The sequence below is a fragment of the Danio aesculapii genome, chromosome 1 (assembly GCF_903798145.1).
Source record: "Danio aesculapii chromosome 1, fDanAes4.1, whole genome shotgun sequence".
NCBI lineage: Eukaryota > Metazoa > Chordata > Actinopteri > Cypriniformes > Danionidae > Danio > Danio aesculapii.
This window is the reverse complement of record NC_079435.1, coordinates 15,841,605-15,913,693: the sequence shown is the minus strand read 5'-3', so window position 1 is coordinate 15,913,693 and position 72,089 is coordinate 15,841,605. Positions and strand designations below refer to the sequence as shown.

The window sequence follows — 72,089 nt, the reverse complement described above, 5'->3', positions numbered from 1 at the left end:
CACGGCAAGAAGGTTGCTGGTGTGAGTCTTGGCTGGGTCAGTTGGCGTTTCTGTGTGGAGTCCCTGTGCTGGCGTGGGTTTCCTCCGGGTGCTTCGGTTTGCCCCACAGTCCAAAGACATGTGGTATAAGTGAATTGAATAAACCAAATTGCTTATAGTGTATGAGTACATGTTAGCATGTGAGAGTGTATGGGTGTTTCCCAGTACTGGGTTGCAGCTGAAAGGGGAACTGCTGTGTAAAATGTGTGCCAAAATAGTTGGTGGTTCATTCCGGTGTGGTGACCCCTGTTTAATAAGCGACAAAGCTGAAGGAAAATGAATTCATGAATAAAAGTCCAGATAATAAAATTGTTAACGTAAGTCAATTTGTCAACTGTGAAAAAGGTTTTATCTTGAATCAATGTGCCATTTTAACAGAAGCAAATTATTGTTATCGTCTTAAGAAAAAACAAAACAAAAACAATTTAACAAGCAATTTGCTGTCAACACAAACTGAGAAGTGAAAAAAGCAAAACACATTCATATTTAAAAACATACATGACTTTTATATACACAAAGTGCTGTATACATTAGATGACCTTGGCAAGGGCTAAGAATGGATTACATTTGGTCCCATCAATGTTAGGCTAATAAATGTAACTGTTCGCAGAAGCCTGCATATTCAAATCTAAACCCAAAACCCAATTCTTGACTGCAAACTAAATGTATCCATTCTTTATCTTTATCATTTCATAATTAACTGGTATTTGTATGCAATTTGATCCTAATATTATCAGACAGAAGTTCAAGAATCTGGCCTATCATTCAGTCAGTCAGGTTTGCTCTATGCGCACTGGCACGGACCTTAATCCATCCATGCATTGCTTCTCCTGTCAACACATTCGGTGTGTAGCCTATATAATGAGGGAGAGGGAGAAAGAAAGAGAGATGGACGTTAAGTAACCAACAGTAACCAATGACTGCAGCTTGTTTCTTGTGACCGCGCGCGGCGTCAGACCTGCTGCGCTCGCGACCGAGAACTGAACGCTTCAGGCGACGCCACAGACCCGCTCCCTCGTGCACTACACCCAACATAGGTAAGTTTGATTTCCAGTGCATTTCAGTTTAATGATATTTCGATACTCACACCTGAATTAGGCTAATATAATCAGTGCGTGCAAGCAACTCTCGTTGCATTGCAATGTGTATTTTTTATTTATGCATTTATTATTTATTTAAAAGCGTGAACTATTAATAGAAGCATCACAATTCCACCCTTAACTCGAGTTCTGCATTAACCGCATCACAAGATAACATTCCTTCCAGGTGTATTCTGTCTATGCCAAATCTAACACAAGGAGTAGCCTGTAGTTATGATAGAAATGTACATTTTGTGCAAATCACTTATCTTTTGATATCGCATTGTGTTTTTACCTGACAGCTGTGCCGTACGGGACACTGGCACGCGATGCTTAGTGATGCCCCATTTTTACAGGGAGCATAAAGCGCTGTACTTTAATAAATGATGAAGGAGAGATGCCTTGTCGTGAGGCAGTGGCTTCGAAGGGTTTGTTTATCCGGCGAAAGGCAGGTTTCTCGAGGACGCCCTATTTTATCGACAGCTCTGGTAACTTCAGAGTGATTATGGCTGCTTAAGCCGCTTTTTCTTATCGTCATATTTGACGTGATTTCGGAAGAATAGCTGGGAACAAGTCAGTCAGGATGAGAGAGCGAGCGGCATCATAAGCCTCTTAGTTTGAATGTGAGTGTCATTCTCTGAAATAACCTTGACTGGACTGGCGTAATGACCTCGATTAAGCCAAAGATTTTCATGTGAAATCGCTTGTTTTGGTCATTATTAATCAGGAGGGCTCTGAAATCCCATCTGCGTTAATCTACAGGGGGAACAATCAGGGGCAGGTGTACCTCTGCAGGTTGGTACACGGAGTTCTACAGTCAGCCAACATAATTTATGGCGGCAAAACAAAGATCACAGTGTACAAAAATGGGATTATTTGATCAAATTGGCAGTTAATACTGAATATATGCATGCCAAGACATTTTTGTTCACTGATTTATGAATTAGTTATGTTTAAATGTTTAAAGGAATGAATAATTGTGATTCATTCATTAATTTTCCTTCGGCTTAGTCCCTTTATTTACCGCCAACTTATCCAGCATTTGTTTTACACAGCGGATGCTCTTCCAGCTGCAATCCAGTACTGGGAAACACCCATACATACTCATTTACACACATACACTATGGCCAATTTAGTTTGTTCAATTCACCTGCATGTTTTTGACTGTGGGGGAAACCGGAGCACCTGAGGAAACCCGCGCCAACATTGGGGAGAACATGCAAACTCCACAGAAATGCCAACTGACCCCAGTCGGGACTCGAACCAGTGACCCTCTTGCTGTAAGGCGACAGTGCTAACCACTGAGCCACTGTGTCACCAACTATTGTGACGTCTTATTTAAATGATCTAGGTTTTTAAAAATGTTTGTCATTTATTTTATTTAAAAATATATAGATTTTTTTCCGTGAAATGGATTGACTACATTTTAGTCAGGTAAAGTAGTTATTTAATATTTCATAGTTTTTATGGAATTTTATGATGCATAATTAGACACTACCTGACAAAAGTCTTGTCGTCGATCCCAGTTGTAAGAGCAATAAATAATAACTTGACTTAGTTGGAAAAGTGGGAGAAGTGAATCATCTGTTGAACTGCATCCCAATCTTCACAAATACTGCAGAAGACCTATTGGAACCCGCATGGACCCAAGATTCTCAGAGATATCAGTCAAGTTTGGTGAAGGAAAAATCATGGTTTGGGGTCACGTTCAGAATGGAGGTGTGCGAGAGATCTGCAGAGTGGATGATGGCAACATCAACAACCTGAGGTATCAAGACACTTGTGCTGCCCATTACATTACAAGCCACAGGAAAGAGCAAATTCTTCAGCAGGATAGCGCTTCTTCTCATACTTCAGCCTTTAAATCAAAGTTCCTGAAAGCAAAGAAGGTCAAGGTGCTTCAGGATTGGCCAGCCCAGTCACCAGAGATGAACATCATCGAGCATGTCTGGGGTAAGATGAAAGAGGAGGCATTGAAGATAAATTCAAAGAATCCTGATGAACTCTAGAAGTCCTGCAAGAACGCTTTCTTTGCCATTCCAGATGACTTTATTAATCAGTTATTTGAGTCATTGCAGAGATGTATGGATGCAGTCCACCAAGCTCATGGGAGTCATACACAATATTAATTCTTTTTCCAATGCACCATGACTTTATATTCTATACTGTACATTATTTCTGTTAAGTGACAAGACTTTTGTCTAAGTAAAGTCAGACCTTACTGTCCTATTTAGACAATTAAAAATCAAGGCATGATGGTATTTTATGTTGGTAAAGTAAGCGTAATCTAGAGGCCTTTGCCTTTTATATAAGCCACTTCTGATACCAAATGATCAACTAGAAGTCAAGGTATTATTTGTTGTTCCTAAAACTTGGATAAACGACAGGACTTTTGTCAGGTTGTGTAGTTATGCAGTGGCAGTCACAAGATTTCGAGAATAAAACAGAAAGTAAAGTTTCCAACATACACCTATTTTTTTTTAAATCTTGAATGCTTTAAGCTCTTTTTCCAAAATATGTTTTTGAAAAACTGCCAAAAAACAACGACAACAACTGTGGTTGAAACATTAATATGATACACAAAAATAATATAGGGCGTCATGGTGGCACAGAGGGTAGAACGATTGCTTCACAGCAAAAACAAGAGCTGGGTCAGTTGGTATTTCTGTGTGGGGTTTGCATGTTCTCCCCGTGTTGGCGTGGGTTTTCTCCGAGCGCTCCGGTTTCCCCCACAGTCCAAAGACATGTGTAGGTGAATAGGGTAAGCTAAATTGTCAGTAGTGTATGTGTGTGAATGCAAGAGTGTATGGGTGTTTCCCAGTGTTATGTTGCGGCTGGAAGGGTATCCGCTGCACAAAACATATGTTGGATAATATAGTATGTACTATAGCAATAGCTTCAGTAGTACATATACCTTGTATATATACATTTTAAGGTATAAAAATAACTATGCCTGATCATTGGCAAAAGAGATTTAAGTAGTATGAAGTATACAGTAAACCAGCAATTAACATAATGTATTCTTGTGATTGGTATATATAAAAATAAGAAATTGAGAACTGATCTTAAACTCTAGTTCAATTTTCTGTGTAGGATTTTGGAGCATAATAATTGGCAGGACAAATAACAAGCATCATGAATGATTACTCTGGGGATTTGCCATATTAACTCCAGTTACTACTGAGAATTAATGATGGTGATAAAGCGTTACAGTTGTGTCTCCGTCCTGTGGCGTTTAACCCAGCAGGATTATACTGCAAAGTCAATGAAATGCAAATCAGCCGTGCTTATGGGCTGCGCAATTAATAATTTAGATCTTAGGGAAATAACCTGCATGCATTTTTAAATGCAATAATAATAGTGTTGCACCTGATTGAAAGGGAATGTTAAAACGAGCTACAAAATGAACCCGAAAACATGTTAAAGTAGGCATTTGCAGCATTTCATTGGGTTTTTATTAATAACTTAATGAAACATACAGAATATTTTACATATATCTTTACATCCTTTGAAGAATTGTTGTCAAAATTAAGCCAAACACTTAATAGTTTATATTCGTCTTCATTTTCATATCTAAAACATCACGATTAAATAAACAGGAGCGTTATATTTCACAGGCATCTTCTCTTTCTCTGCAGGGCTCTGTGACTCGGTGTCTGTTCTTTAGAGATGAAAACACTCTGGTGCCAATAATCATCCCTGGATTTCCCTGGCCTTATGTCGACATGGCAACAGGAAGGAAAAGTCAGTGTGTTTTCTGTTCATATATTAGTGTGTGAATATATCAGTACATGCAAGTCAAAATTATTAGCCCTCCTGTAAAATTTCAATTCCTAGACAAATTTTTGACACATTTTTAAACATAATAGCTTTAATAACTAATTTCTAATAACTAATTTATTTTAATCTTATGATGAGAGTTAATAATATTTTACAAGATATTTTGCAAGATACTATTGAGCTTAAAGTGCAATTTAAAGGCTTAACTGGGTTTAATATGGTTTGTTCTCGAGCCTATTGAATAAAATAATGTCTAATAATATAATATAAAAAAAATATATAAAAATATATAATATAATATAATATAATATAATATAATATAATATAATATAATATAATATAATATAATATAATGACTTTCTCCAGAAGAAAAAACCTAATAGGAAATACAATGAAAATTTCTTTTCCTTTCCATTAAACACCACTTGGGAAAAATGTAAAAGAATAAAAATTTCACAAGAGGGATATTAATTTTGCCTGCAAATCTACATAATAAAGAAAGCTTGTGCATTATGATTGTATTTAAATGTGCCGTGTTATATATACTGCGGTAAACACATCCAGAGTGTGTTTGTTCTGACAGCTCTCCCACACTTTATTAATCATCTCAGCACAAGTCGTCTGGTCCAGTTTCCATCTCTGTGCTGATCTCAGCTCCTGTTTCTCCAGGCTCCACTTCAAAAGGTGGAGTACGTTTCCCTGATGATGAAGAAGATGCTCCTGTTAACAACAGCTGCGATGAGAATCTCCAGGATCAAGTCATCGCTGCTCTTCCAGAGTCTGATGGCGCATATCTTGTGAAGGTGAAAGAAAAAAGCCCTGTTTTCTTTATTTGTAACTTCTCAAACCTTAAAGGTGCCATGGAGTGTATTGACTCAATATGTTACAGTGTTCTCTGATATCTATTGTAGCTGGCACACTAGCCCAATTGATGATGAGTGCTATAAACTAAAAAATAAATAGTAACATTTCACAATAAATCACAATACTTTTCTAAAATCAGTACAAACATTTACCAGTGAACTGTATGTGTGAGTGTGTAGCAGTTATTGACCACCAGAGTGCGTTTATCACTGTAAACGGAAAAATATTTAGCAAGTCTGCTTCAAAGAATGTTTCTTGTGTTTTTATTTTAATTATATACATTATATAGATACTGTATGTTGCTTAGGTAAGTTATAACATTTTACAGAAATGCTTTATGCTCATTTATAACCACAGGAATTACCCCTAGAATGAAAAGTTGGGTGTTGACCATATTTGAAACAGTTGTGAATAATGCGGTCTGCTCTGATGCTCCACAGCTCAAGTCCAGTGCCTGACTGTTTCACTGAAGTCTGTTTCAGTAAAGTGGTAGAGTGATTTATTTTAGCTAGAAGGAGTAAGTGAATTAAAAATGAAATAAACGTTTGTCTCTTAATTGTTTTGTGGATGAAATATATACTAAATTACTACTGGCTCAAAAAATGGGATAGACAGAGATGTATTCAGTGTTGTAGTTTGTGGTTTTAATGCATATCAAAAACAGTGGTAGGAATTAATATCAGCCTCCACATAAACTACATTTATTTTACTGCTGTAACACGGGGACTGACAGAGACAACTGAGGTGAGGATCCACATGCAGGTTTTATTCGGTAGTCAGGCAAGCAATGGTCAACACTGGTGCAAACAGATATATGAAGGCAGTCCAAAATCGTAGTTAAAGGTTCAGGCGAGAGGTTGAAAGGCAGGCGGCAGACAGGGATAACTAAATAAACAAGGCGAGGTAAATATACGGGAAAACAAGACAAGGAAACCGCATTGTAGTGTCACACACAGATAACAAGACTCTGCAATAGGAATGAGTGAGTGTGCTGTTTAAATAGTGTGTATAATCAGTCTTTTACAATCCTCAGGTGGTGCGAGTGTAATCAGTCAGAATGAGGAAGCAGGTGTGTGTGTGTGTGTGTGTGTGTGTGTGAGTGAAGTGCATGTATGAAAATGTAGTCCAGAGATGGCGGATTTGTAGTCCATAAGTTATTGTGAGTGAGATCGAGACAACTGCTTGAATTTTTATGATGTGCTTGCGATATGCTGTAAGGTGTCATTGAGTGCTTTGAAAGGCGCCTATAATTAAAAGGTATTATTATTATTATTACACACGGGGGGGGTTATGTTGAAGTTTATTGGCATTCTTTCACTGCAGAAAAATGACAGTCATAGTTGAGTGATATGACGCGATGCATAAACATGATTTTAACACTTAAACTCAGCAGTTTACATGTGTTTGGAGCCTCAAAACAAACAGATGGGGCATATTTCACAATATACACATTAAACTAACAAAAGACAGAGTTAAACAGAATTACAGAAATGCTAAATACATTAAAAATCTTGATTAATGATCCTGTGTTGATCGTCAGTCTTTGTTCTAATTGTCTGCTTTTCCACCATGATTTTACACTCATAGGATTTACATGAGAACATTAAATGAGTGTTTGAGGCTCACGGTATGCCACTTCCATGCACTGAACGCTTATTATTGAGCTGTTTCTAGGTATATCCATAACTTCATTCTATGGCAGCTTTAAATAAGCAGTAAAAATAATGAATTTCCTTTAAATAATGTATTTTAATTTGACAAAAATTGCATTGCCAGCGCAAGATGTGTCGTAAGCTGAAATCACTGACTGCTGCATTCTCTATTTAGGCTGGATTTTTAAGGAGTCATCACAAATATGAAATCGTCTTCTCTTTGCCGCAAGTTCCAACGCTGGGCAAAGATGTCACCCTTTCTCCTGCACTCCGTGCCACGGCAAAACCACGGCTACGTGCAACGCGCATCACACCACGGGCTGAGGGTACGTGTTTTTATGGTGGACACATCAAAATTACTCCAGAAAGATTGAATTTACAAAATTGGTCCTGAGGTTTTGAGTTGAAAACCAATAACATTTTAGGCTACATCTACACTAATCCAGATACATTTCAAAATGATGTATTTATTTTTAATTTATGTAAAAGTGTCTTCTGTTCACAATATCAATTTCAAGCATTATGAAAAAGTTCTCATCCACACTGAAACGTTGGTAAACACTTGACAGCCCATGGCTGCGTACAAGTAAATCTGTCCTTGCATGGCACAGCCAAACGACCACTGCAAGAAAGCATTTTAAAGTATTCAAGTATATTCAAATGCCCTTGAAAAAGGGAAGCTGAAGTATGTACAAACTGATATTAGCAACTCTATCCAACTGGTGGGCAGCCAACATAAGGACTGTGCAATGTCATCCAACATCTTGCTTTTAACTGAATAGGTCACAAGACTCCATTTGAAATAACGAACTTGAGCTTGCAAAAGACGCAATATGTAAACGGACCCTTTATTATATTTGACGTAGCCAAAAACAAGTTATTTCGAGTAATTTAACCTGTTACTCAGCATTAACTTTTGAAGTCTTGAGTCATGAAAACAATGTCCCACTAAGGCAAGTCATTTCACTCAGCTGCCATCTTTGAAATGCCTCTCGAAGTATGCTCTGGCATTCTGTTTGAATGGGGAACCCTCAAATTCACTATAATTGCTTACCAAGCTTACGAATAAATTTCATATTAGCAATAAGAAAACAAAATTAAACAGCGACCATCTTTTTAGCTTTATTTCTAAACGTTAGAATCACACAACATCTGCAGAAACTCACATCTAGTCCAAACCCCTTCCAGTGTTGCCAACTATTTTCAATGAAAAGGCACTAAGCTCTGCCTGAAAAGTCGCTAAATTACACCATACGTCAATTTACATATTACTGACATCATCATGTCCAACCGTTTCTGTTTGTTTAATAGAATATGCTAAATAACTGGTTATTTATATTTGCACTACACTTTATGTATGCATGTCAATTTAAGTACATTTATTGCTGTTTGAGTACCGTTTATTAGTACAGATGTGTAGTAAATTTGAAGTAATCGTAACGTAATAAACTCAGACAAGTTCCGAAAGGGGGTCTGAAAAGTCGCTAAGTTGGCAACACTGACCCCTCAGTGCTCAGTCTATAGCGATCGCTGATTGGCTCCTATACTAAAAGGCGGGGCTTCAATTCAATTCTATTCAGTTCACCTTTATGTAGTGCATTAACAATGTAAACTGTGTCAAAGCAGCTTCACATAGAAGATCATAGTAAATTGAAACAGTGTCAGTTCAGTTTTCAGTGTTTAAGTTCAGTTTAGCTTCATTTGCCATATTGACCATTACACTTTTCCCCTATTCAAAACTATTTGAGTGACACATCTTGTGTATTCTACAGTCTTTGATAGTAATCAAGTTCAAGTCAAGTTATGAATATTTGTCAAGCAAGTCAAAATTATGCAACTTAAAGGGGTGGTCCACTACGATATCATATTTTAAACTTTGGTTAATGTGTAATGTAGCTGTGTAAACCTTAACAACATCTCTGAATGCAATACGCTCAAAGTTCAATGCAAAGGGAGACGTTGGCTTTTACAGTAAGCTTAGCAAAGCCTACAGCGAACAAAGTTTCGGGAATACAAAAAAATACATCCAGGCTAGTGAGATCACAAACGCTTCAGGTTACGCGCATTCACCACACGCATACAGCCCTGCGCAGCAAAGGGGCGTGGCCAGAGGCGCTGTAATGTTATAGCAGAGAAAGCTAAAATGCCATCAAAACGCTGCTTTTCCACAGAGCTTCTTCTGTTTCTGTATTTGGGCTCGTTTTCATGTTAGCTAATATATAAGGTAAGAAGATATATGAAAAAATAACGTGATTTTGTACAAATGAAGCATGAACATTGCTTTGCATCTTATAAACACAACCAAGCCTTAAAAATACACTCTGGAGCACCCCTTTAAGTCTGACTTGTGTCAAGTCATGTGACTCGAGTCCTCTACCTCTGCCAGCAACATTTATCAAACTTGAGACCATTTTCAAAAAGCCATTTTCAAAAATCTCATCACAGTTTGGATTGAAGGTCAAAACTTAGGAAATAAAAATGCTTTTTCATGCATAAAATGTATTAGTATGGACAAAACCTCAAATGCAAAAGATACGGCATCTGTATTAATGGTAAATATCTTCAAATTAATGATTTTCTTATCATTCACAGTTAGTTTTATCTACAAAATGCCACATTATTGTAAAATTGTGAGAATGTATAATTATTTCAATTACAGCATCATAATAAATTGAATTTGTTTGTAATACATCATATATAAGAAACGGAATTTTATGCAAAAAATGTACATTGCCATCCAGTTTTACGATTACTTTACAATCCGTATCTAAGAATACTTTTTGAATGCATCTTACATAAAAATAATGTTTTTTCAGCTTATGAATGCAAATTTCCCACGAGCACTTGCACCATTAGACCAGCTCTTACCATTACAGATTATACAGTATGTGTCATTCATCCTCCCATGTGTGTTCATATATTCACACGACCCCTATTAAGAGGTGTTCAGCAGTTAATGAGACATTTTACACCTGAAGTTATTTACAGCAGTCAGACTAGAGCAGCTTTTGTTAAGTGCCCATCTCAAGGGTACAATGCTTAAGAGATACTTTAGCCAAAATGAAAAACCTTTATGAGGTTGCTTTTCCTCTTGAACATAAATTTTCCTTCGGCATAGTCCTTTATTTATCAGGGGTCACCACAGCGGAATGAACCATCAACTATTCTGGCATACGTTTCAGGCAGCGGATGCCCTTCCAGCCGCAACCCAGTACTAGGAAACACCCATACACTCTCTTATTCACACACGCACTCATACACTAAGGCCAATTTAATTTAGCTAATTTATTTATGTCACATTTTGCTGAGGAGTAAACCGGCGCACTCGGAGGAAACCCACACCAACACGGGTAGAACATGCAAGCTCTACACAGAAACACCATCTGGCCCAGCCAGGACTCAAATCAGTGACCTTTTTGCTGTGAGGCCACAGTGCTAACCACTGAGCCACCATGGCGCCCTCTGTTGAACATGAAAGTAGAAAAATATAAGAAACCTGTAACCATTGTCATCCATTGTAGGACAAAGAAATACGGTATCTAACCGTATTTTGAAAAAAGAAAAGGAAACTCAAGCAGGTTGTGACAATTATTATTAGATGAGGAATGAACTATTCCTTTAATAAATAAGCAACCTTTTCAAAATTTACAGAAGATATCCTGTCTTGACTTGTCATTTATTACATTTCGCTAAAACGAAGCAGTAACATACCGTATAAATAATATGAAAAGGTATTTTTTAACCTGCTGCCAGAGCAGTCAGTGCAGATATAAGACTATTTGTAGCCCTAACTGGTAATACATCAAGCCAAATGTGAGACGTCATGTCACGATCAATAATCTCACTCCTATTTCAAGCCATCATCGATCTCTCCATTAGCTCAAACTCACTTGGCGCATTTATAGTAGTGTCACTTTTCCCGCAATTGAATCTCCAGGGAAATCTTCGTAGGTTTGCCGTATCAATGCATACAATTTGTACTCTAGAAGAAGATGCACTCTGCACATTTAGGTGATTGTTTGTTTCTTTATGATGGTTTCAGTCTTACAGTGTTATTCTGGTGTGTTTTCTGTTAGGCAAGTTATTTTGTGTTGTCTTTGGATGCATCCTGAATGTGTGTGTTTAGGTGGCGTGAGAGTGGTTTGTGAGTACATTGCCCAGCAGGAGGGAGTGGTGCAGGAGGAGCTCACCCTGGTCAACAGAAGCAGACGCGACAGCAGCGTCCGGGTCAGACTACAGGCCAGAGTCATGGGTGAGATACACACATTTATATAAGCGGAATTTGAACAAACCAGTTAACTTGAACATTACTACATTTAATTTGACTGTTTAAATTCAGCCCATATTGTGTACAACACTTACCTTTAAAAATTTTGTAAATCCAATAAATCATTTTATTCAATGTACACACACGACCAAAATCTGTCGATTCAGAAAATGTAGATGGAAGCACTATATGATGTGAAGTGCCACAGAAACTAGCATGTTATGTTTGGTTTAATTTGAAGGAATATGGGTATTTTACCATGAAACGTACACTCACCGGCCACTTTATTAGGTACACCTGTCCAACTGCTCATTAGTGCAAATTTCTAATTAGCCAATCACATGGCAGCAACTCATTGCATTTAGGCATGTAAACATGGTCAAGAGGATCTGCTGCAGTTCAAACCGAGCATCAGAATGGGGATTTAAGTAACTTTGAACGTGTCATGGTTGTTTGTGCCAGACGGGCTGGTCTGAGTATTTCAGAAACTGCTGATCTACTGGGATTTTCATGCACAACCATCTCTAGGGTTTACAGAGAATGGTCTGATAAAGAGAAAATATCCAGTGAGCAGCAGTTCTGTGGGCGCAAATGCCTTGTTGATGCCAGAGGAGAATGGCCAGACTGGTTCTAGCTGATAGAAACACAACAGTAACTCAAATAACCACTTGTTACAACCGAGGTATGAAGAAGAGCATCTCTGAATGCACAACATGTTGAACCTTGAGGCAGATGGGCTACAGCAGCAGAAGACCACATCAGGTGCCACTCCTGTCAGCCAAGAACAGGAAACCGTGGCTACAATTTGCACAGGCTCACCAAAATTTGACAATAAAAGATTGGAAATACGTTGCCTGGTCTGATGAGTCTCGATTTCTGCTATGACATTCAGACAGTAGGGGCAGAATTTGGCATCAACAACATGAAAGCATGATCCATCCTGCCTTGTATCAAAAGTTCAGGCTGCTGGTGGTGGTGTAATGATGTGGAGGATATTTTCTTGGCACACTTTAGGCTTATTCGTACCAATTGACCATCGTGTCAACGCCACAGCCTACCTGAGTATTGTTGCTGACCATGTCCATCCCTTTAAGATCACAGTGTACTCATCTTCTGACGGCTACTTCCAGCGGGGTAAAGCGTCGTCATAAAGCGCGAATCATCTCAAACTGAACATGACAGTGAGTTCACTGTACTCAAATGGCCTCCACAGTCACCAGAGCTCAATCCAATGGAGCACCTTTGGGATGTGGTGGAACGGGAGATTCACATCATAGATGTGCAGCCGACAAATCTGCAGCAACTGCGTGATGCTATCACGTCAATATAGAGCAAAATCTCTGAGGAATATTTCCAGTATCTTGTTGAATCTATGCCATGAAGGATTACGGCAGTTCTGAAGGCAAAAGGGGGCCCAACCCGGTACTAGTAAGGTGTACCTAATAAAGTGAGTGTATGTTAAAAAGTTAAATAATTAGTATTTGCCCCAACCTAGTTTTATTTCACAAGACATTGAATTGTAAGAATGACTGTGTTTCCTAAGATTAACTAAACTCTGGGTTAAACTGGGTTAAAGAATGTAATTTATCTATAAGAGCTGGCATGAAGGTGAAAAAATGAGGGGAGAATTGAATTCTGTGTAGAGTATCTCTATGAATCTAATATTATACACCACCTTTTAGTGTGTTCTGATAACCTTTGTACAAAATCCTGTAAAATACTCAGGAATAAGAGTATCTAATCATTGATTCAGTACTTAAACTCCTCTCATAAATGAATAAAATATTGAATTGGATTACAAACATCAAAAAAACAAAGGCAGTATGTGCTCAATTAATACATGTCTATTGAAAACTGATCACTAAAATAATAAAAAACGTCCTACTGTGTTCCACAGAGCGCCACCACGGGACGCCGATGTTACTCGATGGAGTGCGATGTGTCGGTGAAGAAAAACACACAAAATAATATGACAAAGAAGATGTATAGGTATAAATGATTAGAATAATGAATGCACGTGTGAATGTACCTCAGACTGTGAACACTCTGGACAATCACAGTTTCAACACTGATCACCAGTAATATCACTTACTCAGCTTTAGTTTTGAACAGATTATACAGATGATGGTATTTTACTATAGTAGAATTATATTGAAAAGCAAAGTAAAGAGAATGCAATATACCAATGGAAAAAGGGATATGTCACATGTTAGTTCAGCTGGGTGATGTTTGTTAGCCTGAGTGTGATTAATAACTAATTGACTAACATTCCTTGTTAGAGTTAATTATAGACGAATGAAAACAAATGAAGAGTTCAGATGCAAAAACCTCTAAAGCCCGTCTGAAATTTCCCTTCAAAACGAACATTTATATCAGCCTCCTTTGTTTATGTTAAGATATTTCACTTTAAAAACCAAGTAAAGGACTTACTCTTTGCCAAAAAAGTGATATTACTGAACATACACACAAGAGCCTGATAAAAATGCTCATTTTAGAGGAAAAATTCAGAGGTTTTTGCATCTAAACTCTTGCATCTAAAAATAGCTTAGATGGTTACTGTGTTGAACTGAGATGCATTTCAAGAACACCCGGCTTGCTTTATTTATGAACTGCATCTCATTATATTAATGCCTGTGGAATGTATAATCGTGTGCATAATATACACTGTATACTATGCATGATTATATCTAGTCATATGTCATCCTATAGCCAACATACTATGCTGCCATCAACATCAATCAATTCAAGAGATTTGTTAATAAAATAAAATACTGCACTAAATACAGTATTTGTTGACTGGTGTTGTATTTTAATGCAAACATGACTTGACACATAAGATTAACCTATAAGGAAAAGTTCACCTACAATTTATTTATATTTACTGTTGGCCATCCAAGATGTAGATGGCTTTTTTCTTCACCAGAACATTAAAGATGATTTTCAGCTGAAACTGTGGTCCTTCTGATTAATTATTCATTAATTTATTATCTGGTTAATGAAACTGTGGTGCTTTTGAAGTAATAATTTAGTGTTGACATTATATATATATAACATCTTTATAGTCATTGATTTTCATCAAATCCTTATGGAAAATGAAGACTCTCAAGATTTTTTTTCTTGAGGTAACATTAGATGAGAGCCTATGGTTTAGTACATTAATAGTACCTTTGTTGTTTAATTAACTATATTATTTGTTTAATTATTTGGTATCTATTATTTGCACCTTTAAATTCCATGTAAAATCATTACAATGTTTATTTTGCTAGTGCACATTGTTATTTTTAGGCGAACAATTAATCTGTGCAAGTTAATTCACTGGATTTTTTAATTAAAGCTTGAACAATATTAGAAAGGCATTAATACTTTTTAAAATTACACCGATGCTCAGGAGATAACAATCAATTTACATTCACAATCTTTCCATGCCCATTATTAATAGAAAAAACATATATAAATAAATAAAATAACAAAAATTAACAAACAAAATAAATGATAAAGAAAAATGTGTAGCAGGGGAGTTGGAGTTCTCAAAATATGAAACCAAAATCCTCTAATGGTAAATATAAATATCTTGCTTTTTGGCTTTTCACCTCTTAATGTCTTCATATATATCACAAATTCTTCATTAAACACCACTAGTCTTGGGAAAATTTGGAAAAATTGACATATTTATGAATATAACATTTTTATAATATCAACAAATCATTCATTATATATATATTGTATCCTTAAGTGATTAGCCAAACTTAATAACTTCCCATGAGAAGTCTTATAGATATTTTCTGTTGTTTCTAAACTAATATGTCCCAAAATGTTTGTAGCAAATTACATTGGAAAAACAAGTGTGCAGTTGTTTCAGTATCTAAATTACAAAACTGGCATACATTTGAGCGACCCATATTGAATTTTAATGTTAGAAATTCTTTTCCTTCTTGACGTCAGTTTGACGCACAATAGCCACAATATTTTAACAACGCCCCTGCGTATTTAAGAATAGAAAGCCCCGCCCGTACTCAGTATTCCATTTCAGTTGGAAGCACATCAACATACTGAAATAAAAGTCTCAGGTACTTCAATTTCACACTGACTTTAAATATTGTGATTCATAAAATAAAGTCAGAAGCACAGATAATAATTTTGTTGTGGATGTTTTTTTTTTTTTTGTCAAAGTAGCCTACTTGTAACTTACTCATACTTCATCTCATGAATCACTGTAGAAATTAAGTATAATAGTAATTTTCTCTAAGTATTGGATGGCCTATGGTTCAGTAATTATTACATTAATAGTATTTAATTAATAATTTAATAAGTAATTAATTTTAGTTAAACAATTTTATTTTAATTATTGGATAAACTTAACCTTTAATAAGATATTTTCAGAAAGTGCCACCAAAAATATTTTGTAAATCCTGGTATTTTTCTTGAGAAATGTCTGATCTTCAGCACATTTTCTGAAGTAAAGCTGTAAATTTAACTAAGATGTAATTAAAATATAGCTCTCATTCATCTCAGATTTGACTATATATTTCCAGAGGTTTTCCATGGTTTATGGCGTATATATAGTATCACACATAATGTTTTGATACAAGGCAAATTTTGCCTCAAAAAAGAAAGAAAAAGCAGGAAATGGACTAGCATCTTAGCTACACTAGAGGGCGCTGCTGGCTGCGTTGTTCCAAACAAACAAACAAACAAACATACAAACAGACAATTGCAAATCTAACAGAGAGTGTTTGTATAATGCTTTTAATTCTGTATATACTAATGTGAAATGCACTTACAATAATTTTAACAGACCAAAAAGGATATTGAAAACCAATCTGTCACTCTTGTCCAATAAAAAAATCCTAAACATTATATTTTAACACTGACATTGGCTCTGCGGTTCTGATTGAGGCATTCAGAATGTTTTGACAAGATAAGGAAGTGCATACTTGAATAAAATAAAACAAACAACAAAAAAAAAAAGGATCAGAAAGGTAGCTGAATCATTTCAGTACAGTTTTTTCCCACAGTTGTTTTTCAAAACAGCTTTTATCATCTTTATTTACAATCCTCCGAGGCGCAGTAACACCGTGGCACAAAATTACAGCACTGCAATTTTACAAAAATAAATAAATTAATTATAAACGATTTAAACTCTGTGACATATGACACTATACCCTTTTTTCCAAGAATAATCAGTGTAAAATTTCCCGACCACAAATTGTCTTCAATTTGAAAAAGCAGTTGTTTTTATCATTTTTTTCATGTTACTAATAACATTCATATCTTTTTAAGACAAAACACTAAAAAACCTAATTTCACCATACTTCTACAGTTTACTGTAGATAACATTAAGAGTTATAAAAATATTTTTGTATGACTACTCTCTTCAAAAAAGGCATTATTTAATGAAATGCATACATATGTCTAGCACAAAAATTAAAATAAGATTACATTTTTTATTGTTTAACCTTCCTGTCGTGTTCGGGTAAAATCTGACCGATTTACAACTTAAAACACTCATTACAACTTAAAACAATATTGTGTTTTCCATCTGCCTCAAGGTCTTATGATATCCTCCACACTATGCACTTAAACATAAAGTGATGATCATCTCTTTCGTTGAATTCTGAGGGTTTTAATCAACCGTGCTACACCTGTGGTGTTCCCGGTCAAAAGTGACAGCCATAGAAAATGAATGGTTATCCAGACTCTATTCAACCATCAAACAGCATCCCCATACAAACCACCCCAACTCACTCACTCACTCTGAACATCTTTTGTGGGTAAACATCTCTTTCTCGTGCTTATGTGCTGATCTCCTGTAATTACCTCCATGACATTACGTGAGGTTTGTTTATAAACTAATTTCGGAAGGATCACGTGCTTATGATTGCTTGCAGCCGGTCCCGCATTAGTCATTTTATGATTCACCAATCAGACAATTCCTAAGCCACTACACACCCCAAGTTCCATATAACAGCCATCTTCGTTTTGAAGACCGCTCTGCTCCGCATCAGTAGCTACAACAAACAACAACAACAACAACAACATTAACAACATCTACCACTAATTCAAAAACAATATTAACTGCATCTCTGACTAAAACTTCATCATCATCATCAAACACTTCAAAGTGCTTCACACAACGCACCCGCTGTCTTCAACCCAATTCTCCAGTAAGATCACAGTCAAAACATGATTACCGTCCATAAACTCCGCCTAAACTCTAAAGACACCGACGATCCAAGCCATTGCAATGAAGCCGAACTCTCACCGCTCTCCTAGCGGTGAACCCGCGGTACCGTACATAGCACGCTTCAAATGGAAGCCTCGGAAAAAAAACTACACTCCAACAAAGACTAAACATTTTATAAATCTTTTGAAAGATGAGACTAGCGTGAATAGAATGATTTCTACCAAAGAAACTCACCTCTCAAGCCTCCCGCCTGTCATTAGTCCACAGCATATTCATACGTTGACGAACATCCATGGAATGCACTGTTTTCATCCAAACTGGTGTGCGAGTAGAGTAGCGTCTCCAGTCCTAAACACTTGTGATCTTGGTCAACAAAATGGCCGCCGGCCTTTTGCACTTTTGATTGACAAAACTTGGGATGGTCCCGCCCTCCCTCTTGACAGTTTAAAGCTACGGTCACACCGGGCTTTGTGTGTGCGAAATTTTGTCGTGCTGCGCTGCGAAAAGGGGCGGGATTAAACAAGCTTATTAGACATTTTAAAAAGCCAGCGATCGCTCCATGTTTTAAATTTCTGTCCAGAGAGGTCCTGTTTTGATCCTCGATTGGTCCCATGCAGCCAAGTGATGCGATTTCGCAGGTTAGAGTTCACCAAGCTTGAACTTTGCACCGCAGCAACCTGCGAAACTTCACGCATGACCCCGCGTTTCCGGTCTGACGCATTCGCGTGCATATGAATGGAAGTCTATGGGAAGAAAAGTCAAGTGTGACCTCAGCTTGAGAATGAACTCTGTTGCAAAAGACTTTGTGAATGAATCGGGCCATATATACTTGTGATTTTAATAATGTTAAGATTCCAAACTTAATGTTATTTATTCATGGATTAAAGTAAAGCCCATAACAAACATTTAATTTACACAGTTTCTACCAAGTGGTGACTTTGTTTTTTAAGTTTAGAGTTTGATGTTAGCAGTTGAAATATATAAAAAAAATTATATTAAATAAATTAATTAATAAATTAATTAATTATAAAAATACTCTGCCACATCTGATAGCCATTTAATAACACTTAATAACACATCAAGCATAGAAGTCCAATCGTAATATGCCATAGTAACTCATATATCCACACACAAAGTGTATCATGTAAGTTTAATAATGGCAAGTCGGTTGGATGTGAAAACGGCAAAGAAACAAACTTCCCACTTGACTGCTATGAATAGGAGGAGAACATTGCTACAAATGGAGTAATGTTTCATCCATTGACTCATTGTTGGATACATTTACATTTTAAACAATTTTCTATATTACTAAGGGGTTTAAACTCCCCTTCACTATCACTTCACCTGCTCAGTCTTCAAGAGGTACTTCCAGGACCACCAGACAAGCCACACCCCATATCCTCAGCTCTCCACCCATCTGCCATCCTGTGGGGGGACGAATGTCCACATCTACCATCCTTGCACATTGCGACAACGAAGCTATCATACCATGCATTAACAAAAGGCGCTTCTATTCACAGTTGCCCATGCCCTTATTAAGACGCCTCATATGGATATCAGCTAAAACAATTTATTATGTCTGCCGTACATGTACCATGTTGTAAAAGATTTCATTTCTGATTCTCTCTTGTTTCTCATTTCAGAAATCATAAGCTGACCCTCATCCAACCTATTACACTCCACATCCATTCCAAATACAATCACACTCTACACAAAGGATACACTTCAACTCACACAGCCCAAACCCTCAATGCAATGTTCACACTAGCCTTTTTAGTTTTTCAGATGTTCTGAACTAACATCAAATTTCAATCCCACAATCCACCTCACCATATCTGATCTAATTTTGCAGGATGAAGTAACTCTATTTTTCTTTATTAAGCAAAGCAAACAGATTAATTTCGCAAAGAAAATTCTATATACAGTTTTGATATCCCCTCCCTCACACACCCATTCCAAACCCTCTTACCATTCTTACACCACAGGAGAGTAATACCACCTCAGGGAAGCCCAGCTGATCCTCTCCAGACGAATTCCACCCACATGCAATTCTAGGTATAAGCACGACTCTGCCATTTCCCCCTATTCCCCCTCCCATTACCATAGGAGCCCCTTCACTACCCTCCCGCCTTTTTTCTTCCTTTAACTTTTTCCCTCCAAACTTGAACTATCCCATATCTATTCACTCTCATTTACCACAGCTCCGACCCGGCACAGCATGCTAAAACAACCTTCATAGCCAATCATCAGCTAAGTGTGAACTCTTGAAATGTTCATTTTCTACTGCATTTTTAGTCCCTATACTTTCACTTCACTCATTGTATGTTTAATTCTATAAATTCATGTAAAACACTAGTTTTAAGGCTTTGTTCACAGCTAAAGAATGTTGAATAAAAACTTGGTGGTGAAAAATGCTTTTTGATAAATGGTTAATGGATATTAAAAACCAAAAAGCTGCAAATCTCAAAATTAACAGGTGCAAAAAACTTTTTACCTTCAGTGTCTTAGCATAAGTATGACCATAAGGTAATGCTCATAAATAAATATAAAAGAAAGTCTTCAGTCAAAACATACTTTTGTAATGAGGAAATACTATTTCTATTTAAATGTTCCTCGATGAACCTGTTTCGCGCTTTTGTTATGCAGATACTCTTTACTGGCAAGAATGTATAACCTTCAGTGGTTTGTCTGGAATCAGCAAAGAGGACTGTTTTCATTGGCTGAGCCGCTGCCGCTCATGCTTGTGCTTCATGCTTATTTCTGATATGATGTAAAATGTAAGTGATCAGGTGTGTTTCCCAGGGGTGGTCAGAGCAGACAGCATTTTCACACGCATATTTAAGTTAAATGGCATGCTGAAATTAAATATTAAGATTTTAACTTGATCAGATTTTTTTTAAAGAGCAAAACTGATAACTTAATATTATATTTAATCATTTTGCACTTGCTCTTTTGTTAAAGAGTGTTGAATGCATTTTTAATGGTTGATTTATGTATGTGCATGTTTATTAAAATCAAGATTTGCTGTTACCAATTTAGAATCTCCCAAGCAGCAACTGTATAATTTTCACAAAAAAACTGCACTTCAAAAAGCTTTGCATGGTCATGACAGTGGAAAGCACGATCGCTTCACAGCAAGAAGGTCGCTGGTTTGAGCCCCGGCTGGGTCAGTTGCCATTTCTGTGTATAGTTTGCATGTTCTCCTTGTGTTCACATGGGTTATTGTCCGTAGAGTGTGCATGAGTGTGTATGGATGTTTCCCAGCTGGAAGGGCATCTGCTGTGAAAAATATATGCTGTATAAGTTGGTGGTTCATTCCGCTGTGGCAACCCCAGATTATTAAAGGGACTAGGCCTAAAAGAAAATGAATAAAAATTTTGCAATTTAAAACCACTCAACCATATTTTTGGGTGGTCTTGAAATGAACAAACTTTATAAATGGAGCTTAAATAAACTTTAAATAAATAGCTAAAAATGTCCTTCACTTGGTGTCCTTTGTCACTTTTCTGAATATGCAGTACGTTAAATAAAATAGTGCTTTTATCAATGGTAAAATTACATTACAGGAAACCCATGCATTAGTTAAATGTATGTATGTGCTCCGGTTTCCCCATAGACTGTAAAAGTTAGGGTTTCCCCCACAATCCAAAGACGTGCGCTATAGGTGAAATGAATAAGCTTAATTTGCCGTAGTGAATGTGAGGGTGTAAATGCAAGGGGTGCTGTGCTGGGTTGTGTCTGGAAGGGCATCCGCTGTAAAGAAAATGAATGAATGAATGTTAATCATATGTAATATCATGATGACGCATACAACACAAAGCTGTCAATGTTTTTGTTGAGAAAATGTAGATAAAACCTATATATATATTTATATATATATATATATATATATATATATATATATATATATATATATATATATATATATATATATATATATATATATATATTTATAATTTTTTTTCCTTGAAAATGTTTCCCCTTTCCCCTTAGAAGCAAACACCCCCTTAACTCACTTCCGGGCTGATTTGTGTACACACTGATGCTCACGCAATATAAAAAAGGTCACGTACTGGAATTCAATTTATTGGTCAGACAAGGATCAGTAGGCTACTATATGTGGCATTTAAAAATTATGTGTTTATTTATGTTATAGTTAGGTAATGCATTTGTCTGCTAAATAAATAAATATAATAAATAAATAAATAACAGCAGGCTCAACGATGAAAAAAAAAAATGCATAAATGCATAATAACCATTTATATTTATGTTTCGGTATCCTTGAGAAGATCTTCCAAAATATACCAGACTTGTTTCAGCACTTTCGAAGTCCTGCATTAGATCTGGACAATATTTATTTGTTTGTTTTTATTTATTTTTATATCTGTATGAGTTCAGATGGAGACAGAGAAAATTAGAAAGAGAATTATTTAATGGCACGTCAATGTCAATTATATGTATATCTTTACTTTCAGTTTGTCTCTATATATAAACCGATCAGACCAGTTTCATTAAAGCATGATTTGTCAGTGTCATTTTTGACCTTCTCCACATTGTCTCTGCAAAAGTGTTGTGTGTTTTTTACATCTTTTTGAGTACAGTAAATTCTCAATTCACTGTGTATTTACTAAATTATTGCGTGCATCTCTTCATGCCCATTTAAGTACAGAGAGTTTCCAATTTCACCTTGTATTTAGTAAATTTCTGCAAAATGTCACTGACCTTTGCATTTACCCTTTAGCAACTAACACTCTTACAGAATTTATTGTCACATCAAAGCAAATAACAAACAAAAAAACAGATATTTTTGCAGCATTCCACAGCATCTGCCCAGGTCAGAAAGGTCACCGCTACGGCTTTGACGTTCATTTTTAGACATATCAGTCAGTTGAAAGTCCTTTCTGACGTGACAGAAGATCTGAGACTGCTGTTTGTTTAGAGCAAAAAACAACAACATTAAACATGACAACCTAAAATAGGTATAGCACAAGCATTACTAGTGCAGTAATTGTTAAATAAATTATTTGAATAGATCATTTGTCAAGACAAACCTATATAAATATAAAAAATGTTAAATTAGAAACATCAAAAATACAGCTGTTGGATAAAGTCACATCATTTGAGTGGACATTTGTTTATGGCATATAAACCAAATTCACCTGCAAATATTACCATCCGAACAGATTCCTTTTATGATTCATTTGAATCAACTGATTACTTTGGTCAGATTTGGCAAGGCTGTGAGCATATTTTTTAACATTATATATGATTTACATAAATGGTAAAAAAGTATTTCAATTATGACCACAAACCACAACAAACAAACTCAAAAAAAAAAAAAAACCAATGTTTGCTGCTTGTTGTTCAAACTACTTATTTAAAATGAGCTGAATAATCACAATTCTTGAGGTTTTTGCAGACAACTTATTTGTTTTATGTTCAATCCACTTCAATTTGTAAAAAACAATTAAGTTAACTTAATGGATTTGGCAGTTATATTTGTTGGATTAGCTAATACTCAAAATTATACATTTTTTCTTTTGTGCCTAAAAATCATTATATCCTTAAATCATGTTCCATGAAGATATCTGGTAAATTTTCTTCCAAAAATATATAAAAACTTCATTTTAGATTACACTGTTAAAAATATATATAATTAGTCATGACAGCATGCTTTTAGTTTATTGTAACTTATTAAACTAAGTTAATCATGTTTTAACTGAAAGGGCACCTATGGTAAAAAAATCTACTTTTCAAGCTGTTTGGACAGACATATGTGCATGTATGGTGTATAGACCGTCATATTGGGGTGATATAAGCACACCCAGTGCTTTTTTTTCAATTTAACAACAAAAAAAAACAGTGGACCAATTGGAGCTGTTTTCAGATCGACCGCAACTTTACGTAGGAGTGTTGTCATATCCTCAGTTTGTTGATTCACGTCCGCCATTTTCAGCGTGAGTCGAAGCAATATCACTAAAGGAACACCCTAGCTCTATTTTTAGATGCAAGGATCATTGGGCTCAACACAAGATCAATATTCTCCACATTATCGCTCTAATCGGAATTATTGGTTGTATCTTTAGGTAGATTTGCAAACATGTGTACTTCTCATTGAGTCTACCTGATACTTCAGCCGTTTACATTTCTCGCGATCCCAGAAGCTCCCTGTGATCTTAACTAGCATGCGTTTTAGAATTCTAAACATAGGTTTCTGTCAGGGTACACTCAAGTCGACGGCTGGGCGTCGCGGACCGCTGCAGAAACCTATGTTTAGAATTCAAAAATGCGTGGCGCGACGATTCGGGACACTTCATGTTTCTGCAGCGCCACAGAGAGTGTCTGGTGTGCCGCGTCGCGGATTTGAGCGGCGCATCCCGTGCCTCAGTCAAAGTTAATTTAGTGTGTGTGGTTATTAGTTTCTGTGTACAAGCTCGGCACTTGAAACTAGCACACAGTTGGCTGTAAAGCTGTTCAAAGACACATATGATTTTGTACTCTCTGCTTGGTCTGTGTCTGACTGAATGCGCGGGGGTGGGGGGTTTGGGGTTAGGACGATTCTAAGGGCCCATACATTTAGGGGGCCCCCAGAGACATTATCAAGGGCCCGCCTTTCACACACCACCCCTCTTCAATTTCATCCGCGATCTCCCCACCACCCCCTCTTCACTTTCATCTGCTTCACTTTCACCTAAAAAGTCATGCGAGTCAATATTCAATGCTTTATAGAATGTAGATTGTGCCAAATTAGCTTCACAAGGATGAACAAGCAAATAAGATCAGACAAGAATTCATCTGTTGAAGAGCTGATGAAATGATGTCACCTGCATCTTTTCTTCCTTACTGTCTATGGCATTGGCAACATGAGTGTTTCTAAATGGCAGCTACATAAAATAATCTGATACAGATATACAGTAGACTACTTTAATATACACTTGAAACATCATCCGTTTGAAAAAGTAAATAAACAAAATGACCAAAAGCAGTAGAGTAAAACCCTGCAGTGGTGCAATTTTGAGATCGTATTGACTTCAGCATTGCAGAAAAATTATGTCGCTTTTTGCATCTTTCTCAAGTTTCTTTATTCATTCTTGGACCTTTCCCTCACAAATAAAGACAACATAGGCTCATTCTGAAAACGTAGCCCTATATACATTTCTGGAGATTGGAAAATAATGTAGCCAGAAGTACGTTTGGCTGCATTTCGTCTTTAAAATGAACTCTATATAACTGTATATATATATATATATATATATATATATATATATATATATATATATATATATATATATATATATATATATATATATATATATATATATATACTGTATATAAAGCCTAATATTATAAGTAGTAATTTAATAGCAAGTACTAGTATTCCACTGTATTACATAGACAGGGATAGTTCTGAATAAGCCAAATAGGCTCAACCAACCTGTTTACTGTAGTAAAAACTCCTTTCTACATTCAAGCGCATTTTTTGTATCCATGTATTTAATAAATAAACTGCCACTTTTCTAATTAAATGCCATATAAATATATATTTTTAAACCTACAGGCTAATTCACATATTTCACGATCTGAATGATAATGATAAATAAGAAGTATTTTTTAATACTAGACAACACTTGATGTTTCTATCTCTGTCAGTGACTCAGTGACAGTTAAAACGAGTACATTCTCTAAGTGATTCTGTCACTGTGTTTCATCCTTTCTGTGCAAGACTGTGTGGTATAGTTAATGCCACATGAACTGTAAAGTGCTTAATATTGGTAGTTCATTTTGAAATAAAAATAGCAAAATGGGACATATTTGGCTTTCTCCGGAAATGTATCTAGTGGTACGTTTTCAGAATGAGCCTGGGTTGAATAAAGGTCTGTGTCATGTTAAGGTCTTGCATTATAACACTCCAAAAGACATTATGATTTGAACGCCATCTACGCTTATGTGAGTCTGTTTTTCCTTATCCCGAGCTCTCCATAATCCTGGACCAGGCCGTATCCTGAGCAGATGCTGTGATGGTCAGGAAAAAGTGGAGAGCATGAGACTGATTCCTGAAAGACCACAGTGACAGACGAGTCTCCGCATTAATCCCGTGGGGCAGCCTGAACACCCGCCAGTGATCTACTCACAACTGCAGCTTCTCCACAGTGGACGTCCAGCATTCTCCAGCCTCCAGCACCTAAACTGCAGCTCTGCACAAGAAGCTTGGCCAGAAGAGAAACAGTTGTGCTTAACTGAGTCTGGTTTCTCTCAAGGTTTTTTTCCTTCACTTTCGTCAACTAGTGAAGTTTGTTCGTCGCCACTGTCACCACTGGCTTGCATGGTTTGGGAGCTTGTGGAGCTGTGCATTGATTGATTTGCTCTACAGTGTTTGGACTTTCAGCACTGAAAATTAAACCACACTGAACTGAACTGAACTAAACCGAATTTAAACTCTGAAAACTAGACTGACAGTTTCAATTTACTAGAATTTCTTTGTTAAGCTGCTTTGACATAATCTACATCGTAAAAGCACTATAGAAATAAAGATGAATTGAATTAAATCATAAACTCATGATAATCTTGCCACATGCTCATATTTTAAAACAAGGTGCCACCAAATACAGTGAAACCAAAATCCACATTGTTGGCAGGAAAACAATTTTTTTCCAGGAAGAGATGCTATTGTATTTACACATGCCTTTTTTTAAAAACAAAACTAACAATCACAAGCTTCAAATACTTTCAGTTTAAACTTATATATTAAACTATTGCAGTTTATTTTTAATATATTTGAATATTTTAATGAACTGGGTAAACAAAATTGGTTATAGTATATGTGTGTGTAAATTTCTGGAGAACGTGAATTATGTAGCCAGAAGTACCTATGTCTGCATTTCATCTGTAAAATGAACGCTACGAGGAGGGAATGGCGCCATTTCTTTTCACACTTACCAGCTGACCACTAACCTTTCCCGCTGTTACGAGTTTGTCCAGTGGCTCGCAGTGTACGTTGGCGGACTTGAGACGCAGAGAGAAGTTGACCATGACGGTGGGGTTCGATTTAAGTGAAGAACGGTTCCAGAAAGCCGGTAAAACAAAAATGAAAGCCAAAACATTTAATAAACAAGTAAATAACGGGGAGAATGTGGTAAAATCTGAAAATGTGGTAAAAATCAGGCAAGGGTTTTTCTTTTTCTGGACTGCTTTTTAAAACTGTCAGTTGGGTTTAGGGAAGTGAGTGGGCAGGTTAATCAGTGCTTTTAAAAACACTATCGGTTGGGTTTAGGGAAGGAGGAGCGTGGGTCAGTTGAGCAGTCAGTCAGTCAGTCAGTCGACAGCAGCCTCTGGTGGATTTACGTGAGAACAGCAGGCACAAATGACACTTGCGAGAGAAATTTGAGATCTCAAAAAGCATAAACAGCGGTCTCTGGTGGATTTGTGAAAACAATAACTGCAAAAGACATACCTTGAATCATAATTTTTCTCTCTAAATATGAATGCAGAGAAGTAGAAATAAAGAGAATTAAAAATGCTTTGCTATAAAACAATGGCACTTCAGGACTTTTGTATATACATCTTAACTTTCAATTTCGTCTCTTTAGACAAACTGATCTGACCAGTTTTATTTAAGCTTGATTTCTCAATGTCATTTTTTAACCTTCTCAACATTCTCTCCGAAAATCTGTTGTGTGTTTAACATTACTTTGAGCACGGCAAATTGCCAATGTCAGTATTTAGTACATTTCTGTGAAATAGCACTGACCTTTACACAGCCCAGAATGTATTGTCACATCAAAGAAACGACAGAAAAGAAGTGCATTTATGCAGCATTCCACGGCATCTGCCCAGGTCAGGAAGGTCACTGCCATGGCTTTGACGTTCATTTTTAGACATATCGATCAGTCAAAAGTCTTTTCTGATGTGACAGAAGTGACAAGACTGCTGTTTGTTTAGAGCAAAACAACAATAACAAACAGGACAGCCTAAAATATGTATAGCACAAGCAATAGTAACTACGCAGTAATTCTTACTGAAATACTCATTTGAATTATTTGTCATGATGTCTTAATCGACAAATCCCTCTTTTAGGTAAAAATTTGGTCATTTATCTTTCAGAGATAAATAGGGATGAATTCATTTTAATAATCTGATTTGCCAACCCTCCATGTCTTGAACATTATGAACAACTGAAAACTCTATTAACTTTGAAAACTCGACTAAAGCAGTTTCAGTTTACTAGGAATTCAATGTTAAGCTGCTTTGACTTAATTTACATCGTAAAAGTGCAAAAGAAATAAAGATATATGGAATTATTTTTTAAAGTGTTAAATTAGTCAATTTTCTGGTAAATTTTCAAGTAAATAATTCAGCTGATTAAATCAAATGGGAAACATTCTTCACTATATGCATTTTTGAATTATAAACTCCATGAATTCAGAAGGCCCAATTGTTCTCACTAATAAACATAATGAAATTTGAGTCCAACAATTAGCATCACAGGAGATTGATGTTTGTTGTTTTATATTTTATCTTATAATTTAATTTGTTGGGGTGACATGGTGGCTCAGTGGTTAGTACTGTCGCCTCACAGCAAGAGGGTTGCTGGTTCGAATCCCGGCTAGGTCAGTTGTCATTTCTGTGTGGAATTTGCATGTTCTTCTCGTGTTCACACTCCAGGTGCTCTGGCTTCCCCAACAGTTTAAATGCATATGCTATAGGTGAATTGAATAAACTAAATTAGCCGTAGTGTATGAGTGTGAATGAGAGTTGGATGTGGCAGTTCATTCTGCTGTGGAGACCCCTAAATAATAAAGGGACCAAGCTAAAGGAAAATGAATTTAATTGTTATTTTGACACTAACAATGAGACCTGCCACCTGCATCATTTATGATCCTGAATGTTTACGGCAGTTAAAGCATTATGTTAAGTGAAGTTTAGTTATAAACAAATTTCGAGAGGATCACGTGCTTATGATTGCTAGCGGCTGGATCCGCATTATCCAATTCTCAATGCACCAATCAGACGACTCCTAAGCTACTACAAATACCCTGGGTTACGTACCACCGCTATCTTCTTTTTGAAGAATCCCCCCATCCACCCCTACTCCTCCTTCTTCCTAGATGGGTGACACGGTGGCCCAGTGCTTAGCACTGTTGCCTCACAGCAAGAATGTCTCTGGTTCTAGGCTTTACCAAACCAGCAGACATTTCTGTGCGGAGTTTGCATTTTCTCCCCGTGCTCACGTGGGTTTCCCCCGGGTTTCCCGGTTTCCTCCCACCGTCCAAAAAACATGCAACATAAGTTAATTGACTAATCCAAACCGGCACTATAGACATGCTCCTAGTAAATGGTTATCTCTCAAGAGCAATCACTTGCTGTTCATTCGTTATTACAGCGGGGGAGTTCTCAAGATCTACCTGAGCTCAAACTCCCTTCTCGCCTTGCAATGGGAGGGAGCCCGGGCTCGAGGATCTTATGAGCTCAGGGCTCTCTCCCGGGACAGCATGCCAAACAAGCTTATAATTAATCATCAGCTAAGTGTGAACTCTTGAAATGTGAGCTTTTGTAAACGACAGCTAGTGAAATAAGTAAATAAGGTAACATCATCCAGTTGAAAAATAAAGACATAAAATAAAGGAGAGCAAGTGTGGCAATCTGCAATCCACATTGCTGGCATGAAGACTACATCAACCGTGAAGAGCTGCTATTGTATTTACACATGCCTTTTAAGGGCAAGATTTAATCACAGGCTCAAAATACTTTTGGTTTGAACCTTTGTATTATACTATTGCGCAATGCAAATTGAAGTTTCCAAGTACATTAGCACATTCGTAAAATATTTAGAATAAACCTGATTTTAAAAAATCTGTAATATAAAACTATATAACTATATCACTCAGCTCAAATGTTGTTTAGACTCTCTCTCTCTCTCTCTCTCTCTCTCTCTCTCTCTCTCTCTCTCTCTCTCTCTCTCTCTCTCTCTCTCTCTCTCTCTCTCTCTCTCAGAATTAAACCAGATATGTTGAGACTTTTATTTCAGTATGTTGATGTACAGGGTGGCACAGTGGCTCAGTGGTTAGCACTGTTGCCTCACAGCAAGAAGGTCACTGGTTTGAGTGCCAGCTGGGCCAGTTGGCATTTCTGTGTGGAGTTTGCTTGTTCTCCCCCTGTTCATGTGGGTTTCCTTTGGGTGCTCTAGTTTCCCCCATAGTCCAAAGACATGCACACTCTATAAATCATAAAGACAAAGCAAAAATTAGGTTTCATGACATCATTGTATATCTATTACAATCAACATACGCTCATTCTAAAAACCTATCCCAACATACATTTCTGGAGATCATGAATTATGTAGCCAGACGTACGTACTGTATAGATGCGTTTTGTCTTTAAAACGAACGTTACGGGGCGGTATGATGCTGTTCCTTTTTGAGCTTACCAGCTGACCGATTACCTCCATCTGGATGACTTTCCCAATGTTACCAGCTTGTCCAGCGGCTCACCGTGTATGTCAGCAGACTTGAGACGCAGAGCAGAGTTGAACACTTTGAGGGGATTCGAGTCTGGTGCAAAACGGTTCCAGAAAGCAGGTAAGACAAAAACAGAAGCCAAAAAATAAAATAAACAAGGAAATAACTTGTAAATACCACAGTAAGAATGTTGTAAAATCTGAAAACATGTTAAAAATTAGGCAAAGGCCTTTCTTTTTCTGGATGGCTTTTCAAAACACTGCAGTTGGGTTTAGGGAAGGGGGAGGGTGGCGTGATCAGTCAGTTGGTCAGTCAGTCGACAGCGGCCTCTGGTGGATTTACACGAGAACAGCAGGCATGAATGGCATTCGAGAGAGAAATTTGAGCGCGTACACATTCACGAAAACAAAAACTGCAAAAATCATACCTCTTGGGATGTATTTTGCTCTTTCCATAAATGTATATAGGGGTATGTAATCAGAATAAGCCTAGGTGGCCAAAGACATGCGCTATAGTTGAAGTGAATAAACTAAATTGGCTTTAGTGTATGTGTGTGAATGAGAATGTATGGATGTTTCCCAGTATTTTGTTGCAGCTGAAAAGACACGTTAAATTATATGCTGGAATAGTTGGCGGTTTATTTCGCTTTGGCGACCTCTGATAAATCAGAGACTAACACTTCAAATAACTTCTTCTCCCCACATCTGTCCCATAAATCATAAGACAAAGCAAAAAGCAGAGTCATGACATCATTGTGTATTTATTACAATCGGCTCATTCTGAAAACGCAGCCCTATATACATTTCTGCAGATCACAAATTATGTAGCCTGAAGTACGTATGGCTCCATTTTGTCTTTAAAATGAACGCTACAGGGAGGTATGACGCCGTTCCTTTTCGCGCTTACCAGATGACTGCTTACCTCCCTATGGGCTTTCCCACTGTTACCAGTTTGTTCAGTATGCTGGTGGACTTGAGATGCAGAGAGGAGTTGACCATGACGACGGTGTTCGAGTCTGGTGAAGAACGATTCCAGAAAGCAGGAAAGACAAAAACAAAAGCCAAAAAATAAAATAAACAAGTAAATAACAGGGTGAGAATGTGGTAAAGTGGTAAAAATCAGGCGATGGCTTTTCTTTTTCTGGATTGCTTTTAAAACTGACGGTTGGGTTTAGGGAAGGGTGTGGGCGGGTCAATCAGTGCTTTTAAAAACACTATTGGTTGGATTTAGAGAAAGACGAGGGTGGGTCAGTTGATCGGTCATTCAGTCAGTCAGTCAACAGCGGCCTCTGGTGGATTTACGCAAGAACAGCAGGTGCAAATGGCACTCGAAAGAGAAATTAGGGATCTGTAAAAGCGTACACAGTGGCCTCTGGCGGATTCACGAAAACAAAAACTGCAAAAAAACATAGCTCCTGGGACGTATTTTGCGCTCTCCAGAAATGTATATAGCGGTACGTTTTCAGAATGCGCCTGGGATGATTACAATGGACATACTTAAATATTTAGATTTAACACTTAAAAAGGTTTTTTCAAAAGTGTTGGTTTATTTCAGTGAACAGTTAAAATATTTTTTTCTAAGTTTAAAGGGCTCTTAATTATCTATAGAATCAGATACAAAAAGCAGCGGTAACATTTTAACGATAATAATGACAATAACAAAAATATTAATCATTAATACCTGAACTTCAATCATATTTAATAATCACCAAGCACTAAATCAGACCTCAGGAATATTTCTAAAATTTCAGCTTTAAATGTATTTTATATGTCATTTACTTACGTGTGTGCGTAAAAGTTCACAATAAGACAACTGCACAAACGTGTGATTGTGTGTGTGTGTGTGTGTGTGTGTGTGTGTGTGTGTGTGTGTGCGTGCGTGAGTGTGTGTGTGTGTGTGTGTGTGTGTGTGTGTGTGCGTGTGTGTGTGTGTGTTTGTGTGTGTGTGTTTGCGTGACTTCTATGTCAACCAAAATTTTTTGGATTTGTTCATTAAGACATAAACTTAAGGAAACAAGTCTGAACAATGGCCTTAAAGAAACGAAAGCACATAAGCTAAGTAAACAAACAAACTTGGCTGTTTTTGCATCAAAAAAGTTCAAGTAAGGAGTTAAAACTGCAGACCTGAACATTAGGGGGAAAATATGTTCAGTAAACTATTACCATTCTTATATTCTTATTTTATATTAAGATATACTTTGTTTTATAGTATTTGAAGAAGAACGCTGTCTCCGAATAACAAAAACACTTTTTATTAAAATAATTTTTAGGGGGTTTTCACCTTTATTTGGAAAGGACAGTAGAGGTTGCAGACAGGAGCGTATTGGGAGCAGCGGAAGGGTTAGCAAAGGACCTCGAGCCAGGAATCGATATGCCGGCACACTTAACCACTAGGCTATTGGCGCAGACAACAAGAACACTCTTGATCACATCAGATTCTACTTTTCCACTCCAAATATCTCTTCTGTTCCTAATGTTTAATGTTTTACATGCTTACATTGTTAACATACATTAACGTAGCAATGTGCAATAGTGTAGTAAGATTTTTGGACCTAAAGATACAGCTTTCTTCACCGCACTCATTAAACTTATTTATTTAAGTGTCTTGAAAAACAGGTTTAGCATATTTTCCAGCTCAATGCTTGACACCCTTAAAAAGTGTAACCACATTTTTATACACGTCTAATAAAGAGATTTAATAAAAAAACAATACAGTACCTGTTCACACAATGATAACTATGAAGATGACAATAAAGGTGAGTTCTAAAAATCGTTCTTAATGTAAAACAACAGCAGGGTTCAGACCACAAATTTCAGAATATCTTTTCTCAGCTAATAGAAGATTAAACAGTGAGTCAGAATCCATTGAAATGTAAAGAGCTCACGCAGTTTAAAGCTACAGATGACATCGTGTTCTCTACGCTTCAAGCACTTCTTGATGTTAAGCCCTCTTTTGAAATATTATTTAGAGATGACTATCTACAAAACTATTTGTTATACCATGGGAAAGAACAATTAAAAACAAGGAAGTTATGCAAGCCAGGCTAACAAATTGAAGTATAGTTCTAGTTTCAGGGTCTTTCTGTTGCACCCTTTAAAAACGCCAGGCAAAACACTTTGTTTTCCTTCCACTACACTGACTACAAATGATAAATTAGTTTGATTAGATTAATACATTTTAAAATAAAAATTCACTGGTCAGATTTGCTAGTGGCATCAACTTGTTAAAGTGAATGAAAAGCATAAACTAAAAATAAACGTATATTTATCATTCATCAGTGTGGACGCAAACATATTTATCATCATATTTATATATAATTATTGTGCTTGGTGTGAACTGTCCTTATTGATGAGGATTTTCATTCATATAGAATTTACAACACTTTCTCACGGCAATTCATAGCTTTTTGATTGAGTGGCTACATCTCATCTCACCTTCTTCATCTCATTTGTACAATTTAGTATGATTTGCTCATCCCTGATGATGGTTGGGTTAAGGAGTGGGGTTTGGTGTCTTGCCTCCTTTCCAAAATCGTACATTTTTGTACGGATGAACTCCTACAAATTAATTTAAATCGTTCAAATTCAAGTAAAATCATTGTGTTTCTTAGTGAGATCATGCTGGAATTTTAGTATTCACTTAAGTATATACAAAGTCAATGTAAGTGTATCAAAAGAGGCAAATTTCTAATGAGTGGCACAAATGATGCAGAATGTGTGACGCATTTGATGCAAATGTGCAGAATTCACCTCAATCACATCTTCTGTGCAAATTCAAAAAAAAATCAACTCAAACTGAAAAATCGCATGAAAACATCCTGATATATATGATATATATGATATAGCTATATGATGCTTTGCATCTGAACCCAGCATAATTTTGATTTACTAATTGTAAATTCAAACCTTCCCCACTCAGCATTTAACAATAGAGTGGGGGAATTATGACGTCAATTTGTATGCAAAAACTCGGAGGCCAGTTGGCATTTTAGCAGTTCCGGTTCCCTTGTCCCAAAGTCAAGGGCTTTTTCAATGGGATTTCAGTTAAATCGCCCAAATAAGGTCCGTGACAAACACAAACTCCAGATACTTTCACGTTTTATTCTACGACATAACACACATCAGTTACATCACACTCTTGATTTTTAAAATCAGTTATGCTTCTTTAAAAAGAGGGTTGCTATCAAGTTTGCTAAATGGGACTACAGGCGGTGTTGGAGACATTATATGTCATCGAGCTGAACTCGTCTGGAGCGCAGCTCGCTTGTGTTGGGCATTTGGATTTGTCTGTTATTTAAGTATTTTCATGAAAAGTATTTCATAGTTTGTAGAACTTTTCTTATCGGGAGTTCATATTGTGTGTAGATAATGCCTTCACTTGTAAAGACTGTCAAAACAGATTAATTTGTTGATCCTTCATTTTAATTAAACGATATTATGGGGATACTGCTTACCAGTGCAACCTGTCTCTTTCCTGCTCTCAGTAATGCAAACGTGTGAATAAATGTGTAAGAAATACCTGCATATTACAACTGTCATTTTAACGTGATTAAAGTATTTTTATCATTTTTTTCTTCATCTGAACACATTTAACTCTGTCATAACTGCAATATTTACACTCCTCCATAAAATGTATAGCATATGTGATTGTATAGGCTGCTTTTTGCTGTAATTCGTGACAAAAAAGAATATTGAATGTCATTCTGTGTCCATGATGGAACTTTCAGTCGTCTGTCACTAAGGTAAGTGTGCTGTGTGTACGTGAGCGATAAGCTTATATAAATATTTCTGATAATAATACTATGTAGGCACATTTATACATACAGTTTCAAAACTTTTACAACAACCGTAAAGCAAAACAAAATGTATTTCCCATGTAAAAAACTATCCAAAAGGCCTGTAGGTCTATGTGTTTTTGCATATATATTTGTTTATAATATATAGCGTGGATTATAATATAATAAACCGAGAGAGTAAATCTTTGTCATGGAGCATATTTCTAAAAATAAGCTTGAAAAGTTGTTGTTAGCAGGGTGATGCTGATGTCACAGGTGAGCACCCCGAAAGCACAGTAGTCTGTTAATAGCCTAATGTTAGTTTTTCAATTCTTGTGTTTGCGTTTTAAATCCAAAAGTGCTTAAAGTTGTATTTTCGTGTGAGGATTATCTGGCTGGACCAAAACATGTAAGTTGATTGAACTGTGTTTTAACACAGAGCTTATTATTTGCAATCTTCGAAAAGCCTATGGGAAAATCCTATGGTGATTTTAATCGAGGGAGCCAGTTTTATGCTAGCAGCCTACAAGGTGAGGTCATAGTTCCCCCACTTTATTGACATTTAGTAAATATAAACAACAACCCAGGCTCATTCTGAAAACGTGCCACCACATACATTTCTGAAGAGCACAAAATACATCCCAGGAGCTACGTTTTTTGCAGTTTTTACGAATTCACCAGAGGCCGCTGTGAATGTTTTTTCAGATCTCAGATTTCTCTTTCAAGTGCCATTCGCGCCTGCTGTTCTCACGTAAATCCACTATAGAGGCTGTTGTTGACTGACTGACTGACTGACCAATCGACTGGCCCACCCTCCTCCTTCCCTAAAACCAACTGAAAGTGTTTTCAAAAGCACCGGAATGAACCGCCAATTACTCTGGCATATGATTAGATGCCCCTTTAATGCCTATTTAAATTGTTTATAAATTATTAGTGCTAGCTAAAGGTGTATTAGGTGATGTCAACATACAACTTTGCTTTAAAATATATAACAAAATGTTCATATAAAATGTTTGCTCATTCATTTTGCTTCAGCTCAGTCCCTTTATTCATCAGGGGTCGCCACAGTGGAATGAACCGGCAACTTATCCAGCATATGTTTTACACAGCGTACGCCCTTCCAGCTGCAACCCAGTACTGGGAAACATCCATAGACACTCACACTCACACACACACACACGCACACACACACACACACACACACACGCACACACACACACACACACACACACACTACGGCCAATTTAGTTCTTGCAATTTACCTATAACACATGACTTTGGACTGTGGGGGAAACCGGAGCACCCGGAAACCTACGCCAACATAGGGAGAACAGCGACCTTCTTGCTGGGAGGCGACAGTGATAACCACTGTGCCACCAAGTCAACCAATATAAATTGCAACAAAGATGACTTTTCTCCAAACGTATAATAAAAAATTGACAATCTGTGTTTGTTATTGTAACGTGAAGCAATTATCAAAGTTTAGAAACGTCGTGTGCTTATTCTGCTCAGTGTTTGTTATACCTTGATGTTTGTTATACCTTGAAATAATCTCTTCATATTAGTCAATCCCAGTGACATCAGTTCAGATTCTTCGATGCATTATGAAGAGATGCAATGCTGAATTTCAGGTAATGATGAATCCACGAATTCGGAAACATGCTTGACATTGCAAGGATGCGTATGCGCGGCTCCACCTGTGACAGCACCAAACAAAACTGCATCAATCCATTGAACTTTAAATGGAAGGAAAGACTTGACTAGACCACTCGGAAGGACTAAAGAGCACTCGCTTCATCTCTGGCACTTATTTTCGTTTCATAATATGTTCCGGATTTTATTACATTTATGGAAAGCTGAAGATCGGGAGTACTAATAATAGGTAAGAATACGCGGCTGATATAATGAGCACGAGATATTAAATGGATTACTTTCGTTTCAAAATACTGCTTGGTTGATTTTATCAGTTTGCAAATGAATTGTCAGCGGAATTGAGGTTGTAATGGAGTTGTCTGGGTTTCTTTTCGTCCTGAAAAGCGTTATTGGTTGGTTGATTTATTTATTCGGGTAATGTCTCTTTAATAGCTAAAGGCTGCGCTCACTGCGTGTTCCTTAAGTAGATTTACAGTAAACTCTGCCAAACTGGTTTTAGCCCTATTGTTTCATCACATTTCTTTCGTTTCTTTTAAATCTGCAATTATTGATTTTACATTTCCGTGTGCAGATCTGTGTTGGCATTGATGTCTTTTAATCATTAGGCTTTTGAGGTATTCAGAACAACAGCAGCAACAGAACAATTAAAATAAATACTAATATAAATATATAAAGTAGAAGCAAGTCTGAATTCTTGCAAAAACTAAAGTTTGACTACAGTCAGCAGCTTAAAAAAAACCTAAAAGTTCTCAAATCTACAAAAGCTGACACAAAAAAACATTTTTTTTCACAACTTTAGATTTTTAATACTGATAGTAGATCGTCTGTAACATCTGTAACGTCATCAGAAATTGATCATAATCATCAAGATGTCTAATAATGATTTAAAATAACGCAAAATAAGAATTATAATTCATTAAATACTACAATGTAAATGGATTGTAAAACATAAGTTTTAAAAATACTTTTATTTTAAATTATACAATATACTGTCATGTTTTACACAAACAAATTCTGTAAATTAACAGAAAATATACTAGTGACTTTGTGCTAGAAGATTATACATTATTTTATTTTTAGTAGCATATTTGAGAAAGTCAAATAAAAAAATGCATGAATAAAATTCATGAATATATAAAATTGCATTTATGTCAATTTTTTTATTTATCATTATTTAGAATTTAGGGTTTTTATGTGCTAGAAAATGTTCACATTTTATAGCAATCTAATGTAACGTACAGTATACACAAAAAAGAGATTTATGCTGCTTTTTTAAGCTACTAATTTAAAATTAATTGAAACCACACAATTCTTGGTTTTATTGGGGTCAGCTTAATTGTTTTATGTTCAATCCACTTAAATTTGTAAAAACAATTAAGTTAACCTAATCGATTTGTGTAGGGACACAATGAAGTAATTGTGTGGAACCCAGCATTACAGTGTACAGTAAATAAAATCTGAAAACGATTAGCTGGTGGGTTTTGACCATTTGGTTTAGGACTTCTGCCGTGATCTGCTTGACACATCAAAACAAATTAAGATCCCCAAACCAAAACAAACTGTACTCGGACCATCATCTCATGAAATAGTGCTGGCCATCAGGTGTCTTACACTCTAAAAAACTACTTGTTCAGACTACTTATTTAAAATGAGCTGAGAAGACAATTTGTGAGACTTTTGGGGGGAACAACTTAATTGTTTTCTGGTCAATCCACTTAAATTTGTAAAAACTAATAAGCTATCTAATTTTGTTAAACCCATCATTTTTACAGTCAAGGTTTTCAGTTACACAAAGCAGATTACATCCAATATTTTATAAGATTTTATTATAATTAATGGAAGCTTTGACATAAATGCCAAAAAAAATCTTAACTAAGTGACAGCTTTTATTTTATGCACGCAGCAACTTTCTTAAGAACTTTGAGTTAATCAAGGGCAAGGATTATAAACAGAAAAGAGGGTTCTTTACACTATAAGAATGCTGGATTATTTAAACCTAATTCGGTAAAATATGGAGTAACCCAAACATTGGGTTAAATTGGTTCCTATTCATTTAATTTAAAAATTAACACAGCAGTTAGTTGAGTATGTATTACAACCAGAGTTGGGTTAATATAACATTTATGTCTAGCATTTTTAGAGTGTAGCTTGTAATGTGCATGTTGTAGCATGTTTTTGCTTGACCGGACCCATTTCAGAAGGGATTTTATTTTATTATTTTCATTAATATTATTAAGAGTATTTATTTAATTATTATGAGTATTATAACATTAGTTTTATACATTATTAATTGACATTTTTTTATTTATTAGGGTGTATGTAGGCGGTATGGTGGCTCAGTGGTTAGGACTTGCCTCACAGCAAGAAGGTCACTGGTTTGAGTCCTGGTTGGACCAGTTGGCATTCCTGTGTGGAGTTTGCATATAGTCCAAAGACATCCGCTATAGGGGAATTGAATAAGCTAAACTGGCCGTAGTGTATGTGTGTGAATGCAAGAGTGTATGGATGTTTCCCAGTGATGGGTTGTGGAAAGGCATCCGCTGTGTAAAATATATGCTGGAATAGTTGGCGGTTCATTCTGCTATGGCGACTCCTGATAAATAAAGGACTAAGCCAAAGGAAACTGAATGAATGAATGTGTGTACTGTATATATGTCTGGTCTTACATTTTGAATGCTTTTCTATGGTAATAAGAAACTAAAACACATATTACACAAGCAAGTTAAGACAATTTATATGAACAAAAATGACAGCAATTAAACACATGAACACAAAACTGAAACAAAAAACAGAAATGGCAGATTGACACAATAAAGTCAAAGTTCCAGTGAAAGTCTTCACAGTCCTCTATGATGCAGTTATAGCCATCATTATAGGTGCATCTTGGTAAAATTGAGAGTGATTTTTGTCAGACAGGACAGCATCAGAAATACACAAACAAGTTACAGTGTGCAATAGCAAAAATGGTTAAGAATATAAATAAATAACGGGATGTCTTTTTATATTTTTTGACCGTTAATGCATAAGAAAAAAAATATATATATATAGATCATACTATATGTTTAATATCTCAGTTACTTACACAATGAAGAAAAGTGTGGTATCCTCAATTGAAGAGACAAGAACAGAGCTTTTGAAAGTTAAAATATACAGATATTTTAAGAAAGAACTGACTTACATGTTAATAGAGTGCTGGCAGTCTGTGTAGTTGATGGATGAGCTCCAGAAATCCAGTAATGAGGTTCTCTGTCAGTTACACATTTGAAAAACAAAAAGGTGAGAACTAAATAACCATAAACACACACTCTCTAATGCTGTGTCCTAACTAAACATGGCACCAATGCCACGACATATGATAAACGCAATGTTTTCCATGCTAAAATTAGTTTTTGTCCTGAATATCTGTAAAAGTGATGCCTAAAACTTCTATTTTACAAACGGTTTCTATTTCTACGACGACGTGGCTGAACAACTACTATGACAATGATCACCTCAGGTGCTGATTATGTGCTTCATTCAGTGTTCAATGAGTTTGAATACCATTTTACATGACATATGTTGCCACATTGAATGCAGAAGCAGGTAGTTTACCCCTGATCTATTAAAAAACTTTTAATAGTTTGAATATGAACATCACTCAGCATGTACTATTGATAATGTTAATTCGATTATAATCCTTGCTATTTCATCTTCTAAATGGCTATTTAATTTTTGCCTGCCATAACGTGTCTGGTGCAGAGAGACAAATTGCTTGTCACGTCTAGTGTAGTTAGGACTCGGTGTAAGAACTGTTAAAAGAAAACCTCTGAAGAACCATATTTTTTCCGTACACAGTGTAAAAATGTATGCACTGGATAAAAAGTACATTATGTCAAATGATTATTAATCAATAATTAAATTATTATTATTTAAAGACACTTAATACAAAGCTATTAAGTGTTTAAGAATGCAATTATTCTCCACAATTCTGTACACTGTAAAAAATTAAATCTGTAAAATTTACAGTCAAAAAATGGAAGCTGTAGATTGCTTATAGTAGAAACCGTAAAAGAAATTTCAATATTTTATGGTAATCTACCATATCGTGTGATATAATGATGTTTTGAAACATCTACACAATCGTACCTTTGGTACAAAGACAAAAACACAACAAAAAGCAGGTGATACTCTGAAAAGGTCAATTTACAGTTATTGAAATGACAACTGTTAACCAGGTTACATATTTTTACTGTAGCAGCTTTTTTACCATTACAATCACAGCTTTTTTTCTAAACACTATTATTTATTTTGCCTTGTCATTCATTTGTTATTATGACTTCTGATGCTATAGTTAAAGACATGTCTGAAAATTGCTTATTCTAATATAGTCAGAAGATTAAAATTCATAGAGGATCCCAATAACATGTGTATGTGTCAGTTCACTGAGAATTTAACATTGATCAGCTGAAATCTAGCCTGAAATCTATTCCGGCCTGTGATTAAAATGACATGAAATGCCAGTTTAACTGGTTTGTTTTGTTACGAACAAAAAGAAAAAGTCTTTTTTCTTAAAATAAAGAGAAAACGATGTGTTTTTGCAACAATTCAGACATTAACATTTTAGCGATACTAAGTGAAGTCACCAAACAACATTGAAAGAATGAATATTAAGCTAACTATAATTATAATGATGCTATCTGAATAATGAAACATGATATCCAGTGTCACAAGATCCATCTGCTAAGGAATGTCTTGTATTGTTGTATTGTCATGCACTAACATTTAATCTATTTGCAGGAACACGGGGTGACATAAAAAGGATGATGTCTCCCTTAGTGCTTCTATTCATTATTATAGGTAAAAATATATTTATGATTTGAACATTTGTGCAAAATATAATGTAGGACTGTTAAAGATGTGTTGATATTCACAAACTTACGGTAGTTATATCTCTTTTACCAGCATTTTTGGGGCCAACATGTGAAAATACATATAATGTGACAGATTCAGGTAAAATCGAAATATCTGCTTTTGTCTACAGTGGGGCATTCAATGGGAAACTGTTATAATTATAACAGAATCAACTGTTTTATTTGAGAATAACAAGTGGGATGCATTAAAATTGATAAAACTTGAGTTCATTTATATTTTAGCTAATATAATTTTTCTCTTTGCCTCTTCCGCAGTTACACATCCTACACCCTCAACAATTAGGAGAATTATTGAAAGACCCCGACTGAATGTAAGGCACAGCACATTTAGGGTGCTTCTCTGTTCATAAAACTCATTAACTGACATGTCTTTTCTTCTATAGAACAAGACACTGGAATACTGGCCTGTGGCCAATCGTACGAATACTAAAATCTTTAGGTAAGTGATGGAATATTGTTTTCATTCTAAGAGGTCTCCAAAATATAAATGCATAAATTCATATCTATATGTCTACTGGCAGCTAAGTGCAGATAATCAGATAATCAACAAATGTTGATGAAAGTCTGATAAATAATCAGGTTGTAGGTGAACAATATACGGAGATTGATTTTCAAAATGATGTAATGAGCGAGCACATCAGGCGTCCAATGTTCAAATCATGTTTTTGTCTTTTCTTGAATCATGGTGAACCTTATAAGTGGCACTATTTGTTTGTTGAGGAACTATTTTAGATTTTTCAGGTTGGTTCCTGCTGTGGAGTAGTTATAATTTACCTACGGGACAATGTTCACAACATAGGCTCATTCTGAAAACGTAGCCCTATATACATTTCTGGAGATTGCAAAATATGTAGCCAGAAGTACATATGGCAGGATTTCGTCTTTAAAACAAACGCTATGGGGCGGCATGACACCGTTCCTTTTCGCGCTTATCAGTTGACCACTTATCTCCATATGGGCGGCTTTCCCGTTGTTACCAGTTTGTCCAGTTAGCTCGCCATGTATGTTGGTAGACTTGAGATGCAGAGAAGAGCTGACCACGTTGATGGGGTTTGAGTTCGGTGAAGAACGGTTCCAGAAAGCAGGTAAGACAAAAACAGAAGCCAAAAAATAAAATAAACAAGTAAATAACATGGGGAAAACGTGTTAAAATCTGAAAACGTGGTAAAAATCAGGCGATGGCTTTTCTTTTTCTGGATTGCTTTTAAAAACACTGTCGGTTGGGTTTAGGAAAGTGGGTGTGCGCTGGTCAATCGGTGCTTTTGAAAACACTATTGGTTGGGAACAGAGAAGGAGGAGGATGGGTCAGACAATCGGCCAGTTAGTCAGTCGTCAGTCAGTCAGTTGACAGTCAGTCGACAACGGCCTCTGGTGGATTTACGCAAGAACAGCAGCCGCAAATGGCATACTGAACAAACATGCACAGCAGCCTCTGGTGGATTCGCGAAACAAAAACTGCAAAAAAACATATCTCCTGGGACACATTTCATGATCTCCAGACATGTATATAAGGGTACGTTTTCAGAATGAGTCTGGGTTGCAACAGTTTGATATTATGTTAGTTCAAACAAAAATGCATTTCTACCATCATTTACTCATCTCCCACTTGAACACAAAAGTAGATATTGTGAAGAATGTTGGGGAAAACAGCCATTGACTTCCATGGTATTTTTGTTCATTTGCTTTTTTTACCCAACATTCTTCACAATATTTTGTTTTGTGTTCAATAGAAGAATAAACATATAAATGTTTAGAAGCACTTGAGTGTGGGTAAAGGGTGAGGAGTTATCCATTTTGAGTGATCTATTCCTTTAATGAATAAAAGTTGTATACTGTAGCTTTATGGCAGATCACTCTGTTTTAAAAGATATAAGCGATTCCTTGAGAATATGAATTAATTGTAATATTTTAATCTTTCAGGAGAGGAGCACTTGTTATTTCCAGACAATACTGGTACCCCTTTTTAGAAATATGTAAGGAATCAATATTTCAGTAACACTCTTGGTTTTAATAAACCACATGATGACAGATTTTCTCAAAATTTTCTGATATTTTAATCCAAATAAATGTATTAATTTATTTATTTTGCAGCCCTTAAAAAATCAAATCCCATATCACCTGCTGTCACATTCGCCACAACACCAACAGACTCATATTCAACAGAGACCTTCAACTCATTACCATCAACAACAACGATGCCCATTTCCCCAGAAACCGCTTCAGAAGAATCAACAACCAAAACAACAAACTCTACCCTTTCAACAGAGCCTCTAACAACCACCATTCAAGCACATTCAAGCAAACAGAAGACTCCAGATGTAAGAACAGAAACCACAACAGATTCACAAACTTCAGTTCTGCCAGAGACAATCACCACTCAAACAACAGCAATCAATTCATCAACCGTCAACTCAAGACAACCAAAAATTCTCACACAACCTAGTAGCACAAAAGGTCCAGAAACAGAAACCACCATTTCATCTACAGATCAACCAGTTGCATCAGCTACAACGAGTACAACAACTGAAGCAACATCCAGAAATGCATCACTCGCTTCCACTACACTATTACAGTCTACAGTGGAGGCAGGATCAACAGAGGCGACTGTGATACTCGAAACAGGTTTGACAAAATAAGTTATGACTATAGATATCAGTCTATAAGGGTGCACTCAGTCACACAAGGCTATACAAACTGTGCCCGGGTGCGTTTTAGTGTGCCAGAGCGCGGTTCAGTAGGGCTTTAGCATAGTGCACTTGAAGTGTAAGTGCAATGCACACCTCAGCCCAAAACTGAAGACACAGCAGGAGTGTTTCATATGGATTCATTAATCATTCTTACTTAAATATCCCCCACACCATTACACAGGTGTACCTAATAAAGTGGCCGGTTAGTGTAGAATAACCACAACAAAATTCAAGTAGCCTACTTTACTAAAGTACGGTTCAATACCTATAAATTACTTACTTTAAAATAATATAGTATGTTTCATGTGGGCACAAACAAATTAAAGATGTGATCCTTGAACATGTCTTTTCTTTTTTGGGGTCTGATCTTCGTAAGTGGATTACTCATTTAGCTGGATTTGGTTATTGTTGATTTGACACAATCCAGGATAGTTTCGTTCTTTAAAATTCATCCGAGAGTCATAGCAATAGGTCTTGATACCTTCTCAGGAGCAGGCCTGTTTCATATTAACAGGATTAGATCATGTCATTTCAAGTAAAGTTAACACTGTTATGCCTTATGCCACAGGATTAAGAAACTTGAATACTAATCTAAAGAAAACAACTAGTAAATCAACCAAAAGTAAAACTAAATAAATTGCTAAATACTTGAAAGATGCATGAAAGTGTAAAGCTTGCAGCTAACAACATAGAAAGTTTTTGCGTATCATATTTAATAAACTGTGTACTACGGGTTTGTTAAATACTACTGTGCATAACCAAGTTAGCCAGAGATCAGTTATAAAGATTAAAAGATCCAGGATCAGTTAAATCATCTTAGATTTTTTAAGCAAGGTATGAAGAATAGAACCCAGGTAACATACATAGCTGGAGTTTGATGCCATGTTGATTTTTTAAAAAATGAAACAGGCTGTGTCCGAAATTGTCTACTACTCAGTTGGGACTGCATATGAATTTAAATATACTACTCAACCATTAGAAAAATATGTTCTATACAGTATGAATGTGAGTAGTCTGAATGGAACTCGGACGTACTGCTTCAGCCATTTTGTCATCATCATGTGACCTACCTGCATCAGTTGCGTTGCTTCACTTGCATTCATGAATTCTGTGCACTTCAGAATCTCGCCATAAGTAGTACTGTAGGTCAGTGTTTCCCAACCCTGTTCCTGAAGGCACACCAACAGTCCACATTTTCAACCTCTCCCTAATTAAACACACCTGAATCAACTCATCAGAACATTAGAAGAGGCTCCAAAACCTGAAGCTAATTGGTCAGATAAGAGAAACACCGAAAATATGTACTGTTAGTGTGCCTCCAGGAACAGGGTTGGGAAACACTGCTGTAGGTCATCCGGTTAATTCTCGCCTCCTGTTTTTAAACTTCTATGAATTTGAACATACTACTGTTTTTAGTACTATATAGTATGGAAGTATGCTATTTCGGCCGCAGCAACAGTTAATACAATTGTAACGAAGCAGAATTCACAATTCAAGAGTTAATTTCTGAGTTTAGTTTTGTTACACTAAATAATTAAAATGTCATTACTGTACACAAACTCCATTCTCTTTTGACTTACCTTTAGGAACAATGTCAACACTTCAGCCTGTACAGACAGTATCTACAGAAGAGCCAGTGACAACCAAAGCAGTACAATCTGCAGCAATGTCAACACAGTCAAAAACATCCCCTCAAGAAACAACAGAGCAATTACAACCTAAAACAGATTTAATAACACAAAGTGAAACAGTGTCAGAAACAGAATCCCCACCAACAAAATCATCAACATCTAGTGCGACTCTTACATCTGTAGAGTTAGCAAGTGCAACTACTTCACCAGCAACAGGAGCAACATCAGCGTTGCCAGAAAGTGCACTGAGCACATCAGCTGCTGTTAGCAATGAACCAACAACTAAGACAACACTAACTAAGGTTACATCTCCTGCATCACATTCTGTGGGAATAGATACACTACCAACAACAGCAGACTCCACCACTTCACCTAAAGCTTCAACTATGATACCAGTAACATCTCAAGTCACAACTGAGCCTTTAACAGCCCAAAATGAAACTACACTGTTAATGTCAACGACGACAGTATCAGACGCTCATGCCTCAGATATCTCCACTACTGTCAAAACAATGACACAAGATGACACAGCTTCTACATCAACCGGTCAAACCACATTATCAACAACTTTTAGAACAGAATCAACTATTTTTCCCAGCACATCAGCTCCAATAACAGAGGCATCATCACCTTCAATAACAACAGACACAAGTACATCTAGTAATACAGAATCATCTACAGAAGCCACAGCAGCTGCAACAGGAACAAGCACAGCATCAACTGTTAGAAATGATACAGAAACAACCGGAATTACTTCAACACAAGACACATTGACAACAAAAACTAGCCAACAAGAGTCTACTACTCCACCCAAATCTTCAACCCTGGCGCTGATGACATCAGCATTGCCAGTAAGTGCACAGGACACATCTACAGGAGAAACTGTTAGCAATCAGGTAGAAACAACAAAGACAACACTAGCTGAGGTTTCATCTCCTGCATTACAATCTGTGGGAGTAGATACCTTAACAACAACAATAACAACCAACCTAGTAGAATCTTCAACTGCATCCACAGCTTCAACGTTGGTATCAGAAACATCTCAAGTCACATCCGAACCTTCAACAGCCCAAAAAGAAACTACAACATTAATGCCAGTGATTCCAGTAACAATGCATCATACCTCAGTAGTCTCCACCACTATCAAAACAGTAACACAAACTGAAACAGGTTCTACATCAACAGGTCAAACCATATTAACATCAACTTTTTCTACAGAATCAGCTATTTCTTCCAGCACAGGAGCTCCAGCAACAGAGGCATCATCCCCTTCAATAACAACAGACACAAGTACATCCAGAACTACAGATTCATCTACAGAAACCACTGCAGCTACATCAGGAACAAGCACAGCATCAACTGTTAGAAATGATACAGAAACAACGGGGATTACTTCAACACAAGGTACATTAACAACAAAAACTAGCCAACAAGAGTCTACTACTCCACTCCAAGCATCAACCCTGGTGCTGGTGACATCATCATTGCCAGTAAGTGCACTGGGCACATCTACAGGAGAAACTGTTAGCAATCAAGTGGAAACAACTAAGACAACACTAGCTGAGGTTTCATCTCCTGTGTTACCATCTGTGGCAGTAGATACATTGACAACAACAATAACAACAAGCCTATCAGAATCTTCAACCGCACACACAGCTTCAACATTGATATCAGAAACATCTAAAGTCACAACCAAACCTTTAACAGCCCAAAAAGAAACCACAACATTAATGCCAGTAACAATGGATTATACCTCAGAAGTCTCCACCACTGTCAAAACAGTGACACAAGCTGAAACAGCTTCTACATCAACAGGCCAAACCATATTAACATCAACTTTTACAACAGAATCAACTATTTCTCCCAGCACAGCAGCTCCAATAACAGAGGCATCATTCCCTTCAATAACAACAGACACAAGAACATCCAGTATTTCAGAATCATCTACAGAATCCACTGCAGCTACATCAGGAACAAGCACAGCATCAACTGTTAGAAATGATACACAAACAACCGGAATTACTTCAACACAAGATACAGTGACAACAAAAACTAGCCAACAAGAGTCTACTACTCCACTCCAAGCATCAACCTTGGTGCTGGTGACATCTGCATTGCCAATAAGTGCACAGGGCACATCTACAGGAGAAACTGTTAGCAATCAAGTGGAAACAACTAAAACAACACTAGCTGAGGTTTCGTCTCCTGTGTCACAATCTGTGGCAATAGATACATTGACAACAAACCTAGTAGAAACTTCTACTGCATCCACAGCTTCAACATTGGTATCAGAAACATCTCAAGTCACAACCGAACTTTCAACAGCCCAAAAAGAAACTACAACGTTATTGCCAGTCACAATGGATTATACCTCAGAAGTCTCCACCACTGTCAAAACAGTAACACAAGCTGAAACAGTTTCTACATCAACAGGTCAAACCATATTAACATCAACTTTTACAACAGAATCAACTAATTATCCCAGCACAACAGCTTCAATAACAGAATCATCATCACCTTCAATAACTACAGACACGAGTACATCCAGAACTACAAATTCATCTACAGAAACCACTGCAGCTACATCAGGAACAAGCATAGCATCAACTGTTACAAATGATACACAAACAACCAGGATTGTTTCAACTCAAGATACAGTTACAACAAAAACTAGCCAGGAAGAGTCTACTACTCCACTCCAAGCATCAACCCTGGTGCTGGTGACATCAGCATTGCCAGTGAGTGCACAGAGTACATCTACAGGAGAAGCTGTTAGTAATCAGGTAGAAACAACTAAGACAACACTAGCTGAGGTTTCATCACCTGCATCACAATCTGTGGCAGTAGATACATTGACAACAACAATACCAACAAACCTATCAGAATCTTCAACTGCATCCACAGCTTCAACATTGGTATCAGAAACATCTCAAGTCACATCCGAAACTTCAACAGCCCAAAAAGAAACCACAACATTAATGCCAGTGATTCCAGTAACAATGCATCATACCTCAGTAGTCTCCACCAATATCAAAACAGTAACACAAGCTGAAACAGTTTCTACATCAACAGATCAAACCACATTACCATCAACTTTTACTACAGAATCAGCTATTTCTCCCAGCACAGCAGCTCCAGAGGCATCATCACCTTCAATAACAACAGACACAAGTACATCCAGAACTACAGATTCCTCTACAGAAACCACTGCAGCTACATCAGGAACAAGCACAGCATCAACTGTTAGAAATGATTCACAAACAACGGGGATTACTTCAACACAAGGTACATTAACAACAAAAACTAGCCAACAAGAGTCTACTACTCCACTCCAAGCATCAACCCTGGTGCTGGTGACATCATCATTGCCAGTAAGTGCACTGGGCACATCTACAGGAGAAACTGTTAGCAATCAAGTGGAAACAACTAAGACAACACTAGCTGAGGTTTCATCTCCTGTGTTACCATCTGTGGCAGTAGATACATTGACAACAACAATAACAACAAACCTATCAGAATCTTCAACCGCACCCACAGCTTCAACATTGATATCAGAAACATCTAAAGTCACAACCGAACCTTCAACAGCCCAAAAAGAAACCACAACATTAATGCCAGTAACAATGGATTATACCTCAGAGGTCTCCACCACTATCAAAACAGTGACACAAGCTGAAACAGCTTCTACATCAACAGGCCAAACCATATTAACATCAACTTTTACAACAGAATCAACTATTTCTCCCAGCACAGCAGCTCCAATAACAGAGGCATCATCACTTTCAATAACAACAGACACAAGAACATCCAGTATTTCAGAATCATCTACAGAATCCACTGCAGCTACATCAGGAACAAGCACAGCATCAACTGTTAGAAATGATACACAAACAACCGGAATTACTTCAACACAAGATACAGTGACAACAAAAACTAGCCAACAAGAGTCTACTACTCCACTCCAAGCATCAACCCTGGTGCTGGTGACATCTGCATTGCCAGTAAGTGCACAGAGCACATCTACAGGAGAAACTGTTAGCAATCAAGTGGAAACAACTAAAACAACACTAGCTGAGGTTTCATCTCCTGCCTCACAATCTGTGGCAATAGATACATTGACGACAATAGCAACAAACCTAGCAGAATCTTCAACTGCATCCACAGCTTCAACATCGATATCAGAAACTTCTCAACTCACAAGTGAACCTTCAACAGTACAAAATGAAACTACAACCAGAACTACAGATTCATCTACAGAAGCCACTGCAGCTACATCAAGAACAAGCACAGCATCAACTGTTACAAATGATACACAAACAACCAAGATTACTTCAACACAAGATACAGTTACAACAAAAACTAGCCAGGAGGAGTCTACTACTCAACTCCAAGCATCAACCATGGTGCTGGTGACATCAGCATTGCCAGTGAGTGCACAGGGCACATCTACAGGAGAAACTGTTAGCAATGAGGTAGAAACAAAGAAGACAACAGTAGCTGAGGCTTCATCTCCTCCGTCACAATCTGTGGGAGCAGGTACATTGACAACAACAACAGGCCTAGCAGAGTCTTCTACTGCATCCAAAGCTTCAAAATTGGTATCAGAAGCATCTCAAGTCCCAACCGAAACTTCAACAGTCCAAAAAGAAACTACAACATTATTGCCAGTTACAACAGCTCATGCCTCAGAAGGCTCCACTACTGTTGAAACAGTAACACAAGCCAAAATAGGATCTTCATCAACAGGTCTAACCACATTTACATCAACTTTAACAACAGAATCAACTATTTCTCCTATCACAACAGCACCAATAACAGAGGCATCATCCCCTTCAAGTACATCTTCAACTACCACAGCTTCAGCAATACCATCAGCATTACCAACAGCATTACCTTCAACTGCATCAAGCACAGCATCAACTGTTAGAAATGAACCAGAAACAGCCAGGATAAATACAACACAAGATGCAATAACAACAAAAACAAGCCTGCCAGAATCTTCTACTGCACCAACAACTTCAACCTCACCAACAACTCAAGTCACAACTGAACCTTCAACAGAAACAACAACATTAATGCCAGTGATACCTGTAACAATGGCTCATACCCCAGAGGTCACTATCACTGTCAAAACAGTGACACAAAATCCTACAACACAAGCTGAAACAGGTTCTCCATCAACAGGTCAAACTGTGTCTCCAAGCACTGCAACACCAATAACAGAGACATCATCACATTTAACTCAAGCAGGGGACATAAAGACAACAATTGCAGGAACATCCAAAAATACCAAATCATCCACAGAGGACACAACTATAAGTCAAACTATTGCAGCATCATCAGCATCGCCAGCAACTCCGCTGGACACAACTACATCAACAACTGCTAGCAACAACAAGGAAACCACCAAGACAACACTAGCTGAGATTTCATCTACATTTAAAACAACAACATCAGGCATAGCAGAGTCAACCACAGCACTTGCATCTTCAGCCTTGAAACCAGAAACATCTCAAATAATCTCAACTGAACCTTCATCAACTCACAGAGAAACTACAACATTAATGTCAACGACACCAGTATCAAATGCTCATGTGACAGAAGTCTCCACCACTGTCAAAACAGTAACACAAGATCTTACACCACAAGCTGAAACAGGTTCTTCATCGACAAGTCAAACTACATTAACATCTCAATTTACACCAAAATTAAGTACTTCTCCCAGCACAGCAGCACCAATAACATCATCATCTTCAAGTACATCATCAGAGACACCATCATCTTCAAGTACAGCTGGTGAAGAAACTACAACAGTCACAAGAACATCCAGAACTGCAGAATCAGCAACAGAAACTACAACATTGTTGGTACCAACAACAAATGAAACTGTAGCACCTCCAGCAGGAGTGGAGTCGGCATTACCATCAACTGCATCAGGGACCAGCACAGCATCAACTGTTAGGAATATAACTGTTACAAAAACAAGCCAATCTGATTCTACTACTCCACCCAAAGCTTCAACTACTGAATCTACTTTAACTGCTTCATCTACTGTATTACAATCTGTGACAACTGATACGTTGAGGACAGCTTCAACCTCGAAACAAAAAACATCTCAAGCTACAACTGAAACTTCACAAGCTACATTAACACCAGTAACAATGTCTCATACCACAGTAGTCTCCACCACTGTCACAACAAGGACACAAGAGCCTACAAATCAAACAGGTTCTTCATCAACAGGTCAAACTACATTACAATCAAATTTTACAGCAGTAACAACTATTTCTTCAAGCAAAACAACACCAATAATAGAGGCATCATCAACATCCAACATTACAAAATCATCTACCAGGGGCACAACATTGTTGGTACCAACAACAGGAAACAACACAGCAGCTACATCAGGGACAAGCATAGCATTAACTGTTAGAAATGACTTGTTGACAAACAAGACCACCACAGTTAAGATTTCATCTACATCGAACACAACAACAGGCCTACCAGAATCTAGTACATCAAACAGAGCTTCAACATCGACACCACAAACATCTCAAGTCACAACCAAACCCTCAACAACCAAAAATGAATCTAAAGCTTTAACATCAGTGCCAATGTCATCTGTATCGACAGCTAATACCTCAGACTTCTCCACTGTTAAAAGAACTACACAAGCTGAAACAACTTCATCATCAACAAGATATTCTACATTGACCCAATCTGTTACCACAACAACTATGCCAACCACAGGAGCACTAATAACGTCAAAAACAGATCCTCCCACCCTTAAAGAGGGAGCTTTACACTTATCTTTCAGTCTCAATCAAACATTCAAAGAAGAATATGCAAACAGATCATCCCCTGAATTCCAATTATTGGCAAACACTATAACAGATCAGGTAAGTAAAACTTTTACATTACATTAAACATAAAAGTAATTCACTTAATAGAAGGGATATCTCAAGCGACGAATGCATAATAGCCTATCAATATTCAAGGATACTTAAAGGAGTAGTTTACCCAAAAACATTCTCTATTCGTTCACTTGTTGAAAACCTTTATGAGATTCTTTCTGCTGTTGAACAGAAAAGATGATATTTTGAAGAATGCTGAAATCCTGTAACTACTGACTTCCAAAGTATTCGTTTTTTTTTTTTTGTTTGTTTTGATGAATGTCAGTGCAGTGGTTACTGGTTTTCAGCCTTTCTTCAAAATATCATCTTTTGTGTTCAACAGAAGAAAGAAACCGATAAAGGCTTATAACCACTTGAGGGTGAGTAAATAATGTCTGTTTCTCAAAATGCGTTCTTCAGCGTTGAAAAGGGGCAAACAATAAATCGCTGTATAAATGCTGTAATGTTTAAATCATTTTCCATTAAAAATGCGTGAAGGTCATGTGACCATCAGGAAGAACCAGAGAAGAACGCAGCATCGCATTTCTCAGAGGACGCGTTCTCTGTTCTCACGGTCTCCCAAATTCGTTCTTCTGTGACACATGACAAGACCACTTCTCCACAAGTTCTTGGAATTGAGAAACAGCCCACGAGTATGTTTTAATTCATGGGTGAACTATCCCTTTAAGAGTAGAATACACTACAACAAAGACTTCATACTTAGTTTTGTTTCCCACAAACCAAGAATTTCAGTGTGATTTTATAAATGATAACTCCTGCACACCTTATCCATCTATTATTCGATTTCTTCTCGTTGTGTGGAAATTGATGTAAAAATATTACTATAAACAATATGGATAGAAAAATGTATATTACTAAAACTAAGAAGCTAAGGTATATTTATGTGGGAAATTACAAAGAGAATTTTAGGATTTTAACGTTCATGTACAATTTGCAAGCCAGCTTCTTATTTTTGCTTTGGAATTTCCAGTTTTGAAAAACAATGTCATAGTGCCACCTAGTGGCTCTAAAATCTAAACAAGACAGTGTGACCATTGAACGTTATTTGAGAAAAGGAAATATATATATATATATATATATATATATATATATATATATATATATATATATATATATATATATATATATATATATATATATATATATATATATATATAAACATACACAGTGCTCAGCATAATTGAGTACACCCTATTATGAAAATGAATGTTTATCTATTTCTCAGTGAATACAGGCAGTGTATTTTGGTGCATTGAACACACACAGATTTATTCAACAGATGTATTTATTAAAAAACATTTTAGTCACCAAACATAATTAGAAATTCAAAGATAATACAATTAAATTCAAGCAAAATATTGCAAAAAAATTACAACCTACAAAATTTCAACTAAATTCTTTCATTTTTTTTTGCTTTTCTTGATTTTTTCTCTTTTTAAAATTTGTATTTAATATTTTTCTCTAACATATAAATTTGAGTGTACTAGTTTTTGGTCCGTTACCTAAGTTATTTTGTTAGATAAGCTCCAGATTTGGCTTCACTACTGACTAATCTAATGTATATGCACAAATGTAATATTGTATAGCTTCCTATTAAAACTATGAATTTAAAAGATAAATTTGTGAGATCTCCTAACTCCTAGATCTCCTTAACCCCACTGACATGTCTGGGGTGATGGTTCCCATTTCTAAGAAAGGGAACCGGAGGGTGTGTTCCAACTATAGGGGGATCACACTCCTCAGCCTCCCTGGGAAAGTCTATGCCAGAGTACAGGAGAGGAGGATCCGGCCGATGGTTAAACCTAGAATCCAGGAGGAACAATGCGATTTCCGTCCAGGCCATGGCACTCTGGACTAGCTCTATACCCTCACCAGGGTGCTCGAGGGTTCATGGGAGTATGCCCAACCAGTCCACATGTGTTTTGTGGACTTGGAGAAGGCATTCGACCGTGTCCCTTGTGGCATTCTGTGGAAGGTGCTCTGGGATGATGGGGTCAGAGGCGCTTTGTTAAGGGCTGTCTCATCCCTGGATGAACAGAGTAAGAGTTTGGTTCGCATTGCCGGCAATAAGTCAGACTTGTTTCCAGTGCATGTTGGGCTTAGGCAGGGCTGCCCTTTGTCACCAATTCTGTTCATAATTTTTATGGACAGAATTTCAAAGTGTAACCTTGGGCTGAACGGGGTCTGGTTCGAGGACCACAGGATTCCATCTCTGTTATTCGCAGAAGAATTTGTTCTGTTGGCTTCATCGAACATGGACCTTCAGCATGCACTGGGGCGGTTTGCTGCAGAGTGTGACACAGCTAGGATGAGAATCAGCCCCTCCAAGTCCGAGGCCATGGTGCTCCACTGGAAAAAGGTGGTTTGCCACCTCCAGGTTGGAGGAAAGTCCTTACCCCAGGTGGAGGAGTTCAAGTATCTTGGGGTTTTGTTCACGAGTGAGGGAAGGATGGAGTGTGAGATTGACAGGCGGATCGGTGCAGCGGCAGCAGTAATGCGGTCGATGTACCAGTACGTTGTGGTAAAGAAGGAGCTGAGCCAAAAGGCAAAGCTTTCGATTTACCGGTCAATCCACGTTCCAACTCTAACCTATGGTCATGAGCTTTGGGTCATGACTGAAAGGACAAAATTTCAGATACAAGCGGCCAAAATGAGTTTCCTTCGCAGGGTGGCAGGGTACACCCTTATAGACAGGGTGAGGAGCTCTGTCACCCGGGAGGAGCTTGGAGTAGAGACGCTGCTCCTCCACATTGAGAGAAGTCAGCTGAAGTGGCTCGAGCATCTGTTTCGGATGCCTCCAGGATGCCTACATAGGGAGGTGTTCCCAGAGGGACTATGTCTCTCGGCTGGCCTGGGAACGCCTCAGGATCCCCCCGGAGCAGCTGGAGGAATTGGAGAGGGAAGTCTAGAGTTGTCTCCTGAGACTGCTGCCTCCCGGATAAGCGGATGAAAATGACATGACATGACAGATTTATGAGGGGTGTACTTATATAAGCTGAGCACTGTGTGTATATATATATATATATATATATATATATATATATATATATATATATATATATATATATATATATATATATATATAAATGAGGTATTTGCTGTTTAAATTGCAGGACAAGTTTATGTACTTTATTAAAATTATCATGTTTTCATCACATGCAGATAAACAAAATATTCATAGATGTCCAAGGATATAAGCGATCCAGAGTCAATGGTTTCACGTAAGCTTTACAACTGCGTCTTTCAAATTTCTTTCTGACATGGAGCACACTAGTTACTGGACTTTGGGAGTATATACACTGATTCTGTATATATGGACTTTTTTGTTTTAGGAATGGTTCCATTGTAGTTGATATGACTCTCATCTATGAAAATTCTTCTGTGGTCCAAAACTCAGCTGCGGTAGAAGCAGTTCTTTATAGTGGAAAGATGAATGGTTCCATAAATCTGGACATCATACTTACGACTATCAAAGCAGGTGGGTGTGAAAAGCTGAAATACACTGTAAAAAAACATCTGGTCATTAACAGTTTCTGTATTTTGTGATTCACATGACTTTTTCATTTATTTCTGGATGTGAATTGCATTATGGAGCCTTGATCTCTACTCTGTTGAATTTTTGTTGTGGAATATCAATTCTGCTGTTTAATAATGTGGCTTTTATTGATGTTTTTTTTAGGTTGAGACAATATATTTCATAGGAAATAAGTCAGTAAAATATCAGAAAAGATTCTGGCAGTCTACTACCAGGTTTTTGTACGATAATTTACAACATGAGCACAGACAATAGATCACTTGTTCAAGCTAATACAAATGTCAATTATTATATCCTTCAAAGTTGTTGGAGGAAAGATCAAGGTATCACAATGTAATAAAAAAAACTGAATCACAAAATAGGAAATCTTACAATTTATGTGTATTTTTTACAGTGTAGCACAAAGTAGATGATAAAATCTTTAACATGACATTTTATGTGTAATGTACATTTCATTTTACAGGGGAAACAGTAACTCCTAATACAACTACTCCTGTCACAAATGTAACTGTAGAACCCACAAGGACAAACGGTATTTTCCAATGAATTATATGTTTAGCTATAAACAAATACATTTGGTTTAAATTCTTAAATGCAGTATTTAGAATAAACCACTTCACAATGTAATGCCTTTATCAACTCGTCATTGTATATTTAATTTGACTTATTTCTGTGCTCCCTACCTTTTCAGAGAACACAAACACCACCTCTGGTGCCCCTCCATGGAGGATCCGCTGTTCACTAACGCTTCTGTCTCCAGTCATCACTGTTTTATTAGCACCAAGAGTGATGCTTTTCTAATTATACAGTGAAGTAAGGTTTATAGACTCTACGAATGTTGCACAAGTTTATTTTAGGCTCAAACTAGTTTGTACCCTGTGTAGAAGAGGTATTCAGGACTATGGCCCAACTAATAATCTTATTATATATTATTTAACCAAGTGCAGACCCTAAGTTATTATAACTCTTAATTAATATGATGATACAGGGTATTTCTTATTCAAGACAGTTAAGCGTAGGTCACTCAAATCCCTGAGTTTACTGGTTTGAATTGTTTTATATTTCACTTAGAGTTAACAATTAAACTTGGCTGATTTTATTTGTTTATAAAATGTGCTGTGTTTCCGTTACTGTGTTAAAAGTATGTAAATATAAGACATATGACGGCCTATCTGCTGCTAAGCATCTATCAGATTGTTTCTTACTGTACATAACTACCTCTGAACCATGCTTTCATAACCCTATAGGTAAAAAGTGGTACTATCCACTTATACTTTACCTGAGCTAAAACAGGGTTTAGAACAATAATAATCTGGGGTTAAGTGTATGTATACATATATATGTATGTATATATATATATTCACTTTATTATTTTATTCTTATTTGTTATACTTTGTTAATGTTATTTGGTTCATATTTAATATTGCTATATATATTGAGTACTTCAACTGTGTTTTGTTGTTAGTAAAGATAACACTTTATGATATGTTTCTTATTTTGATTGTCAGCTGATTAATTGTGTTTACTTATATTAACATTCTATGTAAATATCATGATCTTTAAATGTAGAAATATCCTGGGTTAGCAGAAAGGGAGGATTGTAAAATCACTTTGACTCTTAACATGCACGTATAATACAGTATCTATTTTTTCTTAATTTTCCACTTCACCTACAATTACAATTGACCTTGTAGTGTAGGTAATATAGTTTCATTGTACCTAACATTAAACAGCCAGTTTATCAAGAATAAATTGTCGTTTTGATCGCCACCTGGTGGCTGGATGCAGTACAATCTCAAAAATTAAGTAAGCATACAAAAGATTGTACCGTAAGGTCCTATCTAGTTCTGTGAAAATCTGACTCCCCCTGAAAAAAGCTGTTCTCATAAAGCTACAGTCACATATTTTTATACACACACTCTATAAAGCAAGATATGACACCAGCATAAATTCGTTGTATATGTAATCTTGCAAACCTGTATTTTTATTTTTTTGTAATTTTGGGTACATTTTCATAAAAAATGTAAATAAATTTGAACTGTTTATGAGGCTTGTGTACTGTAATGTTGTTCTATAAGAAATTAGCTATGAATTTTATTTAATTTATTTGTCAACCTGGCCAACAGAAATTGCTTTATATTAATGTCCCATTATGGTAGCCTATACAGTACATCATTAATAACTTGAATTCTGTTATTTATATTTTTGTCAGCTTGTTGTCTTCTATTCACGACTTGTTTTGTGGTTTTATTTTGTTCATATAATAGGCGGATGCCCCATAAACCTAATTTTTGAAAGAGATAAGCTTTCTGTGAATTTTTTTTTCAATACTAAAGGGAATTTAAAAAACATTAGTATGTTTTTTCACCGTGTGCTTCAATCTTTAAACAGAAACTTAAGGGCTGTAGCAGTGAAAAGTGTCAGTACCCCCCCCCCCCTACCCATTACGTTGGTAGTGATTCACTCTCTGTAGTGGCCGCCATTTTAAAACACGAAAACGAGGCTGCGGTGGGAAGAAACCCGGAAGTATAGACCTTTTTCTTGGCTGCTGCATGAAGGGCACCATAGCGACCAGCGTCTTCCGGTAGAATGCTAAGAACTTCCGTTTACAACCGGTAATTTGTGCATCGAAAATGGGTTTCAATTGCGTTTTGAGTGGATTACGGAGTGTTTTTGTGACACACAACTTTGAAAGGTGTGTGTTAAAGCTGTTATAAATCAGTGTGCTAGTGGGACAGTACAGGTGACTTTAGCGATGACTAGGCTTCATTTAAACAGCAGAAGATGCCGTCTGACAACGAGGGGAAAATGCCTCACAGCAGTTGTTTTCCATCCTATTAGATCACATTTTTTAAAATGATCAGTCCAGGAGGCTGCGCTGATAGACAACAGTATTAATTTAAAGAAGACAAATGCAGGTAAAATAAATTAAAACTATTGTTTCAAAGCTGTCCAAATGTGACTCTTTACGCGCATCAGCTGAAGACCGGAAGTTCTTAACATTCTCCTTGCGCATTCACGCAAAGCATAATGGGTAATTTTGCGTTTCAATAAACAGGTCTATAGGATCAGCACTGTAAACATTGCAACAACATGCTGTGTACTACAAACCCCCAGCTGTTGCCACGACTTCAAAATGCAGATATGGTGTAAACATCACTTTAATATCATTCAGTTCAGTTTAATTTAAACAATTAAAAGCATATTAGACATTAAACAACATTACAATCTCTTTCAGAGTAATACGTCCAAGTGTCCTCCTAGGCTTCAGTTCATGGCAGCAGGTAAACACTGTGACAACGCTTCCCTGTTTCAGTCTATGTAACCCGCTGAGTGATAAAACACTGCAGTCTTCTGTAGCACACCCTCATGTTGTCTGTAATAGCGTTGTCCCGGTACTGAAGTTTTAAAAACGTCCAATATTTAACATTTAAGCTAACATTTAAGCACCGCTGAGCACGCTTAAACACAGCTGATTAGCCGCGAAGGTCATCAGCTCACCCCTCTTCACCGAGTGCAAACACAGATACACGGACATTGGAGCGCTTAAAGCCGTGAAGATCAGTCGATTCATCAGCGGATCGCTTGTCTGTGTTTGTGTCCGGTAAACATTAGTGAAGTGCGGTGAACTGATGACCTTCTCGGCCAATCACAGTCATTTCTGTAGAGCACGTGAACACAATGGCAAATCAGCGCTGTTTAAGAACGCCATCAACAGTGCTTAAATGTTAGCGGGGAATAGACTTTTTTTTGTTTTTCAGTACCGAAATTCAGTATCGTGACATGTCTAATATAATGAAAGAATCAGTTCATTAACTTGAGTTTAAACGCGATTAAAACATGTTCCAGTGGCTAGATATTAATTAACAGTCATTCAAACATCTTTACCAAAGCCTCTCTACTTGACGGTTGGTCTCGCGCATCCATCATGTTTGTAGTTCGTTTACACTTTTCACCCGCGTTTGTAGTTCTAAATCGAATTCATGTCCTATGCGCAATGTATTGTGGGCAATATCAGCGGTTAGAGTATGGATGCTTCGAGTTTTTACCGGAAATAGTAAACCATACGGGAACCTTTGGCATACTCTTTTCAACATACTACAATTTGGGACATACTAATTCTACTTTCAAATACTATTTAGGATGGACAGTATGCGAGTTAGGATGCAGCATAGTAGTCTTAAACACCTTGATTAGGTGGATCAGCTGTGTTTGATTAGGGTTGTAGCAAAACTGGGCAGAGCAGTGGCCCTCCAGGAATTTAGTTTGAAACCTAAGAGGCAGATACAGCATTACCCCAATCTATCACCATATTTCACATTAAACATCTCCCTTCCTGGGTAGGTTCCCAATGGCGGCGATGACCCCTTGCCTTAGGTTGCCCTTCACTTGGCCAAAAAAAGAGAAATAGCCTCGTACACACTGGTAACTGCTCTTTCCCACTGCAAACCTTCCTCCAGGGAAAATACATTCAAAAACAATGAAACCCATTGAGACTACCTACTAGAGTTCAAACCTTGAGACAGATTAATCAGACACTCAAACCAACTGGACATCAAGTTAAGATTACTCAGAGAATTTAGACTACTTCTGTAGCCAGAAAGATTTGGCCCTGTATATGAGGAGTTGAGACTAAATATGACAAAAAAAGTTACAAAAAACGATACAACTATACAAATTCATTACGTCTATAGCTTTTATAAAGACCTCATGTTTCCTCAGCAAAAGCATTTTTTAATTTCCTATTTCTTAAATACAACATTTAATTACTAATTATTCTATTGCTGCATAGAATCTGAAATGAAGAATTTCTGTATTTATTCTAACTTTTCCCTCACATCTCAGTGTCTATGATTTCCAACTAAAACACCATGCTTTTCTATAAATGGCTTGTTATGACACAGGCAGATAGCAGCATTTAGCTGACTATAAATGACAGAGTTAGTTCCAGATCAGGTAGTATACATGCTAATTACAATTTAACTCTGATTTTTGTACTACCTCTTAACTCAAACCCACCCTTAACATATCAGCTTTTACAAGCATTTTCAAAGTTAGTGCTTTACAGTTAACAGTGATTTTGGATTTTTCAGGGATTTACTGAATCCATCAGAATAATCTTTAAAACCCCCCTTTATGGTACTCATTTACATATTTAAATCCATTAGTAAAGTTACTCTTATGCACAAACTCACATGCACATTTTTACTCTGATATGTCTCGGTTACTTTTACTCTAAAGAGGGGTGACACTAAGGTCATCATATACTCTAGGCCCTTAAACAATCAACTTTAATAATCATAAAGACAAAAGAAAGGATATGTGTTATCCCATCCTGGAGTGGATATTCATCATAAAATCCACTCTTTCACTCATAACTCATCACGTAAGATAAAAACCAAACTCAAGCAAAGATATGGCAAACATCTTTCACTGCAAAAATCAAAAAGTCAGTTGTGCCTATAATTTCAGTCATTATAATCTGTCCAGTCTCTTTCCGAGATGACCACCATTCCAGAGCATCTTTACAAGATGGCTGCCAGCTCAGACTCTGTTCTCAAGATGGCCACCAGCACTTAAGCTACATTCAAAATCCCATACAACTCAAGTAGGTACTAGTGCTGCAAAATATATCGTTTCAGCCTCGATATCGCAATGTGCAAATCTGCAATAGTCACATCGCAGAATCTACTATATCAAGTTGGGATTATAATCAACCAGGAACCACAATTCAGAACATGAAATTTTACATTTGATTATTGAATTTCCGTACATCAATACTTTTAGACTTTTAAAGTGCTGTTTATTTCTTTTCTTTTGGTTTTCATCTGTGCTTTTTTATTTGTGTATTGTATTTTGTATATTTTCTGCAGATGCGCTCCCCTACACAATAATCTCAACCAATGTAAAACTATAAATTCTTTCTAAATAGTTACTTTAGTCATATTGTGAAATTATATACCATATTGTAAATCATAAATATGGAATTGTGCAGCCCTAGTAGATACTCCATTCTATCTTCATAATTATTTTAAATGGATGTTATATTATGAAAGTATAACTGGAATTTGGAGATATGACATCCTATGTATTTCCCAGTGATGGGTTGCAGCTGGAAGGGAATCCTCTGCGTAAAAACATATGCTGTATAAGTTGGCGGTTCGTTCCGCTGTGGCGACCCCAGATTAATAAAGGGGCTAAGCCGAAAAGAAAATGAATGAATGAATGAACATCCTGTGTACTCCATGTTGTCAATTATACATTTTCTCTCATGGCATAGCAAAGTGTACTTTGGATATCCTCACATTCCAAAACCACGTTTCATGTGTGTTCCTCTTGTGTTTCACATGTGTTTTTAAACTGTGAAGGTCATTTGACGCACATGTTTTTTTTTTCTGTTAGGGCCATTGCTGTATAAAAAGATAATAGCGAATTATTAACTGCAACTCAGACATTTGAATGCAATTGTGAGTTAACATTTTCACAATTCTGGCTTTTCTCTCTAAGTTCTCTGTTGAAAAATGATTTTAAAACAACTCATGTTTAAGCTGGTCATGTGCTGGGTCTTAAGCAGCAGAAACAAATTCTTTCCTGTGAATGGAGAACCTGTAATACAATTAATAATATTTCCAATCATTTTGTTTGTGCCATAAGAGAAATGTACACTATATACCATACGTTTTATGAGGCCCCAGATAACTTCTAAAAGTATATGTTCATCCCAGCCTATGTTGTCACAAGCCAACAATTTGGTTAATGTAGATAGTGTTTATTTGGAAAATTGCAGACATTACAAAAGAAAACAGGATCCCCCTTCATTTTATTAAACTTCAGTACTTCATAAAACAATATACAGATCATTTATCAGAACAATTCTTCATTTATGTTACTCAGATTAAATACATAGATTTCACATGTGTACTTTGGTTACAAAAAGAACTAATTAACATTGATAAAGATACATTTCTTTCTTTAGATAAATTTCACTTGTGCCATTTCTGTGGCATAGAGGATTATTCAGATTTGGTTTCAATAAACCAATCCTCATTATTCCTCAATGTGCATTGTGTAACAATGTGCTTTTTGTAAACCAGAGACCAAATTACCATATTTCACACATACCATATGTACCACCAGGCTCTAAATGTGACAAGAAAGACTAGTAAATGATAAAGCTAGATCATAACTTGACTTGTTTGACTTGATTTTCTGATTCTGAGTGTGACCACAGTCATGATTGTTGGGTAGTAGCATGATGTGGTGTTTTTGCTGAAGTGAATGTGAAGCTTAGTGCATCACAGCTGAAAACAGAAGGGATGCTAAGGTCATCCACAATGCTGTTAGCATACTAACCAGCACCGGAGACTTGCTCACTGTAAATATAAAAAAAGAAAATGCATGTTAGTTGTGGATCCATTTATTAAGGTCAGTCATTGAAAACCTGTGGATATTATTCATTACTCTCTTTTTCAAACTGTAAACATGTTTTTTGACGACCTCTATATAATGTTACTTTTTCTTAATCATGAAGTATTACTAGATCTAAGTAAAACAGAGAAATGTTTTAGAGTGTAAGTCATTACATGAAAACATTATACAACTGTATACTGACCAGTCGTTCCTGTGAGGATGTCTGTAACATTGATAGATGTAGGATCAATTGGCAATAAGAATGCATTGTTTCTGACAGCAGCACCAAACTGTTTAGCCACCTCTGTTAAATTAGGAGGATTGCTGTTTTTGAGAAACGTTGTCCAAGCATCTATGTTAATGGAGCCATTCCTGAGAAAAATACATGAAAGACTAGTTAATAATGAACTAGTCTAAAGACCTGTTATGTAAAATGTAAAAAAATATTCTGTGATAAAGCCATTTTTGAGAACTGTATCTTAAAAGTTTACCTGAACCGCCAAACATCTAGCGCTTGGAAGCTTTTGTAATTACTGAAATACCCAGACAGCTATAACAAATGAACAAACAGGTTAATTGATATTTTAATATTATAATAATCAACAAGGCAATGTTTAACTAGACAGACATACAAATAGATCCACATGTATTACCTGATTATTGACAAACAGTCTCAGATAATTAGCTGCATTAGAGTTGATGTTTGACAGATCACTGACAAAGTTGCCTGGTATTTTAAAGGTGATATTATAGGTGGTTAGGCTTACTCCTGTTAAGAGCAGAATTAAGAGAAAATGGGACACAGTTCAGCATTACTAGTAGACGTACCATGCTTATAATTAGTCTCAAGCACAAAGACACTATTTTGAGCCTCCAACAAGTGCATGTGTGTCATCACATAAGAATGTTTTATATGCCTTTCTTTTACATTTTAACAGAAAATAATCAAGGACAAGACAAAAATATTAACTGACCGGATAGAGCAGTAGTGATAGATGTACTATCAACTGGTAGGTTCAAGAGTCCACTGTTAACTGCCTGAACAAGGAGGTCTTTCGCATCTACCACATTAGGAATAGGCAAATTGGAGGTGACAAACTGAAGTAAAGCATCTGTGAGAACGGATCCAGCACTGTGGGGCAAAACCATGTTAAAAAGCATAAAAAAAATAACAACCAAATAATCATTGAAGGCAAACAACCTGATTAAAAATAAAAACAAATCTCACACATGTATCCATTTATTTTTATGAAATTAAAGCAGGGTGTTTGCTAAGTACTACAAGCTGAATGGACAGTTTTACCTCAACTTATTAATAATCATCCCGTTGTAGTTTGGAAAACGTTTCTTGTAAACTGGATACAACTGTAACAGACAAAAAAAGCATAAAAACATCATATTACTATTACATATCAGTATTAAGTATCGTCATGTTTTTTTCAGAACAACATTAACTGTAAGAAATTTAGTTAAATGAGTAGTTTGCTAAATATTCAGGAGTTGTATCTATATTTAATGTTTTCAGTACACAACATTACATGTATCTTTTGCAATCATGATCAAAAACAATGCTTTGTTGGAGAAAAATATTACCTGATTTTTGATATTATCTATATACGCTTTGGTCCTTAGATCAGTGAAGTCAGAGAAGTATGTCTGGAATGTGTCAGTAAGCTTGAAACCTAAATTAATAGCTCCAAGATCGGCAGGTGTAGCGGTTGTCGTAGTTTGAGTTGAAGCTGTAGAACTTGTAGTTGCTGCAGTCGCAGTTGTGGGTGTAGTTACTGTAGTCACAGTTGTAGGTGTAGTTGTTGTAGTTGTAGGTGTAGTTGTTGTAGTTGTAGGTGTAGTTGTTGTAGTTGTAGGTGTAGTTGTTGTAGTTGTAGGTGTAGTTGTTGTAGTTGTAGGTGTAGTTGTTGTAGTTGTAGGTGTAGTTGTTGTAGTTGTAGGTGTAGTTGTTGTAGTTGTAGGTGTAGTTGTTGTTGTTGTAGGTGTAGTTGTTGTAGTTGTAGGTTTAGTTGTTGTAGTCGTAGTTGTTGTCGTAGTTGTAGTTGCTGCAGGTGTAGGAACTACACCTACAAATACATGGGACACATGGAACTCTTTATTGTGACCTAGTGGCCTAATGTAATGACAATATTAGCTATCATATTACATTAATTAAAATCTATAAACACAAACTGGCCAATACCTTGAGAAACAACGTATCCAGGCAGATGTAGGATCCCTGTTAGGTGAAATTAGGGAAAATAAAACACAGTAAATATCAGTCATGGACATAAAAACAAACCAAACACTGAGGAAGGACAGCAGAAGATTTAGAATTGCAGTGTAGCATTAAGTGGAATTTATTCAGCGGAATTGCTGTTAAAATCACTTTTTTTTTTAAACTGTCAGTTTCTTTTTACTAACCTTTCTCCTTTATATTATGATTTTACAGTATGAGTTATATTACTTTCAATCCTCAGTAATGCAAATGTAATGCAGAAACAAATATAGTTTCTTACCAATCACACACAGAACGGGTAGTATAATCCTCCACTCCATTGTTTTTATAGCACTAAGCCTAAAAATGAAAACCGATGTGAGCATGATGTAGCAAAGTTTCAAATTAAACACATTTCGTGAGCTTGATTTTAAATAAACAGCATCATACAGGTCTACTAAAATATGCTCACTATTTACTCGCCCTCAAGTGGTTTCAAACCTTGGAAACGAGTTTCTTTTTTCTGTTGAAAACTAAATTAGTTAGAAACCTGTAACCATTGACTTCCATAGTAGGAAAAACAAATACCATGGCAGCATATGGTAACAGGTTTTCAGCATTTTTTAACTTTTTGGGTCAACAGAAGAAAGAATCTCAAACAGGCTGACAGAAAGATGACAGAATTTTTAGGTTTGGGTGAACTATCCCTTTAATCAAGTCTTTAAAGATTTAATAAAACATTATGATTTATTCCATACACACATTTCATGGGTATATTGACATTAATAATTAAATTAAAAAATAAATAAATAAATAATGTAACCTAATATAACATTTACTGTTTACTATATTTCATATAAAATTTGACAAAAAAAGTCATAAAAAATACCAAAAATATTTCTTTACTCACTTTTTGAATATCCCACCGAAAATGCAATGCAGATTAATCCTTATAGCAGTGAAGGTCCTGTTACCAGTCTGTGGTCACCTCTAAAAGAGTACAGAAGACAGGTGTGCCCATATTTAAAGTCTGAAATATTTTTTTTTTGTTAAGAACAGACCAATCAGAGTTCAGCTGTGGGGTTGATGGTTGTTGACAAACTTGAGGAGCAACACTATCAAAATAATAGCTTTGTTTCCTGGTACGTGACGATACATGATGACAGTTCATGTTACACTGGCAGCTAGATATATTAGTTAATTAATAAATGGCAAATTCATTTATTATACAACAGGTTCACGTAAGGTTTAATGTGATAACTGTCTAATAGACTTGCTAGAATTAGTAGGACTTGTTGCATTTAGACACTTTTGTAGACATTCTGGTATGACCTGAAAAACTGAGAATCTCTACAGACTCCCATCACTAATGTGACATTAACCTGATTAATTATTTTCAATCATTATTTGGAGTTTTCTCAAGGTTATAAGCACAGGATTAATGTTGAGTTCATTAAAAGTATGCAATGAAAAATATGCTTGAGACATTCCTGGTGTCCTATTGAATAACTCGGTATTAAAAGCAACACCAATATATAATTTATACTAAATGTGAATATACATAAAGAAAAAAGATAGATCAGTGTGTTAAGACAGGCTTCGTCTTTGGACAGAAAAGGTGTGATAAAAAGGTGTGCTATGTTGCTAATCAAGTTGAATTTCCAGTTCATAAACAAAAACATGAGGAAACTTTGTAACTGGCTTTTCCAGCAAATGTAGTTCCTCATAACTCATAATGCAAGATAAAAACCAAACTCGAGCAAAGATATGACAAACATCCCTCCATTGCAAAATCAAAAAGTCAATTATGCCTAAATTTCACTCTTTATAATCTGTTCAGCTTTTCCATATGCAGTCTTTAAAAGTCTACGCTGCTGATGTGTATGTGATTTGTTTAGTTGTTATTATTGTTTTGTCATTCTTTACACTTTTTCCATTGTGACTTCTAGTAAACAGGTAAGAATGTTTTCCCCATGCCAAAACCTCAGCGTCACAGAATGGTCACAAGACTCATATATTAATAGCAGTCCGTTTAAAAATTTCCTCAAGCAATTGAGTCTTTACATTTCGCAACACAGAGTATCTTAAATGGCATTTTTACTCTGTTCTTTTTTAAATTATATTTCAATCTGGAAAAACGTTGATATCCATTGTATGAGTGCTATAATGTTAACAACTGTTACAATCATTTAGTCAATCATCTTTTTGAGACTGATCAAATAGCCTTTTTGTAATTTGATGTACATACTTGATGTAGTCAAGAAGTCAATCAAATATTAATTGACAAGATTAATATATTTGGGGGACTCTGATAGTGATATAATTGTTGGAACCCTATGTTGCATCTCAAAAATGACCAAAATCAGCCTGGAAATGTAAAAAAATTAAGTGAAGTTTCATAAACTAATTTCGAGAGGAGCACGTGATATGATTGAGCACGTCTGGCCACTCATCTGTAATCAGTAATATTCCAATCAGAGTGATCCTAGTTTACTATAAATGGATCATTTTCTCCCTACTGTTTCTATCTTCGTTTGGAAGAATCCCCCCTTCCACCCCATCTCCTCCTTTTCCTCCCTTTTCTAAAGGGGGAGCTCTCGAGACCTACCTGATCTCGGATCTCCTGATATGCTTATCGACTGGGCGGGAGCACCACCAAGCATATCTAAGTGGGAACTCTTGAAACAATAATGGACGAGGGGGGATCTTGCCTTACAGCAAGAAGGTCGCTGGTTTGTGTTTCGGCTGGGCCAGTTGGCATTTCTGTGTGTTCTCGTGGGTTTCCTCTGGGTGCTATGGCTTCCCCCACTGTCCAAAGACATGCAGTACTGGTGAATTGGATGAACTGAATTGGCTGTAGTGAATGAATGCGATATTGTATGGGTGTTTTCTAGTACTGCATTTTCTAGTACTGCATTGCACCCGATACAGAGTACCGATTCCTTGTCATGGTAATCAGATGATACAGAGTACCGATTCTGATGCTTCATGCTATAAATATACTTTAGTGTAGCATACTCCTTCCCTAAGAGAATAAATTAAGGATGCAGCATATAATCCCTTAAAAATGTCTATTATAACCATTAAGGGTGTACTCACATTATGTACAGTTGCCTTGAACCAGGCTGAAGCACGCTTGTCCCCCCTCCCGTCACCACCGACGGCCCGCACTCGCATTGCATTCAGACCTGAGCACGCTTACATCATCGAAGATGCGCTGTCCAATTTAAGAAGCGCTCTCGCTCAGCACAGTGGAGATTTCTTTATATCGATGTAGTCGTTTGAGATGCAGTGACACGCAGTCAGATATTTCGCAGAACAGATCAGCCACTTTTGACGCTCATAAACAATCATAAAGTCCTCGTGCTGCAGGTATTAGGAGGTTTGCTGAAGGTGCAGTTGTCGTGCAGTGAGGGGTTTGCGTCTTTAATAATCTACGACAGTTTGCATTCATTAAACAGTAAGAATGATTAATAAATCCATATCAAACAATCCCTTAAATGTCACGTCTCGTCTTCAGTTTCGGGCTCAGGCGCACTTTGCACTCACACTACAAGCTCACCCAAGTGAACCACACTCTGGCACACCTCTTCCAACCAGGCTAACCAGGCTAGGGCTGGCCAACTGAACCGTGCCTGAGCCCGATTCAGAGCACTTACACTTCTCAAACGATCCGGGAAACGGGCCTGGGCACAGTTCGGGTAGCATAGCATAGGTCCTTAGTGTGGATATATCAGGGTCAGAAGGAGTTTTACAGAAAATAATGGATAAAACAGATTTAAAAAATTTGTAAGAAATGATTAACAATGCAATTTAGAAACATTGCAAATGATGGAAGAAGAATTCAACATGTCTCAATGAAGAAAATGTTTGGAGCGCATAATTGATGCATAAGAAGTTAACCTAACCAATGTAATGCTTAGAACATCACTGTGCCTCTCTCAATCTGTTTTCTTGCTCACTCACCCTCGTCACCTCTGCTTGTAAACTCATAAACAAACACTTGCGATCGGTTTATGAGATCAGCCAGATTGGCAAGTATCAATTGAGTCATGAAATATGATAATCCGCCAATATCGGAGCATCCTTAGCTGGAATTGTTTGCGGTTCATTCCGCTGTGGTGACCCCTGATAAATAAAGGGAATAAGCTGAAAATGAATGAATGTCGACACTTTGTGCCAGTAAAATCCCTCATTAGTAAACTACTGTTTTCTATAAAGACTGAAAACTTTGATACTGAATAAATGTGGATGCAGTAATTTATCGTAGATGCAATAGTAATGTTCTCTTTTATTAGAGGACAGTATTTAAATGAATTAATTAAGCAACCCAATTTACTAAAATTAGGTTTACCTCTACAGCCTAGTCTTACCTCTACACTTTTCAATTGTCAAAAAAGTTTAACATAGCCCATTTTTGTCCTTGTGTTGTTAGTAGGTTTTTATGGGCCTGCTTATCATTAATTATGTTTCCATCCAAAAATGCGAATGAACTTTATGCACAAAATCTGCAATATCACATAAAATATGTGCTAATAAATTAGCGTTTCCATCCAATGAGTCAAAGAGAACAAAATCGGCACCTCCTGATTAAATGGTGTAGATGAAGCTGCATGAATTCTTTCTTTATTTAATAAATTTCATGCACCTCAGAAGACGATGTCGACACGCAATGAATGCGTGGTGGCATTTGAAGGCATCAAGATGCGGAGAACAGATGCTCGACAGTTCTGGAGGTAATTAAAAATATAAAAACACTAATAATGAAATGGTTAAGGCGTTTTAGAATGACCAAAACAACATTTCAGATGTTTTACAATGTGCTCAGCCTGCTGGTTCGTCATCTGCTTTAATGATGCTACAGTCTTACTCTATTTTGCCCAGTTTGGTAATTCTTTAGTGAGTCTGTCTCTTAGATGGTGAAAGGATTTTAGCTGCCATATACAGCGAAAGTCATCCTTTTTGCAATGACATTGCACTAATAGTTTCTAAAATCAATCTTATCTTAGTGGTTTTAATGACAATGTTGACAGGTTTCTGTCACGCAGAGTCCTGACACTAAAGTATTGTCTTGCCTTTGTGTATCTTGTTTTGAGCATGGGGTTCTTATTGATGATCCTGGCATGTCTGTTTGGCCTTGATTTGGTTTAAAGCCAAGGTTTAGATAATATTGCTTGATGTTTTAGTGTTTGTGGCGTGTGCATGGACTCGCGCTCTTGTCTTTTTTCACTGTTTGTTAATTGCACTGTTCATGTTTATATTGGCCTCATGCTTCAGTGTTGCTGTGGCTCATGAGTGTTCTCATTACTTTATCTTTCTTGTGTCTTTTGTTTGGTTGTATGGTCGGATTTGTTCTGTTTGCTTTAGTGTTAAGCAGGTCACACACCAGAAGTGCCGCTCGGCGCTGTGCAGCGCCACTCAGAATTCTAAAAATAGGTTTCTATCAGGGTACACACACTGGCGCCGCAAGTTGAGTGGACAGGAAAGGGGGAAGAAAAATGAGTGTGCAAATTTGGGGAGTGATGTAAATAGCATCAGCAAGAGAGCTGTCTGTCATGAAAGTTTCATCATGAAAGTCCTGAACATTACAAATGAACATTTTGGCTTTTTAGATTGTCCAAAACCCAACCGACAGTGTTTTCAAAAGCAATCCTGAAAAACAAAGCCCTCACGGCCACCTGATCTTACCATGTTCTCGCCCTGTTATATTCTTGTTTATTTTATTGTTTGCCTTTTGTTTTAGCAACCATTCTTCGCTGGACTCAAACCCCGTTGTCGCAGTCAACTACTCTGTGCGTCTCAAGTCCACCGACGTACATGGCGAGCTACTCAGCAAACTAGTAACAGCGGAAAAGTCGTGTACATGTAGGTAAGTGGTCTGCTGGTAGCAAGAAAAGAAACAGAAGCTGTTATCGGGTCATACCGTCCCGTAGCGTTCATTTTAAAAATTAAATGCAGCCATACACAGACAATTTAATTGATTTATTTTCATTATGTTTATCTTAAATATGTTGTTAACTTAATCGATTTGTGCTAGGACAACATAAAT

General features: G+C 36.7%; 3 protein-coding genes across 3 annotated transcripts; 2 read left to right on the top strand and 1 right to left on the bottom strand.

The window, feature by feature from the left end:
* Positions 1–940: 940 nt before the first annotated feature.
* Positions 941–14,606, top strand: LOC130237848 (adipose secreted signaling protein). The gene is made up of 6 exons (XM_056468858.1): positions 941–1,076; positions 4,757–4,862; positions 5,568–5,701; positions 7,590–7,740; positions 11,541–11,666; positions 13,579–14,606. The coding sequence occupies exons 2-6, from the start codon at positions 4,844–4,846 to the stop codon at positions 13,647–13,649; spliced, it is 501 nt and encodes a 166-aa protein (XP_056324833.1). The 5' UTR covers positions 941–1,076; positions 4,757–4,843; the 3' UTR covers positions 13,650–14,606.
* Positions 14,607–36,833: 22,227 nt separating this feature from the next.
* muc13a (mucin 13a, cell surface associated) lies at positions 36,834–58,468 on the top strand. The gene is made up of 12 exons (XM_056456705.1): positions 36,834–36,976; positions 41,524–41,583; positions 41,689–41,736; positions 41,913–41,968; positions 42,041–42,096; positions 43,578–43,630; positions 43,749–44,279; positions 45,931–52,874; positions 56,052–56,110; positions 56,222–56,367; positions 56,888–56,956; positions 57,116–58,468. The coding sequence occupies exons 2-12, from the start codon at positions 41,547–41,549 to the stop codon at positions 57,223–57,225; spliced, it is 8,109 nt and encodes a 2,702-aa protein (XP_056312680.1). The 5' UTR covers positions 36,834–36,976; positions 41,524–41,546; the 3' UTR covers positions 57,226–58,468.
* Positions 58,469–63,227: 4,759 nt separating this feature from the next.
* zgc:111983 (uncharacterized protein LOC550501 homolog) lies at positions 63,228–67,038 on the bottom strand. The gene is made up of 10 exons (XM_056456704.1): positions 66,951–67,038; positions 66,342–66,400; positions 66,026–66,061; positions 65,428–65,909; positions 65,138–65,199; positions 64,809–64,966; positions 64,488–64,603; positions 64,326–64,384; positions 64,037–64,206; positions 63,228–63,797 (listed from the first exon to the last, which is right to left on the bottom strand). Exons 2-10 carry the CDS (start codon positions 66,379–66,381, stop codon positions 63,712–63,714), a joined length of 1,209 nt encoding a protein of 402 aa, XP_056312679.1. The 5' UTR covers positions 66,382–66,400; positions 66,951–67,038; the 3' UTR covers positions 63,228–63,711.
* Positions 67,039–72,089: the final 5,051 nt, after the last annotated feature.

What these genes read in the sequence shown, in the direction of transcription:
- LOC130237848 (XM_056468858.1), top strand. An exon ending in CATCACACCACGGGCTGAGG is followed by an intron (nt 7,741 to 11,540) that starts GTACGTGTTTTT and finishes GTGTGTGTTTAG; the next exon opens with GTGGCGTGAGAGTGGTTTGT. An exon ending in ACTACAGGCCAGAGTCATGG is followed by an intron (nt 11,667 to 13,578) that starts GTGAGATACACA and finishes TGTGTTCCACAG; the next exon opens with AGCGCCACCACGGGACGCCG.
- muc13a (XM_056456705.1), top strand. Translation starts at nt 41,547, where the DNA reads ATGATGTCTCCCTTAGTGCTTCTATTCATTATTATAG. An exon ending in GTACCCCTTTTTAGAAATAT is followed by an intron (nt 43,631 to 43,748) that starts GTAAGGAATCAA and finishes TTTATTTTGCAG; the next exon opens with CCCTTAAAAAATCAAATCCC. An exon ending in TCCAGAGTCAATGGTTTCAC is followed by an intron (nt 56,111 to 56,221) that starts GTAAGCTTTACA and finishes TTTTTGTTTTAG; the next exon opens with GAATGGTTCCATTGTAGTTG.
- zgc:111983 (XM_056456704.1), bottom strand. Translation starts at nt 66,381, where the DNA reads ATGGAGTGGAGGATTATACTACCCGTTCTGTGTGTGATTG. An exon ending in TATCACTACTGCTCTATCCG is followed by an intron (nt 64,604 to 64,808) that starts GTCAGTTAATAT and finishes TGCTCTTAACAG; the next exon opens with GAGTAAGCCTAACCACCTAT. An exon ending in CATCCTCACAGGAACGACTG is followed by an intron (nt 63,798 to 64,036) that starts GTCAGTATACAG and finishes TTATATTTACAG; the next exon opens with TGAGCAAGTCTCCGGTGCTG.